General features: G+C 42.0%; 3 protein-coding genes across 5 annotated transcripts; 1 reads left to right on the forward strand and 2 right to left on the reverse strand.

Moving 5' to 3' along the window:
• Positions 1 to 13128: 13128 nt before the first annotated feature.
• Positions 13129 to 17696, forward strand: LOC131251083 (F-box protein At4g18380-like). Of its 3 annotated transcripts, XR_009173578.1 has the most exons (5): positions 13152 to 13216; positions 13779 to 13862; positions 15473 to 16676; positions 16894 to 17549; positions 17597 to 17696. XR_009173578.1 is itself a non-coding variant. In XM_058251585.1 (3 exons), the coding sequence occupies exon 3, from the start codon at positions 15498 to 15500 to the stop codon at positions 16575 to 16577; it is 1080 nt and encodes a 359-aa protein (XP_058107568.1). In that variant the 5' UTR covers positions 13149 to 13216; positions 13779 to 13850; positions 15473 to 15497; the 3' UTR covers positions 16578 to 16676. The 3 variants fall into 3 exon arrangements, 2 of the variants coding, with proteins under 2 accessions (XP_058107569.1, XP_058107568.1); XM_058251585.1 differs by lacking the exons at positions 16894 to 17549; positions 17597 to 17696 and having other exon boundaries at positions 13149 to 13216; positions 13779 to 13850; XM_058251586.1 differs by lacking the exons at positions 13779 to 13862; positions 16894 to 17549; positions 17597 to 17696 and having other exon boundaries at positions 13129 to 13216.
• Positions 17697 to 21275: 3579 nt separating this feature from the next.
• LOC131251084 (chaperone protein dnaJ 72) lies at positions 21276 to 28226 on the reverse strand. The gene is made up of 3 exons (XM_058251588.1): positions 27525 to 28226; positions 22554 to 22623; positions 21276 to 21975 (listed from the first exon to the last, which is right to left on the reverse strand). The coding sequence occupies exons 1-3, from the start codon at positions 27908 to 27910 to the stop codon at positions 21913 to 21915; spliced, it is 519 nt and encodes a 172-aa protein (XP_058107571.1). The 5' UTR covers positions 27911 to 28226; the 3' UTR covers positions 21276 to 21912.
• An 18702-nt stretch (positions 28227 to 46928) lies between these two features.
• Positions 46929 to 49435, reverse strand: LOC131251085 (uncharacterized). The gene has a single exon (XM_058251589.1). The coding sequence runs from the start codon at positions 49272 to 49274 to the stop codon at positions 47208 to 47210; it is 2067 nt and encodes a 688-aa protein (XP_058107572.1). The 5' UTR covers positions 49275 to 49435; the 3' UTR covers positions 46929 to 47207.
• Positions 49436 to 61949: the final 12514 nt, after the last annotated feature.

Raw genomic sequence — 61949 nt, forward strand, 5'->3', positions numbered from 1 at the left:
GTCGGGGATGGTTCCTTAGGCCCTGGCCCGCGGGTGCGAAAGAGAGTTCGTGAAACTCTACAACGCCCCGTCGTCGCAGACCGTTAGCCACGCTGCCCGGATGCTTTTTGAACTCGCACAAGGAGCTATCCTCAACTCATCGGCTGCAGGCTCTTCTGTCTGAGGCCGAAGGTCGACGCGGGGAGGCCGAGATCCGGGTCGGCGTCCTGACAGGCGAGGCGTCCCTTGCCCGGAAAGCTGCTGAAGACGCGAGGGCAGAGGCGGCTTCCTCCAGAAGAGCCCTGGACGAAGCGAAGGCAGAGGTCGCCCAGGCACTGGCTCGACTCTCCAAAGCTGAAGAGGAGAATCAGCGAGTTCTAGCAGTCCATGCTTCGTGCGCGGATGATTTAGCTCGGGCTAAGCTTGAGGCGGCGGAGCACATTCAGCAGGCCGTCGAGAAGACTCGGGAGGCCGAGAAGGCTAGGGACCAAGCCGTCCAAGCATTCCTCGAGTCGGCGGAGTTCGAGGATGAAAGGGACCGCTTGTTCCAAAGCGGATATCTGGAATGCGTCAAGGACATAAAGAAATCCTTCCCTGACCTTGACCTTTCAGAAATCGAGGGTGGAGCAGCCTCGGGATCCGAGAACCCGGACGCCACTGCTGAAGATACTGCTGGGGATGAGGCCGGTGCATGAGGACAGTTACCGGGGCCCTTGGACATGTATTTTTTGCTTTGATGTATTCACTTGCTTTGTACTTACATATGTTTTGAGGAATGAAAGAGAAATGCCTATTTTTACTTATTTGACTTGGCTTTATCCTTTCTTTAATCGTTGAATATAGAACTAGGGATAGTAGACTTTGAGGTGTTCAGCGTTCCAAGGGTGAGGCAACGGCTGTCCGTTTAGGCCTTCCAGCTGATACGTTCCCGGTCTAATAGTGCCCGAGACGATGTAGGGTCCTTCCCAATTGGGTCCCAGTGTACCCGACCCAAATTCCTTGGTGTTAGAAAACACTTTCCGAAGAACCATATCTCCCATTCGAAATCTTCTAATCCTAACTCGGGTATTGTAGAACCGAGCCACTTGTCGCTGCCGCGCCTCCGTGCGCAGCCGTGCCACTTCCCTTTGTTCGTCCAGAAGGTCGAGTCCGAGTGCTAGGAGTTCTTCGTTTGCTTCTGCATTGAATGTGGTGATTCGAGCCCAAGGTAATCCGATTTCAACGGGAGTGACGGCTTCCGAGCCATAAGCTAGTGAAAACGGAGTCTCCCCCGTGGCTGTTCGAGCAGTGGTTCGGTAGGCCCAAAGAATTTTCGGGAGCTCTTCGGCCCATTCTCCTTTGGCCCGGCCAAGCTTGGTCCGAAGATGTTGCTTGATAATCTTATTAACCGCTTCAACTTGTCCGTTGGTTTGAGGATGATGAGGCGAAGAGTAAACGTTTCTGATTCCGAGGTTGTCGCACATCCCGCGAAAGCTTCTGTTATCAAATTGCCTTCCATTGTCTGTAACGATGGTACGGGGCACCCACTGCGCGAAAGGCCAAGGACCAGTCATCGGCGTTAATGCTTCGGGTGCTTGCCTCGGAATTGCCGCGAACCGTTGGCATCTGTCGCATTTTTGAACGAGCTCGCGGGCGTCGTGTTGGATAGTGGGCCAGTAGTATCCCTGTCGTAGGACCTTGTAGGCGAGGGATCGCCCTCCAGAGTGGTTTCCGCAGATTCCTTCATGAATTTCCCGTAACACATAGTTTGCCTCGGTGGGTTTGAGGCACCGCAGCAACGGGGCGTAGTAACCTTTCTTGTAGAGGGTTCCGTTGAATATGGTATAACGGGAGGCTCGAATCTTAATTCGTCGAGCCTCGACGATCCTCGGGCAACTTTCCTTCGTCAAGGTATTGGCGGATTGGATCAATCCAGGAAGGTTCCGAGTCGATTGTATTGACGGCCTCGCTAATTGGTTCATCTATGCTGGGCTTGTCAACGTATTCGACAGGGACGGACCTGGGTATCTCATCTTCATCGGCCGAGGCGAGCTTTGCTAACAAATCGGCTTTGCTGTTTTTCGTACGAGGGATCCGAGTGACGCGACAGAGTTGAAATCCGTTGATGAGTTCCTTTGCTTTCTGCATGTATGCCCTTAACTGGTCTTTTCGTGTCTGGTATACACCGATAATCTGGTTAACAACCAACTGAGAGTCGCTGAAAACACTTAGGTGAGTGACCTCCATGCTAGCGGCGAGTCGGAGGCCGAGTAACAACGCTTCATATTCCGCCGTATTGTTCGTCGCTTGGAATCCAAGTCGTAAGGCATACTGTATATAAGTATGATCGGGGGTTTCCAGCACAACCCCAGCCCCACTGGCCTTCGAGTTGGAAGAACCGTCAACATACAGATTCCACGGAATAGGGCAAGGGGGAGCGGTTGAGGTCGGAGCTGCACCGTCCTTCGGTGTATCATTTGTTGAAAGTTCGGCTGAAGACGTTCCCTCGGCGATAAAATCAGCTACGGCTTGCCCTTTGATTGCTGCCTTTGGTCGGTATTGAATATCAAACTCACTCAGCTCGATAGCCCATTTGGTGAGTCGGCCGGAAGCTTCTGGTTTCTGCAGTACCTGGCGAAGCGGAAGGTTGGTCATTACAATGATGGTGTGGGCATGGAAGTACGGCCTAAGTCGCCGAGAGGAAGTTATTAAAGCCAAGGCCACTTTTTCCAAGCTTGGGTATCTCGTTTCTGCTGGAACGCTTTGCTGACGTAGTAAACCGGTAGTTGCTTTCCTTCGGATTCTCGTATCAAAGCCGAGCTAACCGCTGCCTCGGATACAGCTAGATAGAGGAGCAACGACTCCCCCGGTTCAGGTTTTGATAAGAGAGGTGCAGAACCGAGATATAATTTTAATTGCTGGAATGCTGCTTCACACTCTTCCGTCCAACCCATCGCTTGTCTTCCTTTCAATTGTTTGAAGAAAGGGAGACACTTATCCGTTGCTCTGGACAGGAACCGATTGAGTGCTGCGACTCGTCCGGCCAATCTTTGGACGTCCTTAATGGTTCTGGGGGATTCCATATCAATCAGAGCCTTTATCTTCTCAGGGTTTGCCTCTATTCCTCGCTGGCTGACCAAGAAACCGAGGAATTTACCGGAGCCTACTCCAAAAGCACATTTACTTGGATTCAGCTTCATCCGGAACTTCCGTAGGATTAGAAACATTTCTTCCAAATTATTCACATGATCTGCCGCGTGTATGCTTTTGACGAGCATGTCGTCGATGTATACTTCCATAGTCCGGCCTATAAGCCGAGCAAAGATTTTGTTAACTAACCTTTGATAAGTTGCGCCGGCATTCTTCAGACCAAATGGCATCACTCGGTAACAATAAAGGCCTTTGTCGGTGACAAAGGTAGTTTTTGATTTATCTGTTTGGCGCATTACAATTTGATTATACCCTGAATATGCATCCATGAAGCTAAGGAGCTCATGTCCGGCTGTACTATCTACTAACTGGTCTATCCTCGGAAGCGGAAAGCTATCCTTGGGGCATGCTTTATTTAAGTCGGTATAGTCGATACAGACTCGCCACTTCCCGTTGGATTTCTTTACAAGCACGACATTCGCGACCCACTCTGGATAGTGTATTTCTTCTATGAAATTAGCCTGGAGGAGTTTGTTGACTTCTTCTTCGATGATAGCGTATCGTTCAGGGCCGAGCGGTCGCCGCTTCTGTCGGATCGGTCGATACGACGGATCGACGTTGAGTCGGTGAGCCACCACAGAGGGGGCGATCCCAGGCATATCTTCATGACTCCAGGCAAATATGTCGGTGTACCTACGGAGCAGGGCTATAAGCTTTTCTTTCAAAGGAGACTGCAGAGACGAGCCAATTCGTACCGTCTTGGATCTATCTGTCTCGACCAAGGGGACCGAGACAAGATCTTCGACCGGCTGTCCTCGTTCATAATTCTCGCCCCGAGGGTCCAATGATTCGATCGTTAATATGTTGGTCGGACTTTTGTCGGCGGCTCCTTTTACAGCCATCATGTAGCATCGCCTCGCATCTTGCTGGTCTCCTTTGACAATACCGACTCCCGACTCGGTCGGGAATTTCATGGAAAGATGGTAAGTGGACACCACGGCCTGGAGGAGACTCAACATGAAGGTCGGCCGAGTATTGCGTTGTATACCGATGGTTGATCGACGACCAGGAAGTCTACCATCACCGTCGTCTGACATGGGGTACTGCCAGCAGTGAGTGGTAACGAGACAATCCCTTCAGGCAGCACCTGTCCTCCGGAAAAATCGATCAACGGGGTCCGAACTGGGCGCAGTGTGGATCGTTCGATCCCCATTTTGTCGAACGCCTGGGTAAATAACACGTCTGCAGATGACCCCGTATCGACGAGTATACGAAACACCTTTCGGTTAGCGATGGTCAGGGTGACAATCAATGCGTCATCGTGGGGGTGATAGATGCCTCGGGCATCTTCTTCTGTGAACGAGATGCGATATCTTTCTCTTTTCTTCTCCTTTGATGGCCGATCTATAATCATGAGCTCGGACTGAGGCTGACTAAGTTTTCGCGCATGATTCCTTCGCGCGTTGTTTGAGTCGCCCCCACATTGTGGACCGCCGATAATCGTCCGGATTTCTTCCATAGGATGACTCTCGGTCGGGCGCGCCTCAGATGCCCCAGCTTTGACCATATGTTCTCTGAGTCGGCCGTCTTTTATGAGTCTTTCGATCTCTTCTTTTAAGTGACGGCAATCACTTGTGTTATGCCCGTGATCGCGATGATAATGGCAATTTATCCTTATCCCGCCGATTAGGATTACTCCTGAGCTTCGGGCCAGTTAACAAAGCCTTCGCTTTTTTATTTCCATCAATACCTCTTCCCGAGTCTTATTCAGGGAGTATATGTGGAAAATTTTCGATCCGGCCGTTTTCGACCTTCGCTCGTCACGCGCTTGATCCTCTTTGCGTTTCCTTCCCCCCGCCGAGTCGGCTTCTTTTGGCCGACTCTTTGGCCGAGGTTTTAGTTTCACGCAGATTCGCGCTTCCTCGGCGTTGGCATATTTATCGGACCGTGCCATAAACGCCGGAGTATCGGGCGGAGTTTTGTCTAGAGATGCCAGGAATGGCTTATCCCTAACTCCTTGCATGAGTGCATTGAGGGCCGTTTCTTCTGAATGTTTTCGAACTTGAAGGGATTCGAAATTAAAACGCTTGATGTAATCTTTCAATAGCTCTCCTGCTTCTGAACTACGCTATTCAGGTGCAGGGGGCTTTAATTTTTTCTTTCCGCCGATGAAGTTGGTGAGGAAGGCGTTGCTCAGCTCAACGAATGAACTGATGGACTTTGGTTTCAACTGTTTGAACCACGGTCGAGCTACATCGGTCAATGTAAGAGAAAAGGCCCGACACATTACCGCATCCGAGGCATCGTGGAGTTCCATATAGGTTCTGAAGCACTCAATATGCTCGGTCGGGTCAGTCTTGCCGGTGAAAGGGGTGATTTGAGGTAATCGAAACCTCTCGGGCAATCGGGCTTTCATTACCGAGTCCACAAAGGGGGACGCTTTCGCGTCGGACCCGGTTGAATATACGTTCCGCCGTGCTTTATGTCCGCCATCTCTTTGCCATCTCTTCCCGCACTTCTTTTGAAATTTTGAATGTCGGCTTTCCAAGGTTCGTTGCTTTCTGCCGTGCCTTCCATGGAAGGGCGATTGCGCCTTCTTCGCTCTATTTCGTGCCGAAGATCAGTCGGGGGGAGGGAGGCGTTGGCTGAATGCGCTGGAGATGGTTCTGACCCGCCTTGGGGTTGGCTCGGCCGGAAGGACGGCGCGTAAGGTTGAGGATCAACCGCCGCCGCCGGCGCGCTCTCCCCTTGAAGATGCGGGAGTGGTTGCATTTGCTGCTGATACATTCGTTCCAGATTCTGCTTCATCATATTCATATCAGAGCGGATTTTCTGAACCTCCTTGTCCAACCGCCCATCGTCGCGACCCCACTGATTGTTGCTTGTTCCTGTCGCCCCTCGTCGGCGGTTGTTAGGTGGGTTCTGGGTTGCGGGAACCGCGATGGACCGGATGGCCCTGTAATCGCGTTCTCATTCAAATCTTCTTCTCGGGACCGTCCTTCTAGTCATCACCATTGGACTCAGTATAGAGATACGAGATGGCTTTTTGCACGTTCCCACAGACGGCGCCAAACTGTTGATGCGATTATCTGGTTCGTCCTCCCGACCCTTGTATGCCTGCACAGAAAGAAAACAAAGGAGACCCTGGCTCGAGCTGGGGACCCTCCGATGCCAAAGTCAGGCCTGGACTCGGGGTCTCAAAGTCTTGGAAGGTTTTTAGGAGGAATTTGTTTCGTACCTCTCAAGGTGACAAGGGTCCTTCTTTTATAGCTGCTGGGGTCCTCCTGATATTGAGCGCGGGATCTTCTCGGGTCCTCCTGATATCGAGCGCGGGATCTTCTCCTGGTATCACGGAGATAGGATCGTGCCCATCTTGAGCCATCATCCGATCCCGTGAGCTTCGGGGTCGGAGATCTTATCCCAAGATATCCGGGATGAGATCTGACCTAGCGACGGTCGGTCTTGCAAGGCGGTCCGCCCGACACATCCCCGGAACGCTGATAAGTCGTTCGAACCGACTCAACCATTGCCTCGGTTTAGCGAACCATGCCTCGGATTTGACGCATCCTTCGGCGACCCGAAGTATCAAGTCCGAGTCCCGAGGCATTAAGTCCGAGTCTTCGGACTTGTATTTTTGCCCCCAACAGAAATCATGGTGCCAAACGCCCTACTCTCACTGAGAATAGGCCAGATGTTCCTACTCATGGCTTAGTAGACTTTCTAAGTTTTAACACTGAGATCATGAGTTCCGAATGAAAAATAAATGAATAAATAAGAAGCCAGGTGGGCCACCCAAGTGGATAAGTTCCATTGTCTCCGTTTCTCTTGCATTGATATCTTTGAAACAGACGTTTCCATGGTCGAGCACCTAACTACTTTTGCCTGTCTGAAATCCTAATCATCATCCACGTGTCCCACATGTGTGGTTGGGATGCATAGAACTCCTTCAAAATGTGGAGGGGCATTCTGGGAAATTGGTCCAGGATGATGATATTCATGAGATGCACAAATGCACCGTACGCTCCAGTTTTTAGTTTGCACAAGTGGGCCACTGTTTCAGTGATCCAGTCCATTAATCTGACAGATCTCCAGAACTGTTTATTGGTTAGGCCCAGAAGCTTTCTAGATTAGAATATCATATCCATCCAATCCTTGGACCTTTTCTTCAGTTGAATATGGACCGATGCTGTCTTTCTTTTCTCAACCATCCAATTTCAGGCCACCCATTCGTGGGGTTGGGAATTCGAGGATTTCCCAAAAGGGTAGATGCTTCATACATGATAGGCCCTATTATTCAACGGTCGTGATCACGAAATTAAAAACCCGAGGACACTGTTCATATCCTCGGCCTTCTTATTATTACTTGAGCTTTTGGTCGATGTGACTGATTTCTCATGCGTCACAAGTTTGGTAGATAGTAACTAACTTTTGGCAGGTAAGCTGTCTCCCAGACATCCGAACCATACACGTGGCGCACGTGTACAAGTGGGGCCCATGGTTCAGTGATCCAGACCGTTGGCATGTTGATTGATGGGTCTCACCATGTTAACCCTAGATTGAAGGATCCTGGCCGTGCAATGTTGACGCTTTTCTTGAATGAATGTGTACCGTTGGATTGCTTGTTTTTTCACCGTATCGTTATTGGCCACATATTGAAGCGTTAGAATCTTAATAATCTTTGGGATCTTTTCTGAATTGGCCGTCCATGATGAGACCCATCGTATCAATGGTTTGGATGACTGAAACATTTTCCCCACTTGTGCAAGCAAGAAGCCTGAACTGTATTGTACACCCTTGATACATATCATTCAAAACTTGTAAACGTGGCATACATTAACTCATATCAAACCGTCCAAAATTGGATAGTGACTTTGAATGAGTGATCTGCCAAAAATCATATTAGTTTGACAATTCTAACCTCTGATTAGTGGACAGATGATTCATGAATACTGGCCATTGGATTTTGTCAATTCAACTGTCCATTTAATTTTCACCAATATATTATTATTGTTATGAAATTAGGTTAAAATTCCAATTTAACAGTGACCCACAAGTTGGATGGTTTGATTTGAGTCAAATATATTCCATATCTACGATTTGCTAGTGCCTGCGTATCGAGCATCACATTCTGCCAGAGTATGGAAGTTTTACTCCTGTATAACTGTCAGTGTTTGAAATTTGAATCCAACACGCGGAATATTGTATTAATGGCACGTGTAAATGGGTCCGGTTCCTCTGCAACGCTTGTAGAATAAGCTTATTCTACAAGGAAGCGGATTGCGTACTGAGTAACCAGTACGGTAAGCGTACTGAGTAAACTCCGTGGGCCCCAGTGTCATTCATGCATTGTATCCACTCCGTCCATATCTTTTAACACATAATTTTAAGGTTTTATCCCAAAATTGGAATATCCAAACCTCAAATGGACCACACCACCGGAAACTGTGTGAATTGAACATCTACCGTTGAAAAATTCTTGGGGACAACGGAGGTTTTAGATCAAGCTGATATTTGTGCTTTCCCTTCATCCAAGTATTTCTGATCCTATGAACAGGTTGGATGACAAATAAACATCACTGGGGCCTTAGAAAATTTTCAACGGTTGAAATCAATCCTTCCACTTTTTTCCAGTGGTATGGCCCACTTGAGCTTTTTATATGCATCAAATTTGGGTTGAACCCATAAAATGTTCTGGAAAAACTAATGGACGGAGTGGATAAACCACATGCTTTCTCGGTGGGACCAACTGAATTTACTCAGTACGATAAGAGCGTACTGAGTAACTCAGTACGCAATCCGATTTCATTCTACAACGTTTTGCGTGGGCCCCACCATGATGTATACCTGAAATCCGCATCAATCACGTGTGTCTTCTAATGTTGTCCTTTGAGATAAAAATCAGGCAGATCCAAAACTCAAGTCCATGTAAAATCATACCTAAATCCTCTAAAATGTGTGGCCTACCTTAGTTTTGGAATGTTATGAATTTTGAAATATCTATTCATCCTTGTGGGCCACATCTTATGAACAGATTAGATGGCATATAAAAAACACCATATGATCTAAACACAACTTGAACGGTCTTAACGGTGGCCCTCCCCTTCCTAAGGGTAACCTTATGGTGTGACCCACCTGGATTCTAGATCGGCCTGATTTTTGAAATAAGGTGTGAAAGTGAAGGGCCGCACCGTATGGACAGAGTGGAAGTGGCCCCTACATGGTGGGCCCTTCTGACAACATCGTACGGATGGTAGAAAAAATTGCCAGTAAAATACCGTGTATGCTAAGCTAACCTACAACCGGTTGCAAATGATCAGATCTCATATGCATCACCCTCCAATGAGCTGGGCACCGGACAACTCGGCTCGCCTGACTCAACTCGTCCAACTAGTTCAAACCCGACTTGACCCAAACTGAATGGGTGAGTCCGATCCAAGTAGGCTTCGCCCAATTCAATCTCAAACTAAATCAAGTTCGAAACTAAATTCAATCCTACCCGATTCAACCCGAAACTGACTCGACTCAAATTTAGATATATATAAATAAAAAAATCTCAATTTCTAAGTATTTTTAACCTTATATGCCAATTTCAAACCTACTCCGACCCTATCCTTCCCTCTCTCGTCCTTCTCCTCTTTCAAGCCCGACGACCACCCATCACCATCACTATTCTCCTCCTCCTCTCTCTCCTCTCCACTCCCTCCTCCCTTCATCTCTCAATCCAAATCAGTGCCAACTCAAAATGATTCAGTACTTTTGATCGGGTTGAACTCAATCCAGATCAGTCCATGCTAGATTCAGACTCGGAACGATTTAGGCATGTTGGACTCGGTATTGAATCAAGTCGAGTTTAGGTCAGGCCTATTTCAAAACTGGATCGAGTCAAGTCAGCCCTAACTCGGTCCGACTCGATTCGATGCCCAGATCTACCTTCCATCCACCAGATATGGATCGGCTACTAACCCTGCCACTAGCCAATGGCTAGTGGTTAGTGCTATGTGGGCCCCACCATGACGTATGTGTTTCATCAATGTTGTCCACCCATTCTTCCAAGATCATTTTATGGTATGATCTCAAAAATGAGGTTGATCCAATTCTCAATTGGACCGCATAGTGTTGATTGTACGCCCACCATTAAAAACTTCTTGGGGGCCACGAAAGTGTTGGATCAAGTTGATATATATTTTTTCCCTTCATCCAAGTTTGTATGACCTAATCAACGAATTAGATGTCAAATAACCATTACAGTAGGCCCTAAGAGGTTTTTAATATTAGACATTCAATCAATACTTTTTTCCTATGGTGTGGTCCACTTGAGATTTATATCTACGTCATTTTTAGGATCGAACACCTAAAATTATCTTTCAAAATGGATGGACGGCATGGGTAAAAAACATACATCATGGTGGGTCTACATAGCACCGACCACTGGCCACCTGGCTGGTGGCAGTGTCACCCACCAATCATATGCTTTCTCCTACCAGTAGACTAGTTGGTGGGGTAGTTATAGCCATTGAAATGAGGTGGGCCCCACTTGTAACCAACGTTAGAAATTCAAATGTCAGCTTTTTAATTACGCACTTGTTGTTGCAGTTGAACGAGTGTTGTGGTGACCTTCTGACCGTTCTCTGTTACTGTCGGTGGACGTTGTTACCAATCACCAGCTGACGTACTTTTCCATCCGGACCGTCCAATGTTATAGTTCGTCTCTTGGATGAGAGAGATTCCAAAACTCAACAAGAATTATTGACTTTGTGGCCTATGACCTATTCAAGAACTGGCATACCGAATGGACGGTCCTGATTTGACCCGCGCTTATCAATTCAGGAATAATAAACATTGTGCTCCACCACTACCCCACAATTGGCAGATATGGTCTTGATCTCGACCGTTCATCCAACGTCCTAACCGTTGGGAGGGTTAAAAAATGGCATCATTTTGATGATCCCAAGGGTGAAATGTACATTGATTTTTTTTTTTGGACCGTTATGAACGGTCAAAAAATAGGCAACTAATCAGGCAGATAAGATCATCCGTCGGATGAGATTTTTGGGCTCTGTTCAGTCCAGGTGGTGTCCCATCTACTGAACGGTTTAGATGGTAAATAATCTGCACCAATTGTGTTGGGTGAACATTAGGGTGTAAACTTTTGGATCTTGTGCCTGCATATAAATAATTAAGATTCAATTAAAAGGGCAAAAGATTGGACGGCTAGGATCATCTAATCCTGGTGATGATTAGGGCGATGAACCATGATGGGCCCCACATTCCGTGCTAAGTTGGAAGTACCCTATTCGTTGCTAAAAGAGGATAAAACAAATGAATTCTTTGCTTATTACGTGCACAAGTGCATCTCAAAAGCACCAAACACAAGCACCCCACACGTGTCAAAATAGCGAACGTGTGCAGGATCCGGAATGTTCCTTCGTTGATCGTGTGCCTGAGCGTAGAATGGGGATGGTCCACGTGTCAGGTGGGCCACATAGGTTTACCCAATGTGATTATTTGTAATACTTCAACTGTTTACCTTTTTGCTTTTGCCCGGGTGGTAGACACTCAAGAGTTACTACCGGACAAGGGTTTCCGGTCAAGGGTTCGAGTACCGATAGGTGGTGAAATCCCACTAGCGTGGGTATGTGGGGCTGTTGCGTGTGTATGAAAAGAAAAGAAAAGAAAAAACACTTTTCACATTTTTATTTTTATTATTTTAATTTTTTACACACACGCACACACCCCTACACACTCATGCTGCAGTGGACTTTCACCATATATAGATACTTGAACCCTTGACCAGGTGTTGAAACTCCGAGTGTCTACCACCGGAGCAAGACCTGGGATCCACCTATTCATGTTTTACCTTAGAACGGGAGTAGATTAGGTGCGGCCTGATCGTGGAGCCTACTTTGATGTGTGTATTGTACATCCATGCTGGCCGTCCATTTTTTCAGCACAATTTAGAGTATTTTACAAAAAATGAAGTAGATCCACACCACAGGAAACAATAGTTATTGGCCATTAAAACTTCTTGTGGGCCACAAAAGTCATGGATCAAGCTAGAACTGGATAAGGGACAACTCGTCTTGTCAGACTCGGCTCGTTCACACCTGACTCGACTCGAATTGAGTGGGTGAGTCACCCCAACCAAGTAGACTTCATCCAATATAACTCAAATTGAGTTGAGTTCGAGTCACCTAATAATTTGTCTCGACTCAAAATCCAACTCATAACATGGTTCGGATTAGTCTGTGCCAGACTCGGACTCAAACCAGGGTAGAGATGCTGGAGTCCGTACCAAGTCAGGTTTGAGTTTCGATTATGTCTATTTAAAAACCGAAAACGGGGGAAATAGAAAAGGATTTAGGGTTTTTAAGTTTTAACTTTACACACACACACCGAGTTGATCCAAGTCGAGCCAAGTATCGATCCGAGTGGAGTCGAGTTGGGGTTGGCTCGAACTCATTTTCGAGCTATAAAAATAGCTCGACTTGATTCGAGCTTTTTCGGGCCGAGTCGAGCCAGCTAACCAAGCTAGCCTGGTTCATGCACACCCCTTGTCTTACCCTCTCTCGTCTCTAGCCACGAATGAGCGGTTCTATGGGCAGTCCCGCTGTGATTTATCGATTTATCCACGCCGTCCTTTCCTACTCTAAGATCATTTTAAATTTTAAGCCCAAAAATGAAATAGATCCAACGCTCAAGTCGACCACACCACGACTTTTGTATTCAATGCGGCTTTGTCATTTCATGCAACCCAAGCTTATTATTTGGTGTGGTCAACTGGAGCGTTGGATCTGACTCACTTTTCTGCACTTGCCTTAAAATAATCAGAGAGGAGGGATGGACGGCGTGGATAAACCGATACATCAAAGTGGGCCCACCCACGGAACTTCGTGGCTAGAGACGGACGGGGGTAGGACGCAATCCGCGTCCCCTGCGCCAGAGGCAAAAAAACAAATGATGAAGAGAAAAAATAGAAAAAAGACATAAAGAACAACAAAGAAGGGTTAGGGCTTACTAGTTAGAGCAGAGACAGGGAAGGAGACGCTGAGAGGGAGGGGGAGAGAGAGAGAGAGAGAGAGAGAGAGAAGGAGACGTTGGGTCAGAGCAGGTAGGTGCACTTTCAATGCAGCTGCGTTTCCACCTCTCTCCCCCAAACACAAACTGTAACTTTCTTACATTTTACAGAAGTTACAGGCATCCAAACGGCCCCTTATCTGTTAATTTTGTAATTCTTTTTCACTTTTCTGGGGTTTTGATGCTTGGGCGCTTCAATTTTCTAGAGTTTGTGGTGATATTTCAGGGGATTGTGTTCCCTTTCCTTTTGCTTATCTAAGTTTTCGACTGGATCTTCTTTTTAAATTTCTTCTTCTTCTTCGTCTTCTTTGTTTTCTAGGGTTTATTTCTATTTTAGTGCAGATCGAGTGGCGTTTCGGTTTTTTTTTTTTTTTTTTTTTTTAAAAAAAAATTTTAAATTTTTTTTAAAAGGTTCTTAAAAGTTGGTTGAAGCAGATTTGAAACCTTAATTATCATACATCATATGATTTCTATGAAAATTTTCTGAATTTTCTGGACCTGAAATATCTGAAACATGTATGGATGACAGCCGTCTCTGAATTTCTGATCATTGTTATTTTATTTATTTTTTTCTTTTCATGTTGGTGTTTCTTCAGATAATAGATCATCGACTCCATCAGCTTCTCTGTTGCTGAAATTTATTTCTCCAACATATCTGAAAGATTCCTGTGAGTTCTCAGGTTTGAATCAAGAACTATATATTACTGCATATTGTTTAGAGTTCATACATAAGCTGGGTATTATCTGTTGGTAATAGGTAATTGTACTGTATGGTTGGGCATGTTGCGGAAAAACACCCACACACAATCAATGTGATAGAAAAAATCCTAGGAATGAAAGGGGCAAAAGAATAACAAGAGACGGGGACGCACAATGGATATATGTAGTTTGGCAATTCACCCGTGTCCATGGGTAAGTAACATGGAGCTTTCTTCTTCACTAAAACAAGAGAAATCAGAAAATACTAGGTGTATCATCTCTACTTGGCACTGTTCACAAGAATCTCTCACCAAGGAAGTCATCCTTTAAGGAATTTGACCTTGCTCTTTCTCTACTTGGATTTCCCCTTTTGTAGAGAATACACCCAGGAGAACAATTGCGAAAGCCTAAGAAAACTAGGCTGGCTTCACGCTTATTAGTCCTTTTGCACTTGGCACCAGACATAGAATCTCTTACCAAGGAAATCACTCTTTAAGAAATTTCCTAGGAATGAAAGGAGCAAAAGAATAACAAGAGACAGGACGCACAATGGATATATGTAGTTTGGCAATTCACCCGTGTCCATGGAGAAGTAACATGGAGCTTTCTTATTCACTAAAACAAGAGAAATCAGAAAATACTAGGTACATCCTCTCCACTTGGCACTGTTCACAAGAATCTCTCACGAAGGAAGTCATCCTTTAAGGAATTTCACCTTGCTCTTTCTCTACTTGGATTTCCCCTTTTGTAGAGAATACACCCAGGAGAACAATTGCGAAAGCCTAAGGAAACTAGGCTGGCTTCACGCGTATTAGTCCTTTTGCACTTGGCACCACACATAAGAATCTCTTAGGCACCACACATAAGAATCTCTTACCAAGGAAGTCACTCTTTAAGGAATTTCACCTTGCTGTTTCTCTGCATGGTATCCCCTTTTGTGGACAACATAGACAGGAGATTGCAACTGGCAAAGCCTAAGAAAACTAGGCTGGCTTCATACGTATTAAACACACCTTACAGTTCTCTATACATTTTATACACATATACAGCACCGTCACCTTACAGTACAACGAGGGAGGGAGCGAGGAAACTCTCTACGTGTTTGAAACATGCGTATAGCATCACCACCTTAACAGGCCACTCATGATTTTTGGCAGAGTGGACGATTTTCCTACCAACTTGCAAATTTACCCTGCTAGTGATTTGAGGAATCAATGCATGTTTCAGACAAGCATACAGCAGCACCTCCTTAACAGGGCCTTTCATGGGATTTTTGGCAGTGTATGATTTTCCAATTGACCTGCATGCAGTGTAACTTCAGGTGCCTCCCTCATGAAATTACCCTGCTAGTGATTTGGGGAGGAATCCCATCGATCATACTTCCAAATGGCGTTTATCCATACGGATTCCAAATGCTCTCACAACACCATTTGTGATAAAAATGTAGCACATTGACCTCAGTTTTTCCCAGAATGCCATTAGGGCAGCATCCACATGCTTTAACAAATCAAGTGTGCACAGTGAATAAAAGATTGTGGTGGTTCTTCATTCAGCTTTAAAACGTCAAATGAATTTTTTTTTTTCTTTCCAGGAAACCCTACAAATTAATTGGGAACATGCAGTTTTGGCCTGATAAACAGAAAATGCAGTTGAAAACCCGGATATATGCAGCCCCACCTCCTTGTGTTGACGAGTTCGACCGTATTCCTGACTCCATACTCCTTATCATCCTCAACAAGCTCGCAGATGTCAGAGCCCTCGGCCGCTGTGCTGTCGTCTCCAAGCGATTCAATGCCCTCGTCCCCCTCGTGCATGATGTCTTCGTCAAAATTGATCAGGTCGTGTCTGTCGATGGTGATGACGATGAAAACCTAGATTACTCTTCTCAGAGACCACGGAACCTCTTCTCCCACCTCCTCAAACTAATGTTCTTCACCCTCCTGAGACCCTTCCACAACCTCCATGACGTCAGTAATGTTAACAGGCCCCTCCTTCCCCAACTTTCTCATCACTCCGCCGAGCAAGTCCTCAGGAAATTCCATCATATCCATAACCTCCGGATCGAATTGCCCGCTGGCGATGTCGGCACTGAAGATGGCGTCCTCCTGAAATGGAAGGCTGAGTTTGGCAGCACTCTCCAGAATTGTGTCATTCTGGGAGGCATCCGGGTAGATCAGAAGCCAGCATCTGGTCAAGAACCGCTCGAGGACAATGGAAGCATACCTGAATCATTTTATACGAATGGAGGGTTGAAATTGCGAGTGGTCTGGACAATCAGCTCTCTGATTGCTGCGTCCACGAGACACTATTTGCTGCGACCTATAATCAAAGACCATCCAACGCTGAGCAGTTTGATTTTGACGGATGCAGATGGGCAAGGGACCCTGAGCATGACAGCAGAGCAGCTGAGAGAGTTCAGGGAGAAACCATTAGCTGCTTCAGCGTCATCTAGCAGGACCCAGGTGCCAGCTTCAAACATGAAACTGAGATACGTCCCGTATATGGAACTTCCGGAAGGGAAGGGTATTATGCAGGGTGCAACGTTGGTGTCAATCAAGCCATCGGGGGAGAGCACCAGCTCGAATAGGAAGGAAACAGAGGCGTTTGTTGCCAGTGCATTTGATGGGTCGTTCAAGGCAGTTGTGAAGGCGTTGCTGAAACGGAGGACTTATCTGTTGGAGATGAATGGTTTTTAGGCCGTGGCCTATAATTGGCTTTGTGCTTGGGCAGAATGTGGCGAGCTTGCGAAAATGGGTCATTTGTTGGGTGGAGCTTGGCAAAGTGATTGGGATGAGGTGTGTAAAAATCATAATCTCTCCTCATTTTCAGTAACTTTTTTCTTTTTTCCAGCAGAGAAATAACTGCTTTTTTATTTTTTTATTTTTATTTTTTAATGATGGTGAAGGAAAAAAAAAAAAATCTGAGCATTTCATATTAGTGTGTACATCTCTACTGTTAGTCCTGTTGTATGTGGGGGTGGTGATGGCATGTGCTGTTTTCTTGTTTATACAGACAGATAGTTCTTTGGCAGCAGCTTTTGTAGTGCTATGGATGCGTGATTCGAGCTGCTGTTGTTCAATTGTGGACCCTTGTTTGGTGGGTCTGGTCTGTCCTCCTTTCAACCTTTCAACTGGTTTTTCCTCAATCCAGCCATCCATGGTGAGAGGCCCACTTTGAGATGACACAGCGGCCAAAATGCACTAAAAGACCCCCCACCCCAGCCTTATGACTTTGGAATCTAACCAGTCATTGATTAGAAAACAAAGCTGTAGGTGATTTTGGGTCCCAGCTCGCTAGGATTCATTGCAAGTGGGACCAGAAGCTGATCCCCCCTATCCATACGCCATCCTTCACTGTCAGGTGGGGTCCACTGATCACGATGTGGGCCACACGCCCTCTTCCCTGCTCGAGGTGGTCTCCAGTCGATCTGTACTCTCACCTAACTAACTAATCATAACGTCCGGAAAACAATTCACGACGTTGGGGTGATAAGCATGAGTTAAAGAGGGGTTGAAAAGGTGCACTTTCAAAATCCGCCTGCAAGAGGGTAAAAAGCTGCACTTGGCTTTTATTTCATGGGAGTTGTATGATACTCGGGCTGCGTATGATGCTTGATACGCAGGCACCCAGAAATTGTACAAGTGTCATATATTAACTCCGATTAGATTGTGCAGCCCACTGTCGAACTGTGGACAGGAAGGTTTAGTCTCACGAGTTGTACGCCACGTCTGCATTTTGTTATTTGTAAATGCTTGTGTATCATCCATCGCACTATCTAGAGTAGCCTAGTTTTTGGTTTTTTTTTTTTTTTTAAAGCAATAATTGAATCAAGAGATTTTCTGAAATACAATCCAAAATAGAGCTGTACACGAACCAAGTTAGCTCACTCGGCTCGACTCAAAAAAGCTCTATTCATTCGACTTGGTTCGAAACTGAGTTTGAGCTGAGTCAAGCTGATTTTTGGAGCTTGAAAATTTTTTGAACCGAGTTTGAGCTTGTTCGAGCTCGAATCAATTTAGATTGAACCTCAACTCGAATCGAACTCGGATCAAACCAGTTTGGTGACTCGGTTTTTTATATTGATGTTGCTCACCAAGTGGTTGATGAAATGACTCAACGAAGTGTTATTTTGGGTGTATACATTCTCTGCGGATCGGCTGGTGGTGAAGAAGGTATGGATATGAAACAAATCACTCCCAATAAAAGAAATATTACATGGTAAAATTACCATTGTATCTTGATTTTGATGCTATCTACCAGTGTTTGATGAAATAATTTAAACGGCTGCCACTGTTTTGCATATTGTGAGAAATTGCAGGTGCACTCCATGTCTTTTAGAAAATGCTGCAAAGGCTCGAACTTGGCCTGCGCTGCTGATCAAACTGAGCCGAGCTGGCCAGTCAGGCTCGAGCACCGGGCTGAGTCGATAGATGTATATAAGCCTTACTAATCCCACACGAGTGTGCAATAAAGCTTATATCGACACTACACGTGTGCCGGCAGGGCATGATAGGTCCAAGATCTAATCCATCTGTTAGCGAGGCCCCCACAAACTGACGCCTTAGGCCAAGAATCAAGGTTGATACCTGGTCAGGTGGGCTGTTGTTCATTACGTTCATAACACATTCCAGTGGTCATCATGCAAAAATCACACTAATTGGACAACCCAATCCATCCTTGATATGGCCTTCTTTTCTACATCAATCCATTTTCAAAGTCATGGATGGATGCTTACAATTGTCTAAAAAAATGTGGTTCTTTACATCATAAGGCCATAACAAATAGATGGATCAAATGGTTGATTGGACCTATTTTTGTGCAAATCATCTTGGCCGTCCATGCTAAAGACTATTAATCAAATGGTTCATATTTGTTGGATCGGTGTGATGTTTACATGGTAGCCCATGAAATGTGAGATCAACCTAATGAACAGTACATAAAAACGAGTACCAAAAATAGCAAAAAATGTTAAACGTATCACAATGGAATATAAAATATCTATGTGCCATGTTTTTTTTTTAACCATTTATATGTCAATTCAGTAGAGCATCTGAGCTGTGACAAGGGTGGGACAGGCCATGAAGATTACCTGGAGAAAAAATTAGAATGATCCATGCATAAGTGGGCCACATGCATACATTGAATGAAACCATCGGCCTGTCATTGATTTCAATGGCGTAGACCACTTGATGAATGGATCATCTGGTTTTCATCCCAGGTACCCTTTATGATGCGGCCCCAGCTTTTGCACGGATTGGATGTTATAGGAAAGTGACACGTCAGCTTAGGAAAAAAAGTAGCATGCAGGGTTGTGTATGATCATTTCTATGTAATATTTATTCTTTGCAGCGGGGTTTTCGGAAAAAGTTAGCACCAAGTCCGTATTATGCCTTCTGTTTTTTTTTTTTTTGACATCCCAAAGCTATCTCATCAAAGCGAATTTTTAGGATACGAATGTAGGTTTTTTGACAAAAATACTCATGCTTGATAGGGTAAAGCAGCCGGAAAAAATGAGAGTATTTTCATCTTCCTGGGTTTCTACCGGGTCTATACTAAAAAAGTACCCAGATTTCCGTGGGTTAGAATGTGATAAAAATAATAATAGAACGCATGTATGATGCAGGTGGAGACATATGGGTCATATGCAATATTGGTATCTTTGATCCTGACCATCCATTATTCTTAATACATGTGTGGCCCACTTGATGAGTGCACCAGCCAGTCGGCTCATGTTCAATCATCCACACCTTTGATACAATGGGCCTCATGATTGATGGGCCTTGCATCAATGAAGACTTGGGATTAGACTATCCTAGCCGTTTGATGTATGGCGTTGAATTTGAACCGTTGTTGTATCCTTTCCTGTCGGGGTGTGCGGTGGGTTGGGATGACGTTCAAACTGGGCCCAACGGACCTCAAGAAGAACCGACTGTAACTTAACCGGATCCAAGTTCCAACATTTAACCTTTACCAGATCCACAAGTGGGGCCCATATCTCATGGGTGCATAAGGTGGGCTCAAGAAGTTACAAGGATTGGTTGATCTCTACCGTTCAAATCTCTTGCCTTTACCAATGGAATGGATGGAGGTGGATTTCTTTCAAACACGTGGTGGGTCCCACTTTGGTTCCTGCCGCAGTTTTATAGAGAGCAAAGTCGGGCCGTTTGGGGCCCACGCGGATCCTTCATGGATGATACTGTAATGATTCTGATGATACTTTAAAACATCAGAGCCATGCTTGAGGTGGGGCCCACCGTTCAGGTGGTTAAGCTGAGCACGTGCCAACGTCTTCTTTTTTCTTTTTTTTTTCAAATTTAACTCAACGTTGGTAATTGCCAAATGGGAGCGAGCATCACACACATGCATTAGATCTACACCGTTCATCAGGTGGCCCACACCTCAATCGGGATGATTTTGGATGCATGGGCCATGCACGCTAGGCGTAATTATATCAACGGTTTAAATTACTAAACAATGGACCCCACTTGAAGGGTATTGTAAAACCTTCCTAGTTGTAGAAAACATCCTTTTTCCAAGCATATAGTAGCAAACGCTTGCCAAAGAACAAAACCCAAATGCACCATCCAAAACCAGGAATGTATTACACAACCTTTTCATATATAGGCTGTCAATGTCATGATTTTAAGACTCGTCTGAGTCGACTCAGATCCCCCCCAGGAGTGAGTCAGGCCGACTCGATACCGAGTCGATGAGTCTTTACACCCTGATCCATAGCTCAAGTGGCAAACTGAGTGAAAGATACCTCGTTTCAACACTGAGGTCTTGGCATGGATCACTAGTGGGGGTGGCTAACAGTGAAGTGTGAACTGACAGTGGGGGTGTACTAACATGCTAACAAAAAAAAAGAGTCGATGAGTCTTTAAACTAGGTCAATGGTACCCGATCCACCCGACCCAATCTTAAAAGGTCTGGATCCTTTTTTTTTTTTTTTTCTACCATTAGAAAATAAGGTCAGGGACCAATGATGCAGGACAATTAGCCGCTTGCTCTAAAAGCTTGAATTGATTGAGCATGACAAATTAATCCCTTTATCTCATAGCCCAGGCCCCACATCCCATAGATTAGGACCTTGGCCAAACCCCCCTTGTGGACCCTACATCACATGGGTACTGCCTCACACAAACCACATGCCTCACGGGGGGGCGCCTCACACGAGCTGCGCACCCAGTGTGAAAATGCCCCTGAATTAGTCCATCTTCTTGGACCCTGTTAAAAATCAACTCATGAGACCGGCCCGATTACATATTGCAGGCTGGTCTCACGAGTTGTTGTATAGTCCAAACCTGGCCTAATTGAGAAATGGGCCTGAATTTTAAGCTGAACCCAAAGCAAACATAGCCTGAAAACCTGACGGGCCACACCAGCCCATCGACAGCCCTAGTAGCTAGCATACGATAAATTCTAACTTGTCCAAACCATAGTTTGAAAGCCCAAAACCTCAACTCAATGTTCATTCGAGTTGCGATGACTCAATGCTCATCCGAGATTGGTGGTGGGCATTCATTGGACATCTAAAAATGTATCGTGTTCGAGTGACCGCATATCAAGCCTCGTATGCTACCAAAGTATCAAATAACTCCCCTAGTAATTAAATAGAAAATGATGCCCGAAGAGAGTTGATGTTACCTATGTAGCCAGTCGTTGAACTTTTTCCAAGCAATTATAATAAGTCAAAGCTAAATAACTGTGGGGAAGATTATGACAATGTGATCATGAAAAGTGGGCCTCAAATAAGTACAACAATGCTATAGTGATGAGTGTGAATAAAATCAAAGAATATATAACCAATCCTCGAAACTGCGCCTATCCTCAAGACCTTATTCATTTACATGGCCTCTTAAGGTTTTTTTTTTTTTTTTTTTTTTTTTTTTTTTTTTTAATTATTTTAATTTTAAATTTTGAGAAATATATACTTACTATTGTAATAATATACAAACCCAATCTATGTGGACATTAATTTCTATATAATGCTTAGCCATTGAGAAGGTTTGAAAATGAAATAAAGACTCTTTAGTTCTTCTTTTTCTGTGCTTTGATCTTTTCTATGGATTCCATGGCTTCTTCAAATGATTTCTACACATCAAAATTAAGTCTCTAATTAGATATACAATTCTTGAGAGAAAATACATAAACAAATTATAAAAGAGGTAATATTGGAAGAAATGATTTCAACCCATCGATAGTGTGCAAGAGGGCGGGCCCACCTCTCTGTAAAATGTAAGCCATTCAGCTGCGAATAGCTCATGAGATGGCCATGCCACAATATCCCTCCTTTCAGATGATCCCAGCAATATGCTTCCAAACAGCGTCCATGGCTTGCATTTAGCAGGGTAACATCACAAGCATGGTATACCAAAAAAGTTTGACTTGTTAACTGTGGTAACTGTTGCACGTTACTGGGACAAAATGGCCGGAACGGCCATTACAGAAAAATGGCCCGTAATGGCTCGTGATGGAGCCGAAACAGATTTCTTTCAAAAAAAAAAAGGGTAGTGGCTGGACACAGTTACTGTTATGGAATACCTTGGCCGCAAGGCTAGGATTATCTGATGAGGTGAACTTTTGGGGTATATCATGCCCACTTGGGCCCACCATATGAATTATTATAAAGGAGAATAGTAGTCCAGAACTTGAAGAGATAAGTGACATACCCCCGAATTTTGCATCTTCCAGATCGCCTCGCCGCTTCTTTCAATAGCAACTGCCCCACCTAATATAACACTGAAAAGAGCCGATCATCACTACGACTTCTTGTATCCATGCGTTAAGAAGAAAGAAGATCATGACCCTTCACATGTGTGCGCGTGTGCGGGACATCTGACTCATGCTTCATATTTGCCCCACTGAGTCATGCTTCATATATGCCCCACTGCAGATGGCCTGGCCCGTGATTCAGACTGGTCAACTCATCAATCAGGCTATACAGTGACCCACCTGACAAATTGACTGGCCTGACCTTCGCGCCAGGTCATCTAGATTCTACACGCCACCTGACGCACAGCTCTGATGCCCTGCACATACCAGGTTGGCGTGCATGGGATTCATAGAGCTGTGGGAGTCTTCGCAGTTTCTTCAAGCAGGAGTTACCATACAACCCTCTGCATTGGAACAGTGAAGCGTGACAATGGCTACTCTGTCCAAGATCATATCAGCATGAGCTGCAGAAGATCATGGAAAGCTCATTACCCTCGCAATCCCTCAAGCAGTGCAACCGATAGTGTCTTTTGTTTCCTATGACCTATGTAACAATGGAATGGAATTTTGAACACGGAATTTTATCAAAAAAGGATATCATAAAAAACTTTTTTTTTTTTTTTTGAAGAGTAACTTTTAGCTAATTTTGTCACAAATGCATCCAAAATGAGGAAGTAGCCCACAAATTATCATTATATTTCTTTCTATTCTAACTAGAAAGTAAAGTGAGTTCAATTTGGAGTATGGGACACAAGCTTAGAGGATCTTCTATGGACTTAGCCAATTTTGGCCCACATTCTACATAAGAGACTTGTTCGGTGTGCAAAAAAATCTAGAATAGTCTATGGTCTGGTGAAGTTATGTAAAGAACCCTAAAATATTTTTAGAGTTCCAATTCCCCAGGAGTCTTGTAGCTAGGCTTGTGCATATTAGTCTAAAAGTTCCTAGGGAATTCCTAACGAATGGATGCTATATGGCACCATCCTAGCCATTTATGTCAAGTAGCTAGAAGCTTCTTATGCATATATAAGGGGTAGGGCTCCTCATTTTGAACTAACTCCCCACGACTATCACCAGCCTGGACCACATCCAATGCCCTTCTGTTGTGGGCACTCCTAGCTTGATGATCCCTATCACATATTAAGTAACCCAAGTTTCTCAGCTGCCTTGTGGGTTGCCCGTGTCTAGTGGCTTCTTGATGTCCTTCCCTTCATTGGACTTCCTTCTCTCTGCAACTTTTATTTTGTTGGAGTGGTTGGCCTACTTGGACTTTGAAGCACCATCAGTCTTGTTAGTGAACACTACAAGCAGATCGGCCACTGCAAATGTAGATGCAAGGTCTCACACACCTCCTTGTTCCGTCCAAGGATGTAAGCCATTCATGAAAAAGAGCCAGACTTTTTTCTGCCATGTCCATGATGTCCAACGACAACATTGCGAATTGCTTCAGTCGCAAATCGACCCAGTATGCCAGAGTCTCTTATGATGCTTTCTTTCCAAGTACTCACACATTCACAGGAAGGAACCAAAACTTCAACTCCTTTAGGTCCTTTCATGTAGCAATGGTGTAGAGCCCCCCTTCTTGATGTCTCCATACATCCTACGCCACCGCAGCATTGCCATCACTGGTGGTACTTCAGCCTCCTTGTCCTCTAACTTGGAAACGTTGAAACATTACTCCAACTGTCACAAGAAAATCTCCCAACTCCCTCATGTCCCTAGCCCCTAGAACACTTAGGGTATCAAGGATCCTAAACCTCATGACCTACCTTGGAGTAGGCCCAGTATTGGCATTATCTTCTCCAAGATATTGAACTTCATACACAACTCGACCTCCTCTCCCATTACTTCATGAACTACAGCAATTTGGGAATAAATCCACCGTACTCGCTATGTTGTCATCAATCTCCTTAATCGCATCAGCATAACTTGTTGAGTTCCCACCAGGTTCCACAACCTTTCATCCCCCTTCAGCAATTGCAAGCTCCAACTTGTCAACACGATCCTCCAACAAATACTCACCCTTGAGTAATTAGACCTATTCCTCCTACTGTGTTGGATGATCACATCTCTGGCTATTCATCACCTCCGAGGTCAACATGGTGCTCACAAAACCAACTAGGCTAATACCAACTATCACAAACTTGCTAACTCCTTGGCATGCTTGCCCGTGCGGCACTCGTGCAACACTCCAACGCTACTCGAGTTAGTCTAACTCCCACTTACACCAATGAGAATTACAATCCAATGACTTAGGGAGAATGCAAGAGAACATGAGAATGAATGGGAAAGCTTGTATTGCACTACATAAAGAATATTATAACTCCGAGAAAGTAAAGAAGAAGAACATAGTGAGGCATAACAAGCTTCTAGCTACTTTATATAAATGCCTAGGATTGTGTTATTTGACATTCGTCCAATGGTCAGGAATCCTCTATCAAGCATTTAGACTAATCTACACAAGTCTAGCTATAAGAATCACCTAAAGAACTCTAAAACATTCCACGGTTCGTTACACAACTTTACAAGACTCTAGAGCATTCTACACATTTGTACACTATGTACATGCTTCTTATGTACAATGTGAGCAAAAAATGGCCCAGTCTATAGAAGAACCTCTGAGCTTGTGACAGCAAGAATTGAATATGGATGCTGAAGAAGGTATACTAGAATTTGGTCATTTTCGCACCGTTAGACTAACAATTGTTTTTCAAATCAATAGTGCATCCAAATACACCAGTAATGAAGTTCATTGACTGTTGGGGGGATTTCTTTCCAAACACAGATTGCTATTGCCTTGTGATTCTATATTGCATGTTCCCATGCATGTTAGTCACATGTAGAATCTGCTTCACCATAATCCAAATTTGGCCTAATCCATGATAATCTACTTTCTAATGAGAAAACTTACAAACATAGTAGCGAAAAGGGATAAGAAAAACAAATACAGCACCAAACAGTTGAAATCTCATTTGAGATCATTAGGCTGCATTTGGATGCTTGTAAGTTCTTTAAGTTATAAGTTAAATTACAGGGGAAAGAAAGTTATAGGTAATCTTGTTTGGATGTAAGTTGTAACTTACTTACAGCCAAGTAACTTAGTTTCAGTGTTTAGATAACGTATAAGTTAGTTGCAGGTAATAAGTTGTATTCATGCCAACTACAAGTTGAAATAGGGAATCCTTTAAAAATCAAATTGATACATAAGAAAGCTTGGATGAAAGTATGTCGATTTATTGAGCCCACCTGGAAATATAGTTGGGAAAATTCTTAAACTAAACTAATCATCAGGTGGGCCATATAAGTGGGCCCACGTACTCAAAATGCTTGTAATGTAGAAAACAAACTTAAGGTAAGGCAAAGGTAACTACAAATTTTCATTAGGTGGGCCATAGAGTGTCATTTCAATTTTTCGCCTTCTATTTGAGGTTTATCAAACAATTTGGCCTTGGATTTTTATAGCAATTTTAAACACGCTAAAGGTGGCCTGCAATTGGATTGAAAAAAAAAAAAAAACAATGCATAGCATATAGTTGAGATTTAACTGGAAAAAGTCCGCAACTACTATCATCAAAGCATAGTTAAAAGAAGTGATAAAAATAAATAATAAAAACAATAGGTAAGAAGCCAAATGCTTAGACAGAGCATTAAAATAAGATGGAAGTGAAATACATCCCGTCCACATCTTATTTTTCTATGATAGCTAGGTGGGGTCCGCTGTGATGTTTGTGATAAATTCATCTTGTGTTTCTTCCAAGAATTTTTTAATTCGAAATTTCAAAGATACAAGTAACTTGAAAAACAACATTTCTACCTATGAGATTTTCGCAGTAGAGAAAAAGTTACTTGTAACTTTCCACCCCCAAACACCATAAACAACAAAGTTACATGTAATACATTTTAGAAAAGCTATAGGCATCCAAATGGCCCCAAAGCCATAAGTAGGAAATTTATAACCTCGATACATAAAAGAAGAAGAAGAAAGGATTCCCTTGTTAGGGAAACTTCTCATGAAATTTAGCTTTTTCTTTTTTTCAGAGAGAGAGAGAGGGTGAGTAACACAACATTTATCCCAATCATAAACCTAATTCATAAAAAATGGCATATCTATAACCATTGAATGTTGGCATTACGATCATAGCCTTCTTGCAACCATTTGAGTCAGATGTACGAATCATACTTCGCCAGCAACTCCTTAGGCCCTTTGGTAGGTGAAAAGCCTTCATATCCCATCTCACAACCTCTATACCGGTCCTTTAAAGTCTTCCTCGGCTCAATCAAGAGGAGACCGGAAACAGTAACGGCATTTCCTAGCTTTTATAATAAAAGTTACACGACACTCAGGCTGTTTATGACGCTTGATACACAGCCACTCAGAAACTGTACACTCAAATAAAATCAACTAGAATGTGGAGCCCACTGTTGCCAAGTCACAATCCCAACATCCGATTGGTTAAAAAATCCTAACCATTGATTCATGGACGCTTGTTCATGGAAATAGGAACGTTGGATATTTTTCATTTTTTACCGTCCAATAAATGTCCATCAATTCAACAGGCAGATGATCAAATAAGCTTAATTTTTCATTCATTATAAATCTACACCAAGTACCATAATTTAGAGTGTTTTGACTATTTTATGCCACATGTGCAATTTCTAAGTAATTTCTAAGCGTCTGTATATCATTCATCACACTCTGCCAGCGTATCAAAGTATCCCTCGAATTCCAATTGTGTTCCTTTCACATCCAAATTGTAACATGAATGCTAAGAAAGAAAAATCACAATTTGGTCATTTCCACTTTCTTAGACTAACAATTGCAATTCAATTCGATAGCGCATCCAAACGCACCCCTCGTAGAGACAGGCAAATAACATCAGCAATCTGAACTGAAACATACAAACAAAGCAAACAAACATCGAACTTACCCGCCGAATGCAAGATTGAGAAGAAACCCACGTCTCGTCACGAACCGAAGCAAGATATCGAAATTGAAACCGGCCCTTTCTTTCGGCCTATAAGCATTCCTACTGTAACCATACCCGCCACTGCGGCTGTTTCCTCCTCCTGAAAATCCACCACGTCCATTAAAAGATCCAGACCGCAGATTGTAGTCGGCCCGCTTCCGATCGTCAATAAGCACTTCGTAGGCCTCCGAAACCTGCTTGAATCTAACAGTAGCTCCATCTCTAACCTCTTTCGAGGACTGCGAGTGCTTGTCTGGGTGGAATTTCAAGGCTAAATTCCTGAAAGCTTCTTTGATCTCGTCTTTCGTCGCGTTTCGGCTCAATCCGAGGATCTTGTAGTGATCCATGGGTGGAGAAATCCATGAAGAGGAAAACCCGTCAAAGGTAATTTGAAATTCTCTTGATTTTCATGGATTTTAGCTCAAAACCAGAGGATTTTGTTTTGGGTTTTGGATGAAATCATGGAAACCCAAGATTCTCTTGATTTTTCATGGAATTTGGCTCAAAGAAAGAGGCTTGTGTAGATTTTTGGATGAAATCATGGAAATTCGAGATGGGTTTCTCCAGGGACGATCTAACAGAGAAAACCCAGAAATGAGGAATCGAAATTTCCTGAATTTCGCTCCAACCCAAGCAAGAAAAATCCCAGTCTAAGAGAAATCGGTAATTTCCGTGGATTTCTGTACGTGGGGTTTTGCTTCAATACGTGGAGTTTTACTAAGGGCCCGTTTGGCCGGGTGGATTGGGAGGGATTGAATGGTATTAGGGTGGATGGCATGGATTTCTAGGTAATGATGGGGTTGTCAGTGGATTGTCTGGAGATCCATGGGATTGCTATAACCAGTCTGTTCGGAGCGCCCAGCCGGGATTAAACCTTCTCATCCCTTCCAAAATCTCAAACCAAACACCTCACAGGCAAATTTGAAAGGATTAGAGTCGATTGGATGGGATTTAAAGGTAATGATGATGTTGTCAGTGGATTGTCTTAAGATCCATGGGATTGGGATCAGATCACCGACTCTGTTGGACACGCCAGGCCAATCCCGGGATTTGACTTCCAATCCCTTCCATTACCATCCAATCCCTTCCAATCCAACCAGCCAAACGGGCCCTAAATGCACGCGCGCGTGGAACGCTACCGAACCAATGCAGTACACGTGCCAATATGGAGCACTTGTGGGAGATCTGAGCTTTCCATATAGTTGGAAATTAGTTCTTTTAACTTCTCAGATTGAAATAATATACCAAGTAAATGTATGGTTAAAATAAATTTTCTATAGCCGTCCATTCGTTTACATGTGGCCCACCTGAACTCTCCATAGACTTGAATTTTAGTAAAGAAGATCTATAAATTTGATCCAATCGTATGGAAGGATCTGATATATCATGTGTTTTATTAATTCGTGTTGATGGCCAGATATGCATGCGCGCGTGTAGTTATTAAATCTCGTTTTTCCCTTATTTCTTTCTTTTTTTAAAAGTAATAGAGCAGATCGCATGGTGTGTTGACGTCACCAAGTTCTGTAGGCCTGACTGTGATGTATGTGTTATATCCACACCGTCCATTCATTTATAGAGATCATTTTAGGACATTATCGAAAAATTGGGGCAAATCCAAAGCTAAAGTGGACCACACTATAGAAAACAATGGGGCAATGATGCATACGGTTGAAACTTTCTCAGGTCCACCGTGATGTTTATTTAATATCTAACCTGTTCACAGGGTCACAAATACCTGTATGAAGGTTAAAAAACAAATATCAGATTGATCCAAAACTTCTGTGACCCCTAAGAAATTTTCAATGGTAGGCATTCAATCCCCACTTCTTTCGGTGGTGTGGTCCACTTGAGTCTTGGATATGCCTCATGTTTTGATTCATGCCTAAAATGATCCCTTCAAATGGATGGACGGTGTGGATATAACACACACATCACAGTGGAGCCCACGGAACTTAGTGACGTCAACACACCACCAAGGGCGGCCGTGGGTAGGTGGTGGGTAGCACACCACGCAATCGGAAGCGGATTGCCTCTGACCCGGGTCCAGAGATATTCTTGTGGCCGGGACTGTGTGGGACCCACATAGATTTCCCTGACACATCCTCTCCGTCCTTATGTTTCGCAAGAACACGTAAGGACAGAATTCTAAAAATTAGGCAGATCCAAAACTCATGTGGGCCATACCACACGAAACAGTGGGGATTGAACGGCTTGGAGTGACATAAGTTTTGTATCATGATTATATTTATGCCTACCGTTTATCTGAGTTGTAATAACCTTATGAACGGTTTGTATGTCATATAAACATCATGGTCAGATCCATGAAGGTTTCAACGGTGCACGTTTTCGTTCTTACTGTTTTGTTGGTGTGGCCTACCTAAGTTTTGGATCCGTGTGATTTTTAGAGTCTTGTCCTATTGTGATCTTTCAAAACAGATGGACGGGGTGGATCTGTCATGTACATCCCCCTTCCCACGCAATCCGCTTCTAGGAAAGGAAACGTGGGGAGCTTGTTATTGGTAGTCCGCGGGCTACCAAATATATTCCGTAGTTGGGCGGATGATCGGCGCCGTTCAAAAAGTAGGGCCGCTATTAATAGGAAACTCTGAGATGCCACACACTAATCTATGTTCGGATGGTTAGGATCATCTCTACTGGAAAAGAGGGACACCAACGGCCAGTAAATGGTGGACCCCAAGAGGCTGTCATGCTGATCCATCCACATGGCCCAACCTCCGGCTACAACCACGGACTCGGATTCCGTAGTGACGCCCCTAGCATGGAGTTCGGTACTGTTTCAAGCTCTGTGGGACCCACCATAACGTATGTGTTTTATCCACGCCGTCCATCCATTTTCCAGGTTATTTTAGGCTATCATCCCAAAAAACGATGCAGACTCAAAGCTCAAATGGACCACACCGAGTGGAACAGTGTGAATTGAATGCTTACCTTTGAAAGATTCTTGTAGGCCATAGGATCAAGCTGGATTTTATGTTTACCGTTCATCCAATTTATGTAACTTTATGAATAGGCTGGATGGAAAATAAACATAACGGTGGATCCTAAGAAGGTTTCAACAGTAGGCATCACTATACCCACAGCTTCCCATGGTGTGGTCCACTTGAGCTTTGGATCTGCCTCATTTTTAGGCTCATACCCTTAAAACAACATGAATGGACGGTGTGGATAAAACACAAACATCATGGTGGGCCCTCAGAGCATTTCCAGTACTGAGCTGGGTACTGGAGGGGTCACTACCGAACCAAGTCCTACAACTACACTTCAGTGGTCCGAGGACTATCTGCCTTTTGCCCTTTTTGTGCGAAGTTTGAGATCTAACAGGATGCCACGTGGCTTTTTCTTGGCCGTGTGCTTTGTAGGACTAATTGAAGGTTAACGTGCACCGTTAGTGACCATTTATTCTTTCCCACCTCGCGATGGTAGGTAAACGACTAAACGTGCATGAAATCCACACCGTCCATCAGGATACGCCACCCTTTTTTTAATTTTGAATCTTAAAGGTCAGGACGATTCAACATTCACGTGGTTGAAATTAGACAAAAACATCTAAATCTCGTGGTATGGCTCATATTAGTTATTAGAATTCTGTGATTTTTGGCTAATCCTTTCGTTCTGATGACATACATCAGATGAATGGATTGGATGGCATAGAAACACCACGTATGGTCTTAAACAAAACTAACGGTGGACGTTCCATCTCAACTTTTTCCTGTGATGTGGCCCATTAGAAACAATTCTAATGCTTCCAACCTTCGTGTATTATTAAACCGTTGGATGGACGGACGTGGATTGCCGCCGACTGACGCTATCAGTAACCAGTAGCTACTGAACAGTACCATGGGCCCGCACCATAATGTATGTGTTTTATCCACATGGTTCTTCCATTTTTTCAGATCATTTCAGGCCATTGATTCAAAAATAAGTCAGATCCAAATCTCAAGTGGACCACACCATTGGAATCAGTTGTGATTGAACACCCACAATTAAAAACTTCCTGAGGGCCACAAAAGTTTTGGATGAAGTTGATATTCGTGTTTTCCCTTCATCCAGGTTCGTGTAACATAATCAACAGGTTAGATTGCAAATAAACATTACATTAGATCCTAGGAAGTTTTTAATGGTAAGCATTCAATCACCAATGTTTTCTTGCAGTGTGGTCCACTTGAGATTAGGATCTGTCTTATTCTTGGGCTCATGCCTGAAATGATCTGAAAAAATGAACCACAGTGTATGTGTTTTATCCACATCTTTCATCCATTTTTTTCAGATCATTTCAGGCCATTAACTCAAAAATAATTCAGATCCAAATCTCAAGTGGACCACACCATAAGAAACAGTTGTGATTGAACACCCACCATTAAGAACTTCTTGGGGGCCACAAAAGTTTTGAATGAAGCTGACATTCATGTTTTTCCTTAAGCCAGGTTCATGTGACATGATCAACAGGTCATATTTTAAATAAACATTACAGTAGGCCCTAAGAAGTTTTTAATGGTAGGCATTTAATCACCATTGTTTTCTTGCGGTGTGGTCCACTTGAGATTTGGATCTGTCTTATTCTTGGGCTCATGCCTGAAATGATCTGAAAAAAGTGAACCACCTGGATAAAACACATACATCTTAGCTGGCCCACAGAGCACTGTGGATTAGTGACTCCGTGCTGGGCAATTCACGTCCTGGATGGACCCCCTAAGTGGGGCAAAGTTCAGAGCTATCAATCATGACCATTGAAACTTGACTGTTGCAAAAAGGAATACTTGCACGTGATTTAACTGATCCGGACGCTACGTAAGTTCTAGATTGTTGATCAGACATACCTTCTAAGGTGGTCATATCTTTGCATATATTGATGGAAGGATTGATCCAAATTGCTATCCACCATCTTGAAATGGTGTAGATTGCCACCGTCCTACTTTTGAAACATTTGTATAAGAGGTTTGCACATGGTGTGTAGAGACATCTAGAATAGCTTATAGTCTAGTGAAGCTAGAGAATCCTAAAATATTTCTAGAGTTCTCCAAGAGTTTTGTATCTAGACCTATTGATGCAGGACAATTAACCACTTGCTCTAAAAACTCATATTAATAGAGAGTGGCGAATCAATCTATTTATCTCGTAGCTCAAGCCCAATATCCCATAGGTTAGGATGTCGACCAAACCCTCTTCGTGGGCCCCACTTCATATGGGCCTATCTCACACGGGCGCCCACCCCGAGTGCATTCCCGCATTCCATGTGCTACCCCACTCAAGCCTAGTGTGAAAATGCCCATTGTGCATATTAGTCTAAAAACTCTTAGAGGATTCCTATCTATTGGGGTGGATACCACATGGCACCATTCTAGACATTTATATCAAATAGCTGGAAGCTTCTTATGCACATGTAAGGGAGGAGGACTAAGCATTTTGGACTAACTCCTCACTACTATCACTGGCTTGGACCACGTTCAATGCCCTTCCATTGAGGGCAGTCCTAGCCTGATGGTCCCTATCACATATTAAGTAACCTAGGCTTCTCCTCTGCCTCTTGGGTTTGCCCATGTGTAGAGCTGGGCACGAGACAACTCATCTCGTCCGACTCGTTCAGACCTGACTCGACCCAAACCGAATGGGTGAGTCGGTTCGAACCGAGTAGGCTTCTCCCAATCCGAACTCAAATCGAGTTGAGTCCAAGTTACCTAGTAACTCAATCCGGTCAGACTCAACTCGATCCGAAACACAACTCAACTCGGGTTTGATTTTTTTGAAAAAAAGAAATAATTATTATTTCTAACCATTTCTAGCCTTACCTGCCGCACCCGACCCCGACTCCGACCCGATCCCAAACTCTCTCTCCCTCTCTCAATCCCCCCCCCCCCCAATCTCTCGATTTGACACGGTCCGGATTGGTCCAGACCAGACCCGGACTCAGATCAGGTGAGGCATCCTGGACTTAGTACCGAGCCAGATCGAGTTCTGGTCAAGCCTATTTCAAAACCCGATTGAGTCGGGTCAGCCCTAACTTGGTCTAACTCGACTCAATGCCCAGCTTTACATGTGTGTCCTGTGGCTTCTTAATGTCCTTCTCTTCATTGGACTTTCTTCTCTCCCCACCTTTTATTTTGTTGGAGTGGTTGGCCTACTTGGCCTTTGAAGCACCATCAATCTTGTGAGTCAACTCAACAAGCAGCTTGGCCACTGCAAATGTAGATGCAAGGTCTGCACACCACATCGATCAAGTCCTTTTCCATCCAAGGTGGTAAGCAATTTATGAAGAAAAAGAGCTTGCCTTTTTCTGCCATGTCCATGATGCCCAACAACAACATCGAATTGCTTGACAAACTCAAATCGACCCAGTGTGCCAGAGTCTCTTACACTCCTTGTCAAGTACTGAGTACTCAAAACGTTCTTAGGATGGAATCACAGCTTCAACTCCATGAGCTCCTCCCATGTAGCAATGGTGCATAGTCCCTCCTTGATGTAACTATACATCCCATGCCACTACAGCATTGCCATCACCGGTGGTACTTTGGCTTCCTCATCCTTAACTTGGAAACATTGTTGAGTTCTCTCCAAGTTCCACAACCATGCATCCCCATTCAGCAATGGCAAGCTCCAACTTGTCCATGCAATCCTCCAACAAACAAAGGTCCATACTCACCCTCAAGTCATTAGACCCATCCCTCCTGTTGCACTTGAAATGTTAACATCTGGGTCTATTCATCACCTCCGACATGGTGCTTACAAAACCAACTAGGCTAAGTCCAACACGACTCAAGTTCAGCAAACTCCCACTAAAAACCACTGAAAACTAGAAGAGTGAATGGGAAAGCTTGTATCATACTACAAAGAATATTATAAATTTGAAGAGCTAGTAAAAGAGAGATGCCCAAATCCTTAATTCCATATATAGACATAAGAAGCTTTTGGCTACATTATATAAATGCTTAGGATAATTAATGCGAGAGCATTTTCACACCGAGCTCGAGTGGGGTGGCTTGTGGGATGCAGGGGCACACACAGGGTGGGTGGCCCGTGTGAGGCGGGTGGCTCAAATGAGGCGGGCCCCACCCGGTTGAGGCAGGTGGCTCATGTGAGGTGGTACCCATGTGATGTGGGGCCCACGATGGGGGTTCGGCTGAGGTCCTGACCCATGGGATGTGGGGCTTGGCTATGAGATAAATGGATTGGTTTGTCGTGCTCTATCAGTTCGAGCTTTTAGAGCAAGTGGTTAATTGTCCTGCATCAATAATGTCATATGACATTCATCCAATAGTAAGAAATACTCCTTAAAGCTTCTACATTAATCTACAAAAGTCTAGCTATAAGGCTCTTATAGAGGACTATAAAACATTCCAGGGTTCTTTACACAACTCTACAAGACTCTAGAGTATTCTACACAGCTCTACACTATGTACATGCCTCTTATGTACGATGTGAGCCAAAATTGGCCAAGTTCATAGAAGAGCCTTCAAGCCTATGACAACAGGCACAAAATATGGATACTAGGGAAGGTATACAAGAATTTGGTCATTTTCACACTATGAGAGTAACAATTGCAATTCAATTCAATGATCAATCCAAACACACCCTTAACGAGGTTCATCAATCGTTGTGGGATTTCTTCCCAAACATGTATTACTATTTGCCTGATCAATGATTCTATATTGCCTTCTTCTTCTTTTTGAGAATTTATGATTCTATATTGCATGTCTCCCACGCATGCTCCTCACAAGAGGAAACTGCTTCGCCATAATCCAAATTGGCCTAATCCATGACACACACTATGAGAATAACAATTGCAATTCAATTCAATAGTGCATCCAAACACAACCTTAATGAAGCTCATTGATTGTTCTGGGGATTTCTTCCCAAACACATATTACTATTGTTGAATCTATGATTCTATATTGCATGTTCCCATTGATGCTAGTCATATACGGAATCAGCTTCACCATAATCCAAATTGGCCTAATCCACGACAATTTACTTTCTAATGAGAAGACTCACAAACAAAACACCAAAAAGGTATAAGAAAAACAAGTACATGAACAAACATGTGAAATCTCATCTGAGATATCAGCCCATACTTAGAAAATGTTATAACCTCAATACATCGAAAAGAAAAGATTCCCTTGTCAGGGAAACTTGTAGTGAAATTTGATTAGGATAAATAGAGCTTTTTTTTTCCTTGTGAAACTTGTAGAGAGAGAGAGTAATGCAGCATTTTTTTTTTCGAAGGGTGAGTCACGCAGCATTTGTCCCAGTCATAAACCTAATTCATGAAAATTTTTCGAAGGGTGAGTCACGCAGCATTTATCCCAGTCATAAACCTAATTCATGAAAATTGACATATCCATAACTATTCATTGTCAGCATCACGATCATAGCCTCGTTGCAACCATTTGGAGTAAGATGTACACATCTTACTTCACCAGAAACTCCTAAGGCCCTTTGGTAGGTGAAAAGCTTTCATATCCCATCTCACAACCTCTATCCAATTCCTTTTAAGTCTTCTTCTTGTCTTCCTTTTTAGCCCCTAATCCTAATCAAATTTCCTGATTGGACCCTTTCATCTATTTTTTTCTTAGTACATGTTCTAACCATCTAATTCAGCTCCATATCATTTTTGTTTGTGTTGGGAATCACTCACAAGTCGCTTCAAATCACCTCATTGTTAATTATATCCTTCCTAGTCTTCCCATGTATCCATCTCAACATCCTCATCCACACCATGTAAATCAGTCGTTTTTCATTTTTCCCATTAGTTGCTCGACAGTCACTGCATATAGCATAGCAATGCATATAGCACAGCAAGTTGATATTACAACCAAATTCACTTGTGCAAATTCGATTGTGAAAATTCAGCTCAATCAATAGGAGACTGTAAACATTAACAGCATTGCCTAGCATTTATAAGAATAGTCACATGATACTCAGGCTTGACGCTCAATAGGCAGCCACTCAGAAATTGTACATATAGCATAATTTAACTCAAATAAAACCGACTAGATTGTGCAGCTCACTGTTGCCAAGTCACAATCCCAAGATTGGATTGGTCGAACAATCCTAACCACTGATTCGTGGATGCTTGTTTGTGGAAATAGGACTGTTGGATATTATTCATTTTTAACCGTCCAATAGATGTCCACCAATTCCATAGTCAGATAATCAAATAAGCTTAATTTTTGTTCATAATACATCTACAATGGGTACCATAATTTGGACTGTTTCGACTACTTATTTGCCACATGTGCAATTTCCAAGTGCCTGCATATCATCCATCAGACTCTGCCAGAGTATCAAGTATCCTTTGAATTCCGATTGTGTTCCTTTCACATCCAAATTGTAACATGAATGCTAAGAAAGAAAATCACAGTTTGGTCATTTCCACTTTCTTAGACTAACAATTGCAATTCAATTCGATAGCGCATCCAAACGCTGCCCTCGTAGTGACTGGCAAATAACAACAGCAATATGAACCAAAACATACAAACAAAGCAAACTAACATCGAACTTACCCGCTGAATGCAAGAATGAGAAGAAACCCACGTGTTGTCACAAACCGAAGCAAGATAACGAAATTGAAACCCGGCCTCTCTTTCGGCCTATAAGAATTCCTACTGTAACCATACCCGCCACTGCGGCCTCTTCGTCCCGAAAATCCACCGCGTCCATTAAAAGATCCATACCGCAGATTGTAGTCGGCCCACTAAAATGCCTGTGCATTAATCACCCTCGGTGAGGAGTCTTGAACATGAGACCTCCCGCTCAAATACCAATTTGATGCAGGACAATTAACCACTTACTCTAAAAGCTCGAACTATAAATAAATTTTATTTTATTTTTTTTAAAGCTCGAACTAATAGAGCATGACGAATTAATCCCTTTATCTCAAAGCTCAGGCCTCAAATCCATGGGTTAGGTCCTCGGCCGAACCCTCCTTGTGGACCCCAAATCCATGGGTTCTACCTCATACGGACCCCAAATCACATGGGTTCCACGGGCTACCCACCCATCCCGAGTGTGCCCCCACATCCCACAGGCCACCCCACTCGAGCTCAGTGTGAAAATGCCCCCGCATTACTATCAATGTTTGTCTGGGTGGAATTTCAGGGCTAATCTCCCAAAAGCTTCTTTGATCTTGTCTTTCGTCGCATTTAGGCTCAATCCGAGGATCTTGTAGTGATCCATGGGTGGAGAAATCCATGTAGAGGAAAACCCATCAAAGGGAATTTGAAATTTTATTGATTTTAGCTCAAAAACAGAGGATTTTGTATTGGGTTTTGGATGAAATCATGGAAATCCGAAATTCTCTTGACTTTTCATGGAATTTGGCTCAAAGAAAGAGGCTTTTGTGTTGGTTTTTGGATGAAATCATGGAAATTTGAGATGGGTTTTTCCAGGGACGGTCTGATAGAGAAAACCCAGAAATGAGGAATCAAAATTTCCTGAATTTCACTCCAACCCAAGCAAGAAAAATCCTGATTTGAGAGAAATCGGTCATTTCCGTAGAAATCGACTCTCTAATCTCACACATGTGAGCGCCATTTCTGTTCGTGAGGTGAGTTCACTTTCAAAAACATTCCTCTCTATCATTTGAAATGTTATATTTCATAAACTACTGTTATTAATTAAAAGGGGTAGCCAAAACACCAAAAACAGACCCAACAGACCACCCAGCGAAGAGTGTGTGAACCATGAAACTCTCAGAAGTTATGGATTTCCAACAAATCAGAACCATCATAAATCATTAGTTAAGACTGCTAATGGTCTTATTTCCTAGGTGGGCTGCTCATATCATTTTTCTTTCGCACTTTGTAACCACAGGTCACAAGAGCTATGCAACCATAGCCTTAGCTACAAAAACCTGATTCAGTCAAGGAAAAAAGAAGCAAGAATTCACATTTTCATGAATTTCATGCTTAACACTAGTAATCCGCCCTCACCTTGAGGGGGCGGGGGGGATGCCTATAAATGATGCCTATAACTGGGCCAAGTTTACAGGTAGTAAATCATTTACAAGCAGCATTACCCCATCTCATTTACAGGAAAAAAGTTCGGATTTCATTTACAGGCTCTCCATTTACAGCCTAATGGCTACAAATGGAAAGATTGGCTCTCCATTTACAATATTTGAACAATTTACAGGCTATCCAAACACAGACAATCATTTTACAGCTTAAAGCCAAACAGGACATGCTGTACATCATTTACAACTTAAACCATTTACAGGCATCCAAACAACCCCTAAGGGACTCTTGAATGGATGTGTATGGCTCCCACACCAATGCGTAGCCAGCAGACCTCATTAGAATTTAGAAGAAAGGAGATTTTCTAACATTTTGAATGTAATTAATCCATTGGATATGTGCAGATGTGCAAAATCACGTACCTCAGGGATGACACATTTGGCCGATCAAAGACGTCTCGACTGAAAACCATTTGTGCAAGAATGGGACCAACATCAGCTGCGAACATCTCTCACAACTAGCAGCCGAAATGACGAGTTGTAGATGCATTCTATCCATGACCTCCATGTTGGGCTGCCATTTCATGAAATTGACGATAGAAAATGTTTGATACGAATAATGAATCTCTCTCCAGCGTCCCTGAAACCAATGCGGAACTTCTAATACTAACTTGAAAATGTCAATATTGGATTGTGAAGCTATAGAGAGTTTATTGCTATGATTAAACATAATCTTATTGAAGCATGAGAAAATACAATTATCCATTATGAGGAATAAGAAGCTACAGGATTTTGTTCAGGCTGTTGTCCGTCTAGTGTGTTGTAGAAGGATATGATCGTCATTGCAGTTCAAAATAAAACAAAAAATAAATAAATAAAAAAAATTTCAAATTCAATTGTCAGTTTGTCCAAAAGCATGGTCACCACAAAAAAAGCAAATATCATACTTCAAAGACCAAAAACTTGACTCAATATCCACTGGCTTGGGTTGACTCCAAAAGCATGGTCACCACAAAAAAGCAAATATCATACTTCAAAGCCCAAAAACTTGACTCAATATCCACTGGCTTGGGTTGACTCCAAAAGTCAGCTGAGTTTGAAGGTAAATAACATAAATTTAACATTTGATGATTAATTTAATTATTTAGAAAATGGTTGCAGTAATAGTTCGAAGGTAAATAACATAAAATACATAATTAGTACACCATGCACATACCACACTGGTTGAATTCCTTGCACTGAGTAGACATTGTGAGTCAGATCACATTCTCCGCATTTCACTTTTTACAAGAGAAAATCCTGACCCAGGCAGGTGACTCGATCCAAGTCTTTGCAAACCCTATCGAATCAACTAAGTTTGTGGGTCAGCACGTCAAGTCAGGACCAAGTCACCTTGATGGAGTGAGTTTCTCAGTGACTCAGCTCAAAATCTTGCTGTGTCAAGTTGACTAGGGTGAGTTTCACGTCAAGCCAAGAAGTTTTAGAACTATGGAAAATACCTGCATTTCCTCTATTCCTAATTCTGTATTTGTTTCATGCCTGAGTATCACACATGTTGTGAAATGTGACATTTCTATAAGGATACCTGAGACAGTATGGGGCGAAAGCCTATGTTGAAAAGAAAATGGATTTGAAATTACATACTAGTTTGGAGTAATTGGTGTAGAAATTCTTCTGAAATATCTCTGCTTTTTTTTCTTTTTTCTTTTTTCCTTTTTTTTTTTTTATGTGTGTGCGTGCACTAGGCAAATGGATTTATTGCCTGGATTTTTGAATAATACAAAGGGGGCCAATGAAATGGGAACCTCACACCCCAAGTCCTCACAAACAATGTTTTAAATATCGACGATATCGGCCAATATATCCCACAATATATCTTGTATCCCACATGTGCGATACAAAATGCACAAGTAGTGCCAATATATCCCACATGTTCGATCCAGTGAACATTTTCAATTTCGGAACCATTTTTTTTTGTTGAAATTATATTAAATCGGTGTCAAATTATTACAAGTCCATTGGTTTATCATGTTTTGCATGAAAAATCATGGAGTTGGAACTGTGATTTTGATACCCATGTTCTCCATGTTTTTCTCAAAATTTTCCTTCAACCAGCTATCCATTGAGACTAATTTCCAAGTATTTAAGAGTATTTGATGAAATGATCATCACATACCCTCTAATTTCAAATTTTGAATGTAGGTGGTCCGATTTGGAAAAATTTTGAATTTTCTCCAATTTCTCCCAAATTGTTTACAATGTTGCACTACAAACATGAAATCAAGCATGCATGAGAGTTGATCTACTGATTTGTTAAGTCATTGTCAACTTTCGGAAAATAAAATTCATTTTTAATTAAAAATTATTAAAATATATTTTTTTTTTCAAAATTTCCCTTCAACCAGCTATCAATTGAGACTAATTTCGAAGTACTTTGAAGTGTTTGATGAAATTATCATCACATACACTTTAAATGTCATGCATTCAATTTGAATATAGTTGTTTTAGTTAAGTCAGACAATGCATAGCATAGGACCCTATACGAAGGAAACCTATTATGTGCACTTCTTTTTTGAGATGTTATGATTTAAAAGTGTGTATTAAGATCTTTTTTAATAATTCCTGAAGTTTCATCAAAGGAAACCTATTATGTGCACTTCTTTTTTGAGATGTTATGATTTAAAAGTGTGTATTAAGATCTATTTTAATAATTCCTGCAGTTTCATTGAAAAATTCAACCATTTTCCCAATGTTTTCCCATGTTTCTCAAAAAGTACAATAAATTACCCAGTACAAATGATATATCCCGTGCGATAACTGATACGTAATGCAATACCAATATTTTGAACATTGCTCACGAATCAATGACCCCCCAAATGAAAAGGGAACCTCACAACCCAAGGCCTTACACATCAAAGGCCCCCCAAATAGATTGGAAAAAGAAGAAGAAGAAAAGATACAAGAGGCAAAAGCCAATGAACCAAGGGCCAGTGAAGAGAAACCCTTGCAACTAAGGAAAACGCCTAAACCCAACCCAATAGATCTTCATGAAGCCCCTAAAGAGCAACAAAGAGGCTGGAATAAATGTGATGATCCCAATAGTTTAGAGCCTAGCTTGACATGTTCCATCAGCCTTAGGGCTTTTGGCGCATTGGTTAGGGTCTTAACATTTGGTATCAGATCTAACACCGCATCTTGTATTCGAGTCATGGAAGGGACAATCTGTGGAAAGGGCAACTTGGATCAGAGTGAAAGCCGCCACGATGTGGAGAGGAATACCTGGAAAAGATGCCAAAGTGAGTGCCACCACAGAGTGGGATGCGGTAGATGTTAGCTGCGGAGCATGGTGGAATGTTACAATCCCAAAGGTTTAATAGCCTAACTTTACACATTCCATCATTCCTAAGGCTTTTAATATATTGGTTAGTTTCTGAACAATAAATGTTAAGAACCGAACAATGCACCAAAAGCCGTAGGACTAATGGAACACATCAAGCTAGGCTTTTTAAACTACTAGGATCATAACATTCCAAAATGCTCCGCAACTGAGATCCGCAACTGAGGTCCACTCTGTGGTACTCACTATGGCCTCTATTCCAAGTAGCCCTTTCCAGGGCATGGCAGCTACACTCTGGTTGCCCAGGTAGCCCTTTCCACGCAGTGATGGTTGCACTTTGGTTGCTCAAGTAGCCCTTTCCACGCAATGGTGGCTTTCACTCTGGTCCAAGTAGCCATTTCCATGGGTCACCCCTTCTGTGACTCGAACACAGGACGTGGTGTTGTCTCTAATAACAATTACTAAAAACCTAATCAATATGCCAAAAGCCCTAGGACTGATGGAATGTGTAGAGTTAGGCTATTAAACCCTTGGGATCATAACAATATTGCACCATCTGTCAAGACAAAGAAGCTTGATCCAAGACCTTCACACCACCAAAGCACCCAATCTTTCTGATAGGAACCTCCTCGAGGCTTTTTAAACTATTAGGATCGTAGCATTCCACCACGCTCTGCAGCCAAGGTCCACGGTGGCCCACTCTATGGCAGTACTCACTCTAGCCTCTATTCCAGGTAACCCTTTCCAGGGCATGGTGGCTGCACTCTGGTTGCTCAGGTAGCCCTTTCCGTGCCATGGCAGCTTCACACTGGTTCAGGTTGCCCTATCCACAAGTCGCCCTTTCCATAACTCGAACACAGGACGTGGTGTTATCTCTGATAACAATTGTTAAAAACCTAACCAATACGCCAAAAGCCCAAGGGCTGATGGAATGTGTTAAGTTAGGGCATTAAACCCTTGGGATTGTAACAATATTGCACCATCTGTAAAGACAAAGAAGCTTGATCCAAGACATTCACACCACCAAAGCACCCAATCATTCTAACAGGAACCTCCTCGAGTCTGCTGAAAATCCTCGATACCATCTGAGATTTGAAGGCCTCCAATGAAGCAGACATCAGCGCAACAGAAAGAACCTGAAAACGCCTAGCTATCTCAGATGCACTGTGTTGCAAGTGCCCTGTAAGAAGACCCAGCTGCTAGAACAAGCTGGGGCAGCCTCAAATGCAGTTGCTGAGAAAGTAAATTTGGGTTGAAATCAATGCATGCAAACCAGAGGCTCAAGGCTGAAAATCCAGAAGAAGGAAATTGCAGCTGCAGTCACTATTTCATTCAGAACATTGCACTGCAAGTCCGATTGAAACATTGCAGACAAATCTGGATTCTTTTGAACCTTGATAGCACTGCGGACCCCCAACCTTCCAGCCCAAACTACTCTAGTCACAACTTAGCAGCACTCCACTACAAAGAATAGTTAACCAGGCCAATAAAATTCTGCAAGCACTATTACCAGATATCAAGGTATTCAATAACAGTACCAGTGGTTGTAATGGCCAACCTTATCACCATTAAGATACAGGCCGCTACGGCAGCCTTTACAGACCTGTAACGGTCAAAATTTAAAGGAAGAAAATGCATCAGCCCATTACAGGCCCACAATAGGCCCTTTTTTTCAGAATGGGATTACGGACCCCCATATCGCATAATGGGTCCCACTGTTACTGTTACTACATACAGCAGAAAACTGCATCAGGCCAGCAGCAGCACTGTATTAGAAGAGGCCACAGATTTGGCTGGTTGAGGGCAATCTCTCTACAACCTACAGCTGCCACACCACAAGCACTCTTTAAGAAGCTATCCACCCAAAACCACAAAGCAACGAAATCAGCTGCAGCGAAAATAAAAAATAAAAAAGAACAGCATCTGCTTCCTGCTAGACATGCAGTAACATCTAGCACCACAACACTGTCTCAATGCTCCAATGCACTCTTTGCAGAAACTTCCAAGCAGGCTTGCTGAAAAACCAGCTACCAGAATCTTCTGCAAAGCATCAGCAGAAGCAGAGGCCCCCCTAGGCTTCTTGTCAGCTCCTAAATGCAAAGAAAGGCAGGCTACACCATCAACAGCTGCATCAGCAGCACTGGGAATAGTGGAACCCAAGGCACCATCCAGGACCAGTTCAACCAAAGGATACATTCATATACCCCATTTCAATACCTTTGCCTCCAACCCAACACCTCTCTACCATAACATCCAACTTGAACCGCTCAAAACATGCTTAGCAGCTGGCATCTGGCGCAGCAACTGGTTTAGAGGTTTGGAGTATGAATGCTTGGGCTTGGATTGCAAATTTGTATTGGAGTCCACAATTATGGAATATTATTTATTCTTTCTTCTTCTTATTTTTCAATTCTTTCTTTCACCCCATGCCATTCCATAGATCTTCAATGATAACTAGTAAAGTCAGCCAAAATCAGCACTGTCAGGAGAGTCAGGACTGCCCACTGAACCTAGAGAGTTAGGGCAAACGTCAGCAATTTGAAGTTGGCTGCCTTGGGATCCCAACGAGCTATTTGGACCCACCCAATTGGCTGAAAACGGTCTCAGGATCTCTCACCTCCAGAGGATGAATCCTGAGAGCCAAAATGAGGAGAGTAATCAGGAACCCTGGAGTCTTCCTTAGATGGATCCGAAAAGGTTTTGGTATCAGAGCTTTCAAGATAGATGGCAGTAGTGGGAATTAGGGGAGAGGATGATGAGCTGGGGGTATTGGAATCTGAAGGTGAAAACAGTTCGATGGAATTTGATCAGTACTAGAGGTGGAGACGGCCTGCTTAGAAGGAGAAAGCATGAGGGGATATGTTTGGGAGTAGTTTGGTTCATAGGGGGAATGAGCAGTATTTGTAGCTGGAGTATGGCTGGGGGCCGATCGGGCCATTGGGGATGCAGGAGGTTTTATAGGCAAACCACTTGCACTGGTACTAAACTGGGAGTGTGAAAATAGGAGGTTGTTTTGGACACTTAAAACCACAGATGGATCTCTTTTAGAGCAGTCTATTAATAAATGAAGGACAATTGAAGGACTTCAACAGTTTTCGAACGCATAACACAACTAGAAATGATAGGACTAGGGCATCACACCTGCTAGTTTTGGGAATTTCCCAACCCAAAAATCAGCCCGTCACCGTTTTGAAGGACTAGACAATCAGCCCATCACTTAAAACCACAGAATGATCTCTTTTAGAGCAGCCTATAAATAAATGAAGGACAATTGAAGGACTTCAACTGATTTCTAAGGCGTCAAACAACTAGAAATGATAGGACTAGGGCATCACATCGCTAGTTTTGGGAATTTCCCAACCCCATAAAATCAGCCCATCACGGTCAAACAACTAGAAATGATAGGACTAGGGCATCACATCGCTAGTTTTGGGAATTTCCCAACCCCATAAAATCAGCCCATCACGGTTTTGAAGGAAATAACCATGTCTCAAGCCATAGGAATGCCCTTGTATATATGTGCCTTTGAATACACCTCTTCCCTAATTCAACCACAACATCATTCATTGCTTGCAAAACATGTTTAAACAAAAAGGCAATAAAAAGGAAACTGGCTACTAAAAGGTAGAAAATTTATTCTTAACCTATGCATTATCTGATCAGTGAACTGATGGAAAGTGTGAAGTTTGAACAGCATGTGTTTGTAAGCAATATGCATGCATGAACAATACACACATGTCGACAATGAACACATGGGTCTCATAACCTGATCAGATCACTTGTGGAGCCCACCAATCTGATATGATCACACAGGCTCACAAATCTGACCATAGGAGGCAGAGAACCTAGCGTTGCAATCAGAGGCCTAGATGCATCAATTCACAACTCGGAACAAATTCCCTCGAATTCAGCTCTCATGCTAACACCTGCGATGATCTGCCTTTGTATCACCCCTTCTTCACCTTCGGCAGGACTCATGGAGATCCACTTGTCAGCTGGGAATACCCTCACTAGATTCTGCTGTAGGTCAATCCACTTCACATGGGCACTCGATCCCTGATCTCATGGAGATCCACACACACACACACACACATGGGCACTCGATCCCTGATCTCAGTGTTAAAACAGGAGTCTGTCTACCACTGAGCCATAGAGCCAGACCAGGTCAACCCACTTCTTATTGCACTTCCTTGCCAACATTTTCCCCCCATAAGATCATCACCATCTTTCTAAAATTGTGTCATTCATTCATGTCGCTGTAACAACATCGATCAATGCACACCATGCTCAGCCTTATAGAATGATGGAGACCTACCTGTCAGATAAGTATCATTGCAATCGGACTCCACCACATGGCACGTTGTTGCATCCGATCACGGATCGAATTTGTCATGATCTCCATCTCATCCTTAGATCTTGAATTGGTTCAGAATCTTCAGATGGTTAGGGCATGATTCATGCATCCATGCTGATCTTTTAACTGTTCATTCCAAACTTTACAATGTAAACAATGTGTCTGTTCTCTGCATCAGTTGGCATGCACACATTATCAAGATCCGCTAGCTCTTTCATATTCATCCAGTGATTCTTTTTTTCTTTTTTTTTTCCGTCTGTATAGCCCTGCATTGATTCTTCAAATCTGGCTATCTATCCATCAGCAGACCCATCTGACAGTTCCTTGATCAATCCAACCTTTTATCCATCAGCAGATCCATCTTGGGTCCACCCTTAGCTTCATCTAGCAATGTTTCCTTCAGTTTGCCTGTTAATCTTTCTGGTACTTGTTCTTCTCAAGGATGCATGATGAATCTTAAGATTCACTATGGATCATTTCTTTTTTCTTTTTTCTTTTTTTTCTTTTTTGGGTCCTTTTGTAAATGTCCTGGAAATACCATTTCCATTTTCCTCTCATTTCTTGAAAAATGCCCCCTTTTCATTTCCTTACCCATACCTAAGAAATGCCATTTCCAAGGGAAATGAGGGAAATGGCTCCTCTTTATGAAGTGTAAATACTGCTTTACTGCAATCGGATGGAAAAAGCAAAAGGAAAGGACATTCCTCCAGTCAAATGAAATCCTTGTGTTCCTTGATTATTTCTAATGGACAACCTAATCACACTCATTGCAAAACATGAAAAGACAAACAATTCAATGGCAATGAGCAGCTTTAAAAACACAAGAAATGCATAAAACCTTCAACATAATTAAGGTAACAAAATTTCCGAGCGACAAACTAGCTAAATATGGATCTCATTGAATGATGGGACACAAAAACAGTACAGTTGACTATCAAACCATGAATTACTTCCTCGCATGGTTGTGCCTAATCATCACTAATATCAATGCTTTTTCTGACTTCTGGGTTTAGGGGAGATCTTTCCGTATGCCTTGAGCCTCGACTGTGATAGCTTAAGTTGAGCTTGCCGGCGTCTTCTCTTGCTTCGCCTAGACAAATCACCCGCTTCACCATCCGATTCCTCCAAATGAGTCCTCTCTTGCTTTGAAGACTCTGGAACCGAAGAAGCTGCACGACTATCATGCTTCGATTTACCCTTCCTACCAACCTTCAGATCATTTGCTTTCCCTCCTTGAAGCAGTAGCTTCTTCTTCACTTTCTGGTCATATCTCTTCAGCTTGGATACCTTCCATTCAGTTTGCCTATACGGGGCGAGCTTTTTCAAAGAAACATACTGGTTCAAATCCTTGTCATCCGCCATTAGTAACTCCGCAGCATTCAATCCGTATCTGTTGGAAGGCACCGACATGTACTTAAACCGTGTCTTCAAGTCCCCAATGGTGTCTTCATAGTCCAACTTATAATATTCCTCCAAATCCTTATCAAGAGCGACCTTCTCCTGAAAGGAAATCTCATGCTTCCTTTTCCTCTTACCATCCCGATGCTCTTCTTCTTCTCCTTCTTCTTCTTGCTCTGGGTCTGCCAAAATTTCATCATCATTCCCATCTTCCCTATGCTTTAGGATTTTCTCCCTTACAGCTACAAAACCACCCCGCTTCCTTTTCTTCTTACCATCTTGACGCTCTTCTTCCTCATCTTGCTTGAGGCCATCGGACATCTCATCATCATTCTCATCTCCCTTATGCTTTAAGATTTTCTCCCTCACAGCTAAGAACCCATCCCCAGGCCTGCACACATCCCAGCCCTTTGGAAGCCCAAGCAACTCATCTTCCTTATCAAAATCAGGCTTTTTGAGATCATCCAGATCACAGTCGCTTCCGAAGCCTGGATCAGGGTCCTCTGCATCATAATACCCCTCACTGAACATCTCTTTCATCTTCTTATCGTATTCTTCCGGATTGAAATCCTCCTCCAGATCACCCACATCTAATACACATCCCCCATCCTCTCCAATCCCCGCAATGGCCCGTATCTTTTCAAGCTTCTCCATAATCTCCTTCTTCTTCACATTCTTCAGATGCTTCAGCTCCTCCTTCCTCTCCAACTCTGCCAATGTCTGCCTCTCCTCCTTCCTCTTCCTCTGCTCTTTCCTAGTGTTCGATTTCTTCCTAACAGACCCTTCCAAAAACCTCGCATGGCCCAGCACCCGGTCACCAGTCCCCTCCTCATGCCTAAACTGACATTCCAATTCGAACTTCTCCTGCTTCTCTAACTCCTCCGCATCCTCCAAAACCTCCATAATCTCCTCATCTGTCGGCTTCTGGCCCGCTTCCCTATCGACCCACATCTTGTTCTTCAAGAAACTCTTCAAGAACATCTCATTCTCACTCAAGTTCCCGTCATCACCGAAATACTCATCCAAACGCTTATCGATCTCCCCATCACTCCCGGACTCTTCTTCCGCCTTCTTCTTCTCAACGAGCAAATCCCCGCCATCATCATCGTCGTCGTCGTTGCCACCATTAAAAGCCTCGTCAGCTGCCTTCAAGAATGACCGTCGGATCTCCTCTTGCTCGTCGCTGTAGCTCTTCACCTTCGATCCCGAATCCTTCTCTTCGAATTCCGCTCCCTCTTCTATCAAATGCTTCGCGACGACATCCTTCAAATACATTGGCTTTTTATCCTTCTTCTTCTTCCCTTCCTCGATTCCGCGCTCATCTTCATTCTCCGAATCAAAGAGCTTTGAATCCTTACTATCAAGAATCGGGTCCATCTTCTTCACTTTCACAAGCGCATCGTAGAATTCCAGATCCTTCCCATCGGAGTCCACCAGATCATCGTAGCCGTCAGATTCCGACGATTCGTCGGAATTAAGATCTGAGCCGTCGACGAAGCCACGCTTCTGCAGCTCCTTGAGACGGTGGAGATCTTCGCGGCGCTTGTTGTGCTCGTACCGGCGGGCGAATTCCTGGTCGATCTCGATCTTGGATATCTCTTCGGCGTCGGAGGAGGAGGACGATTCCGAGCCGTCGAACAGATTCAACCCCATTCCGCTCTGCTGGGAGGGATGGAATCGGATTCAGAAAACCCTAACCCTAGAGCCGATTGAAGGGTACCGATTTTGGGGTTTCAGAGACCTCGACGATAACAGATTCAGACAGTAGAGTAGAGTAGGGCTGGGCAGGGCAGGGCAGGGCAGGCGAGGGAGAGGGAGAGGGAGAGGGAGAGATGCAAGGGATTTTTGTCAGTTAGGGTTTTGTGGGACGCGGATTTCTTTAGCTGGAAATTCGTCCGCTGGGAAGCTAAGTGGGGCCCACAGTGATGTTTGTGAGAAATCGGATTTTTGTCAGTTAGGGTTTTGTGGGACGCGGATTTCTTTAGCTGGAAATTCGTCCGCTGGGAAGCTAAGTGGGGCCCACAGTGATGTTTGTGAGAAATCCCCATCCATCCGTTTTGCGGGCTCATTTTAAGAAATGTTACCAAAAATGAGCCGGATACAAGACTCTAAGTGGACCACACTAGAGGAAACAGTTGGGATTCAACGACCTCCCTTAAACATTCACATGGCCACAAAAGTTGTATCGGTATAATTGCTTTTATGTTTTCAGTTCATCAAAGTGGAAATGATATCATGGACCGTTTGGCACCATTGATCTGAGGGGATTCCAAATCGCATGGTGTTTGGCATCATAAAGAAACTGCGATGTTTACAATCCCCTCAAAGAGAAGGTTTCAAATCCTCCATGGGAGCTTGGATCACATCTAAAATGATTCCAAGAGTTGCGTATGTAATATCACTATTAAATTATTAGGCACATAGTCCACTAATGATATTCCAAAATAACTAGATTATCAATTGCATCACTACAATTACTTTAACATGATGATCAATGTCATCTAAATATTGTTCATGTAAATCTTGATATTAAAAATTGTTTGTTAGTCACTCGGACATAATCTTGTACTTGTGGCTCATGCGATAATTGGAATTTCATCATTTTCAAGCATAGTATATATTTCAATGGGCTTATTACAACCAATGTGTCAAACATTACATACATTCACTAATTAGATATGTTAAAGTTAATATAGTAATTAAATTCAAAACCCTTTTAGATTAAAGTATTCCCAATCCAGGGGAAGCGGATTGCGTAACGAGTAAACTTTGTGAGGCTCATCATGCTTTATGTATTTTATCTACTCCGTCCATCCATTTTACCTGATAATTTTAGGGATTGAGCAAAAAAAATGAAGTATATTCAACTCTCAAATGGACCACACCACAAGAAAAAGTGTGAATTGAACATCTACCATTGAAAAATTCTTGTTGGCTGCAGGAGTTCTAGATCAAGCTTATTTTAATGTTTTCCCTTCATCCATGTTTGTATGATCTTATTAACAGGTTGGATGACAAATAGACATCACTGTGGGGCCTAGCTAGGTTTCAACGGTGGGAATCATTATTCCCACAATTTCCTAGTGGTATGATCTGCTTTATCTTTGGATATGCTTCAATTTTGGGCTCAACCCCTTAAATTATATGAAAAAACGGATGGACAGAGTGGATAGACTACATACATTCATGCTGGGCCCAACTGAGTTTACTCAATACGATAAGAGCGTACTGAGCAACTCAGACACAATCCGATTTCCAATCTAAGGTGTCAAACACAACAAGAGGATTTCAAATCTAGGGGGTTCCAAATCCACGCTCCCAAACAGGCCCTTAGATTATCAATTGCATCACTATATTTATTTTCATATGATGATCAACGCCATCCAAATATTGTCCATGTAAATCAAATGTAAATGTTATTAAGAGAAGTAATTTATGATCTTTACACATTTTCATTATATTAACTTTAGTAAGTGATGAAACCAATAGGCCCTTTAGATAAAGATGCATCAATCACCATAGCATTTGACTTCAACTTTATTTATAATTTCTAGCGATTCATGTTAGAGGATAAGTCCAAAAATCATGTGTATCCAAAATTTAAGTGGGGGTGTGTAGTGAGAAATTTTGAGGATTTGATGCAAATTATTGAAACCTTCATGGGTTGTACAATTTTTTTTATGAAGCTAGTATATGTGTTTTCAATTCACACCAATGTGAATAACCTTATGAATGGTTTGGATGGTATATAAACATCACAATCGGCCTAGGTTTTAATGGTGGGTATTTTCATCTCATTGTTTCCTTTTGTGTGACCTACTTGAGTTTTGGATTTGTAACGTTCTGAATTTTTACTATTTTAGATTTTTTTTTAAAAATTAAATTTTTTTGATATAACTAGCCTATGTTGTCACTTACTGACTCTTAACGCTCGATGCGAGCCTATACGTGGATGGTACTGTTAAAGAACCGCACAAATCTGATTAATCAACAATGAGAAGCTAATGAATCTACTCGACCACTTAAACATCAAGTTTAACCTCATGATTTATTCACATAGGGCTCAAATCTAACCGACAGATCACTTACTAATAAAGACAACTATAACTAAATAAAGATTTACCCAAAGCCAATGGTCGAATCTTAATTAACAAACCAAAGTGACTCAATTATCCTTTTAGCCTAAGAACCAACGGTTTAGAGTGATTATGACTGAATCGCCATTTTCGCTAATTGCGAATAGGTCACATTATGAACTTAGCTGATCCAAACCCTAATAATTGAGCACAAGAAATCTCCCTACTCAATTCATTTTAGAAATACCTTGATTATTCGAATAAGCTCTAAACTGCTCATTAGTGAGCCACTAGTCCCGGAACTATAAAATAATGTTCGTCTTGTCGGGCTCGACGTCCATGGCAGGTAGCGAGCCGGGATCGTGTCTAGAATAGTTCAACGTAGGCCAAAGGTCGAGTGCATGGGATGTGCAAATGCCCTAAACAGAAACCTGAAATTTAAGTGAATTGGGCTCTCTGCTCTTTTCGCAAAGTTGCGACTTTCCGACCGTTGGGTTTCAACCAATCTCGATGTGCGAGTTAAGGATATTTTCTCGCACGTATTCGTATAGTCGTGGCTTCGATTAATCATCGACAACCGTTGATCGTAAGCAGGGCTCACACGGTTAATCGGAGAGTTCGATCGCCCTCCAGTTGTGTCCAAACATAGATCTCATAGTAAGGCACCTGCTTTATTGTGTTGTAAGCCGATGGGCCCCCGAAAGGCCCTGTGAGTTGAGAACAACCTCCTCCAAGATAGTTTTATTAAGAAAGGAGTCATCGAGGTTATTTGTACACATCTTGGCACTATAAATAATTCCTCATTTCCACCCTCTCACTCTCATGCGAATTTTCCATTACAACTAGAGAGAGAGGAGAAGAGGGCGAGGAAGTGTGTGAGAGAGATTGATTGGAAGAGACACGCCCCATCACTGCTAGCCGACAACGTGACCATGACCACACCCCATCGTTGAAGTTGCTCCAACAATGATTAAAGGTAATTAGTGAGTCGCTTTTAGAGATTTGGGTCTTAAAAGTTGGATGCATGAATCCTTACAAGCTAACTGTACTAGTGTAGGGCACCAGTAAGCTATCCCACGAAGCCTTAACCCTAGGAGCGAATCTGAATTAGACGAACTAACCCAAGGTGCAGACCATTATGCCTAGATTTCCATTTATCGACCATCGAAGGTCTCAGTTAATAATGTCTTATGGTGAATAGTTTATAAATACCTAGCATGTCAATATTTCATATTTGATTATAATATGTGTCATTAGTTGTTTATGGATACTTACATATTTGATAAAATGCCTAGGTGATTAAATATGTTATTCTAATCATGCTCGCATGTTTGGTTGAATGCTCGATTAAATATGTTGATTTGTTAATGCCTACGTGTTTAATTAAATGCTATAGCGAATGCATTATTCTATAAAGGCTCACATGTTTGATAAAATGCCAAGGTGATTAGATGGGTGTGTTATGGATGCTCTCATGATTAATAAAATGCTTAAGTGGATGTGTTGTTCTATTGATGCGCACATGTTTGATGAAATGTTTAGGTGGTTGTGTTGCCAAATTTAGGTTTTATATGAAATTTCGTTGTGATCTCCTAATGAATTGTAAGTCCTTAGTGATGTTTAGAATTACTTACGATGTTGGGTTACTTGGTAAATCACCCAAACTAAGGGGTGGCTCGAGTTAGGTCAACCACTCTAGGCTTATTCGATCAACCCGGGTTAAACACAGACGACAAATAGTAGTTAGACTACATTGGATGCTTGCACCCAATGTCAGTTGCACTGGAGTTTTCCAATCAAATTAGTGCACTAGCCGACCCATCATGTACGACACGACCAAATTGAATCTAAGAGACCCTGTTATCAGTGGATGACTTCATTCATAACCGTTAATGCGATACAATCTCACTACAACTAATGAACCGAGCATGGTGGTATGGGACACAATGTTTGAGTTGTTGGCCTATGTTTGGGATAACGAGTCTCCCCGTAATAAACAGTGAGCACTAATGGAGGTGATAGATCATTGTTTGAACAATCCACGTCAAATTACTTAGCCGATGGTTCCATGCCAGAGTACCGTTCGAATGACCCGGGCATGAATGGAATTGGGTGACGAGCCATTTTTCCTTTGTAGTGATTTGATTTTATGTGACAAGCTTGCACCTTAGAACTGAGTGATTATATTCAGTGTTCGGGTGACGACCCATGCCGAGTTGATCCCCATACCTTTGGGTATCATGTCGTACCTTTGAAATTGTTGATTTATGAGATAAACAGATGATACTTAAATTTGGATCAAGGGACACTGGTGAGGAGCCATTACGCGACGCAACGAGACACGTGATCCTGATAAAGACTCGTGATATAACATCGGTATCCTAACTTCACTAATTTGTTGTATGAATTGGAATTAATAATCACTCGACTAATCATATATATATCAATCGCATTGCACTAGATAAGATGCTACAATTTGACGCTGGAGTCGCTTGATGAGAGAGTGTTGTCATTTGGAAAATAAGCATTTGAGTTGCTTGTGAGGGAGTATTGGATTGTAAGGAGCATATATCATTTCATAATCTCATTCGTACATTTAACAAAAGTATTTATGAATTATTTGATTTCTTGTTTTATCATTACATGCGTTGAAAGGGTTGATAATAAGTGTAACTTAGAACTAATGGAACCACTGAGTTGGCTATTCACTCTCACCTAGGACGGTGTTTTAAAATACCAATCATATATTGTCGTTGATGCAGGTTCTATCGAGGCCTCCGGCGAGCAGGTTTGGATTGGTTTGTACTTTTGTCATGATGTCTTGGGAGTGTTAGGTAAAATTGAAAGACATTGCATTTATTTAATTTTGTACTTATATATGATGACTTTGTTGTATGTTTATTGTGGCTTGTATAATCCCCATTTATGACAATCACTACTCTTGAACCTGTAACTTTTGGGTGTTCGCCATATATTTTCAGATTCTGGTATTTCTACATCGCCTTGGTTTTGCTAAGTTAAAATATGTTACTCTGATTATATGTGTGAAATGAATTTGAATATGAATTATGAAACATATGCATTTTATTAAGTTAACACCTAGAAACTCGGAATCAGAGTCTATGTACTTGGGTACCGATTTTCAGTGCGCTATAGGATCTACCTTATTTTTTCTCTCATGTATAAAAGTTGACTAACAAAATAGATTTCTCAATGATATTATAGTGGGCCCACAAAGTTTCCGCTACGTCACAGGAAAGTTGGGTTTGTTAGTGTCATATATCTTGAAAACCCAATGTGATTATCTTAACTGTTAAATTAGTGATATTGACCTTAGATCATGATGACTAGGTATATGTGTGGATGTGTTATTAATGTCTTAATTAATATATGACTCTATCTTAAACATAAGTGAACATAGGTTAAAGTAGAGGATTTCATTTATTATCTTTAGTTATTTAAATTTCGACACAATGATGACTGACTAAGGTAGAGTTATATTATAATGATCTCAATACACTATTTGTCCATGACCACCTCACAAGTTTAGGATGAACACATGATTATTCTTATGTGATCATCATATATGAGAGAACTAATGTTAAGTCGGGATGAAAGATCTTTACCATTGAGCTTGAAGAAGCCAATAACTTTTGCCCTACCATATATGTGAGTTTAAGTATCATGCCTATAGGATCCTATTATTAAGTCTATTGGATGCTTGCACTTTAAGTCTCTTGATTAAAAGAGCCATCATGGGTAGTTCGGATGAACTTGTGATTTGGCATAGTAGCTCTAATACAAAATACTGTAACATGGCATGGATAAGAGAGAGAAAGAGAGAGAGAGAGAGAGAGAGAGAGAGAGGGAGATCATTGCTATCTTCTTAAGAATAACCCTTGAATCCATAAGAAGATAAAAATTTCTATAAAAAAAATGACAAAGAAAGTCAATATCATTTATTAAAGTGTTAATTACAACATATTTAATATGCTTATATAAGTAAAAGAAATATTAAATTCTTAATTTGATTAGAAATGGAAGACTTTTCCAAAATAGAAAAAATAAAAAAAAACTAAAAATTAAAAAAAAAAAACTAAAAAGAGTTTAATCATACTAAAACTCACAAACAACTCTTAGATAACTAAAAGCAATAATTTTGCATAGTCGCTTAAGGGACTCCTAGGTTGTTGGCCAAGGCTTAGAGCTCGTCAATAGTTTTCAATGATATATTACACATGAAAAATGGATAACTAGTCACAAAATTATGCCTATCGAAAACTATAATATATATTTAAGATTTTTGTTCAATCGGATCCCTTTCAACTCAAATTTGTGCAATCATGCCCCTCCATTGAGTCGTCCTACATCATGCATGATTGAGATATCATGGTCCACTACTTCAATTGCATGGGTATTATAACAAAAGTGGATGGCCATCGTTAGTAGAGGAACTACGTAAATTTATGCATACGAAAATGCAAGAGTCCGAACTTTAAATATAGTAGGCATACCAAGGTCTATAGGAGTAATGGAATACTATACTAATGTCTCTTCCTATCTCCTTGTAAATATATCATATTCCATATCCAACAAGGGGGAGAGCTTGACCATTCTTAGTCCCTTCAACGTTACCACTAAAGAGAGAAGAGGAGAGAATAGAGAGAGAAGAAAGAGAAAGAATTCTCTCTCTCCTTATCATTGATTATATAACATTCAATAAGATCTATGATACCATTCTTATCATTGATTTAATTTCATTCATAATCGTTAGTGCATTATGATACTACAAAGACTAATGAACCGAGTATAGTGGTATGAGACACCGTGTCCAAGTTATCAGCCTACACTAAGTTGGCGCCTCTCTTTAGTGACTAGTGAGCACAAATGGATGTGATGAGCCATTTTCATATTTGATATTTGGGTGACGACCCTTACTTTATACATATTATTGGGTATGTATCGTACCTTTAGAATTGTAAACTTACAATGTACATTTGGGTGGCGAACTTTAAATTGAATTAAGGGACAATGGTGAGGAGTTGTTGTGTATCATAACAAGCCATATAATTTGGTTAGCGACTTGTGATATAATAAAGGTATCCTAGCTTTGCCAAATTGCTATTTGAACTTGAATTAATAAATACTGGACTAGTCATGCATATCATGTCGCTTGCTGTATTAGTGGTGACGAGCCACATTACAATTGTATAGTTATTTTGTTGATTGATTATGTTAATGAGAAATTATTGATTCCCAGGCTAGGGTAACTATTTAAATGACTTGACCAATTGTTCTGTGTCAAAGTACAACTCGCATGATCTTTATTGTATGCCCGACTGATTGTTAAAGGCCAGAGTACTGTTTTATTGGGTGTCTGGTTGCCCGAGGGTTGTGCTAGCGCTATTGTTTTATGGATACATTGTAGATGATTGTGGGTGACTAGTTGCCTGAGGGTCATGCCAATACTACCATCTCATATTACTCCTAGGGCGTGTTTTGCATATCATAACATACATGCATCTAATCAACTAGTTTAGGAAGTTGATTGTCTTGTTATGCTATCATTACATAATCTTAATTATGTTGATAATATGTAACTTATAAAATGAAACCACTAATTAGCTACTCACTCTTACTTGGGACGGTGTTTTAAAATATCAACTAGATGATATTGTTGATGCAAGTACCCCCGAGATCTCAGGAGGGTAGGCTTAGACCGGCATGCACTATCGCCATAATGATTTTACGAGTGTTAGGTGAAAACAAAAAACTTTACACTTTATTCATTTTGGACATGTATATATTGGAGTTCCTAGCTAGGTGGACATCGTGGTTTAGTTTTGTTGAATGTTTATTACAACTCGTGTAGTCTCCATCTGTGAGGACATCACTTGTGAAATTATACATTTTGAATATCAGTTATATATTTATGGGTTTAATTATCTCTGTTTAACTTTTAATGTCACTGATTTAAAGCTACTCTGATTATTGATTATAGGTGAATGTTAACCAAATTGTACATGCACCCGATAACTCACACACGTGCATTTTTGCTAAGTTTACACATTGGAACTCGAGATTAGAATCTCCGAGTCGAGTGCCAAATTTCGAGTATTGACATTTTTAAAGGGAAATGGGCCCATCCGATAATCCGTTTCTCCATTCTACTTTCGACATTATATCTCATCTTATTAGCTATGCATCATTTCCCACTTTAAAAGTGTAGCGATTAAACAACTTTGATCATCTGGTATGGTTGACTTGTAGACTGCTATGTTGTATTTGTGCCGTGAAAAACCATTGAGAAGCTTATCCATTGATGACATGGATGTGTAGACACCCCACCTCAGTTGATAAGCTGATTGAGTTTGAACGAATGGATGGACAACTGAATCCTAATCTTAAACCCAAACTCTATAAGTTTAAACCCTAGGAACCCCAGTCCTAACTGAACCCCAATCCCAAACCCTAACCTTAGAAACCTAAATCCTAAGAACCCTAATCCTAAATCCTGAACTCAGCCCAGTCGACCCAGTCAACCCGATCAGCCTAACTCGAAACCCTAGGAACCCAAAATCCTATAACCTTGAGTAAACTCGGCGAATCAAGTCACCCGGTCAACTCACTCAGTCAGCCTACCCAACCCCACAATCCAGTTAACTCACCTAGTTAAGTCCAAAACCAAGCTCAATCAGAGAAATGACCGAAACCTCGAAGTATCAGCCCTTACAGCAGAGGCTCCACGCACTTAGAGGATACTGCCTGCAAAAGAAGGCAGTCCAAGCGGGGACAGTCGGCAACCAAGTTGTGGTGCATTTACTCCGATGTTCATCTCCTTATCCAAAATTACCGTTTTACCACCCCATCCAACCCATGAGATGATGCCATGTGGCAACTCTAATCGTAACTATTCAACCATATTTTGCCTCCGGGATGAACATGAATTTCTAAAAAATCGGATTAGGAAACTATAAATAGTCCCCTTCTATTCTCATTTCAAAGATCCCTTTCCATCCTTAAGAATCCACTTCCATCCATAAGCACTAAGAGGGAATCCAGGAATCATCCTTCCACCAAGGAGAGTGAGAGAGCTCAACCCTGGTCTAGCCTAGCCTAGCCATAATCTAAGCCTCCTAATCCACCTAAGTCACTAAATCTAGCCTTGCGACACTACTGTTCATCTTACCATCCAAGCTTCTATTAGTTCCAAAAATTAGTGTAGTATGACTCATTCATCTTAGTTTGGTTGAGGCTCACATAATCTATTAAGGGATTCATTGGTTTCATAGGAACTCAATTATGACATGGATTTTTTGGGCTCAAATGTTCATTAAGTGATTTTTTTTGTAGGGCCCAACACAGATGGCTTTACAAATATTTCTAACTGTAAAAATTTTGTTTTATATTTAAAAATATTTTGATTACACTTAATGATAATTTGATACTTTAGATCCCATGTATTCTATCACTTAATCTGCATGGACATTAGGCTAATGGTGGATGGTCATGATAATTGAAGAGTTTAATCAATTTGAGAACATGGGTTAAAGTAGGATCACAGGATACCAATGTAGTAGGGCATATGAAAGATCGTAATAAGTGTTTCTCCAAAATCTTAGTTCCTCATTATTGTTTACACACGATCGAGATCAAATGGTTTAGAAAGTTTTAAGTAGCAATCATGCTACATGTGGTGTAAATCAAAAGGAAACGTGCAGGTTCCATAAAAAGCAATTCTTTACAAAGCAAGAGTCTCATTAAAGCAAAATTTCCTACAAGCATTAAATGCTAAGAGTACCAACAAATTAACTCTCTGCAAAACTTTCCAATGCAAGAGTCCAATGATGTGAAGACTCAACCAAACCCTATGCCGACGATGTGGAGACTCCAACAAACTCCATGCCGACCAAAATAACAAGAGTTGTACACGATCTCATGTACATGTGGTTGTCGCAATAGGCTACAATTATTTGGAAAAGTAAGGAGATTTGCACATCGAACCATTTAGATCTTTCATGAAGTTGAGTCATACGCATGGCCACCGCCTCTCCAAATCTATAAAAGCCAAACACGATGAAGAGTTCTGGCACCATGCGAACCATCACACAACCCTCCTCACAACATAACGTTGTCTATCTACCTTCTTTATAATGCAACGATGTCTATCTTAGTCTTCGCCTTAATTCCTCCATTTTTGTCTAGCCTTGCTACAAAAAGTTTAAAGTTCAGTGTAGCTTATATCATTGTTATCCAACGCCATCACTGCAATACACCCGAGAGTAGTGTAAATATTCACAACCTACCATTGTTGGATCTCGACTAACCAAGTTCATACTTAAAATATCACGATGGGCACATCTTGTTGATCATCCACCTTGATTGTTTGTCCACATAAGCGATTAGAAGCATTTATCTTTTATTTATTTCTCTACTTATTTATGTTCTCGATGAATGTACTGATCTTCATTATAAATCAATAAAATCGATTATCAATCTATATTTATTATTATTTTAATCAATGATTATATTATTAAAAAACCTAAGGCCCTCGGTCACCGTTGAGAGAAAATTCCTTAGCTCAAGGTAAAAAGTTTCCATTTAGAATGTCTAACCCTCCCTTTTTAAATCGCTTGATCTTATGGCCAATTCGGCACTTGGGGTCACAAGCATTCAATTAAACTTGAGTCAAGTATGACTCTGACACACCCAATGCTATCTGGATCGCACACATTTCATTGAATACGAGCTGTTCATCAACACATGTGGTCTTGTGTCTGTTTGAACTACAACACTTATATATATATATATATATATATATATATATATATATATATATATATATATATATATATATATATATATATCCCGTTTCATATGGAAAAGAGTATGGAAGAGAAATCCTTAAATATCCCTACTCCTGGGTGTCACTTGCAGGGAGAGATTCTTGTCACTCCCTCTTTCCATCAATTGTAAGACTCCATTAGGTGGGCCACACATGATCACTAGTTTAAGTCTGACCATTGAATTATTCAGATTGAGCGATTTAGTAAACCCTACTACAATGGTGATTACTATAAATAAGTTTAGGGCGGGACACTCAAACCGTGGTACTTATACATGATTATTAAGCTGGAAATGGAAACTTACAGTGTGAAGACCATAGAGGGGAGAAGTGTGATGAGTAACCTTCTCTAGCCTTTTTTCCTATATATACATATCTTGGTCCCCTCACCTACGTAAGGTCAGGAATACCAAAATCCATTCTCAACAAAATCACGGTGATGGAAACATGTTCCCAATTAGATACACCTTTAAAATTAAAGTATGGAATAATAAATAATAAGTCTTCCTTGGATCTCGTTGTCTTCTATATTTGGGATAGATAGGCGTTTAGATTTGAAGGATCTGTATCAACACATCAAGAGTAATTTCAATCTTAGAATTATGTTCTTCATATAAGCTTTCAAAATTTGAGTAATTATAAAATGAGCCATTCGTATCATGTGTGATCCACTGGAGCCTTTTACCTACCTCAATTTTGGGCTCATGCCCTAAAATGAGTTCATAAAAGCGGTGTCCCATGTGAATTAAACACACATCTTGGTGGGCCAACAAAGGTTTTTCTGAATCCGGATCTTCTGCTCACCATGTAACATCCTGAATTTTCACTGTTTTGGATTTTCAAAAAAATCCATCAATTTTTATTTTTTTTATTTTATTTAATTAACCTAAATATTACTTAATAACCATTAACACTCAATGTCAGTGTATACAGGGGTGGTACCAGTAAAGAGCCGCACCAGTCCGATTAATCAGCCGTAGGAAGCCAATAAATCCACCCAATCACTTGAACATCATGTGTAGTGTAACGTCCCACCTAACCAGAACAGTGTCTTGGGCCGTCCACGTAGGATTTACCACAGGACTGTTCATTTAAGCCACTCATAGTGAGGTATCACAAATAAATTAGACCAAGATTAACTCAATTGAATAGACCAGACGAGCCTTGATAGAACCTAGTGTGGGCCTCCAAGCCAGATGGCCGTTTACACTTAGCGACAGCCCGTGAGGGCTATACCGCGATATGGGAAAGTCAGAAAATTATAAAAATTCAAGGGAGCATAGATCTCACTGGGCTTGGGGACCATCGCGGACCACGGACCTAGTGGACATCCAGAAGTAGAATTTGGCACTTGCCAGATGTGCCCCACCAATGCCAAAATTGGAATCTGGCACGTGTAAATAAAAA

The sequence above is a fragment of the Magnolia sinica genome, chromosome 7 (genome assembly GCF_029962835.1).
Source record: "Magnolia sinica isolate HGM2019 chromosome 7, MsV1, whole genome shotgun sequence".
NCBI classification, from domain to species: domain Eukaryota; kingdom Viridiplantae; phylum Streptophyta; class Magnoliopsida; order Magnoliales; family Magnoliaceae; genus Magnolia; species Magnolia sinica.

What these genes read in the sequence shown, in the direction of transcription:
- LOC131251083 (XM_058251586.1), top strand. Translation starts at nt 15,498, where the DNA reads ATGCAGTTTTGGCCTGATAAACAGAAAATGCAGTTGAAAACCCGGATA.
- LOC131251084 (XM_058251588.1), bottom strand. Translation starts at nt 27,910, where the DNA reads ATGGATCACTACAAGATCCTCGGATTGAGCCGAAACGCGACGAAAGAC. An exon ending in CTCAATCTTGCATTCGGCGG is followed by an intron (nt 22,624 to 27,524) that starts GTAAGTTCGATG and finishes GGCTCTTTTCAG; the next exon opens with TGTTATATTAGGTGGGGCAG. An exon ending in GGAAGATGCAAAATTCGGGG is followed by an intron (nt 21,976 to 22,553) that starts GTATGTCACTTA and finishes TTTGATGTGTAG; the next exon opens with AAATCATTTGAAGAAGCCAT.
- LOC131251085 (XM_058251589.1), bottom strand. Translation starts at nt 49,274, where the DNA reads ATGGGGTTGAATCTGTTCGACGGCTCGGAATCGTCCTCCTCCTCCGAC.